Source organism: Schistocerca piceifrons, chromosome 6, assembly GCF_021461385.2.
Source record: "Schistocerca piceifrons isolate TAMUIC-IGC-003096 chromosome 6, iqSchPice1.1, whole genome shotgun sequence".
Lineage (NCBI taxonomy): Eukaryota > Metazoa > Arthropoda > Insecta > Orthoptera > Acrididae > Schistocerca > Schistocerca piceifrons.
The window spans coordinates 47,687,057-47,759,145 of NC_060143.1; positions in this window are offsets into that span (position 1 = coordinate 47,687,057).

Genomic DNA, 72,089 nt, shown 5'->3' on the forward strand with positions numbered 1-72,089 from the left:
TTATTTTCATTAAAATGAGTTCGGAACCACCGGTGCGTATTTATTTTTACACATTTGTATTACGTTCGGCATTTATGTCTGCAGAGTTGAGTAATTTGAATTTGACGCTGAGATAATTGTTAAGATGGTCGTAGACAATTGATAGAGACTTTTTATTATCAGAGCAAATAAGTAAGTATCTGAAACGCTTATTAAACTCTATAAACTCTACTTTCGTATTGTGCACTATTTAGACATCATCAAGCAAACATTAGATTTGTTCCTAAGGAAAACATAGACAAAAACGCGATACAGATCGCTATCATCAATGGCTGCGCTCTTTGCAGCGGAAAGAAATAATTAACACAGATAATGCTTACTGAGAGAGGAATTAAAGCTACAAATAATTATTGACTAACATTTATAATAATAATGAACTCTATTCTCAAGTAATAATTAACAAATAATTACAATTTCTTAACAGACCTCTGTTTGATATGCGTCCGCAACCTACAAAAGCCAAACAACAAAAGGTAAAAACAAAGGGAGACAAACGCAGATCATAAAAGGAATTTACAGTTATTGTCTTTGTATGATACACATCGATATGTCCAATTACATCATAGAATATTATATAAATAATTAATATTTATCATCGTTTTCACCATTTTTTCATATGTCGAATAGATAATGTTTACAACTGTTAGAGGCATAATTTCCTCTCGTCGCACTGTAGCCTAAAATTTATCTCGTGGATGTTACACAGGACACCTCGCTACATCTTGAAAATCTTCCCGACATCATTCCGGAAATGGCTGCCACGCTATTATTTCTTCGTCCAATCAAAGAGGAAGAAGACATTGGATGCAATGTCAGGAGAGTGCAGGGGTGAGGCACTAAGGAACGGTATGCGTGAGCTAGTTCTTTGCAGAATTAGCTGGGTTGCTATCGTAGAGCAGAAACACTCCACCGGACAACTTCCCGCGACGCTTCGTCTTGACAGACACGTTGAACCTTGTCAGGAGATTTTGGTAGAATGCTCCCATGACTATTTGCGCATTACGAGTATAAAATGTCAGCAGTACACCATGGCAGTCACAAAAACTAACATCATTGTGCACGATGGGGGTTAGAATTTGCCCCTTTTGGCTTTGGTCCTTTGTCTCTTGCTCACAGTGATCCACTCAGCACTTCTCCATGGGATTGAGCGATTAAAGAAATCATTTCGACTAGCCTGACCCAGATGCAACACATCCAATGCTGCCTCACTCCTGTGGACTTTTTAAATAAGTGCAGACAATAGTAGAACACATGACCTGCAAGCTTTAGTCAAGTTCTAAACGTCGTGCAAGATACTGAGATCATACCCTGTAGCATCGATTGTTTTAGGTAGATTTGGAATACTTGCGCTTCCAATTCTCTGGTAATGACCCATCATTCACATACATGTAGCCTACTTCGTTCTTCGTCGTTTAGAACTCTTTGATGGCACTGGAAGCCATCTAGTCACTATATAACACGGTGATGCATTGTTGCTGTACGGTTCCATAAAGTCAGCAGGGATTGTGGCAGCTGTATCCGTCTTAAAACATACAAAACGAATTAATACAATCCACTTTACCAAACGGTTTCACCATTTTGTTTTGGCTTCTCTAACGGTGAGCTAGATTATTAAGATGAGGGATTTTCAGCGTTTGCCAGATCTGTAGACATGTAGCTGCAAACAAGAAATTCTTAAATGAATTTATATCGGACTCATGTCTGTTCTGTTGTAAAGAAGTGGCTGGTGCACATATTTATATGACACAGAGGATGGGCTGATAAAGGGAAAGGACTGATGGCATATTGTAACTTCCAGTCGCGCAGCATATTTGTGGTATGCAACGGCAAGAGTTGAAAATTTTTGCTGGACTTGCAATCGATCTCAGATGTTCCGCTTCTCTATAACTGCCACCTCGACCGTTCCATCACGTTACCCACCTAAAATGCTCAACATATGCTGCGATACAGCGTCTCTCATCCCTTCACCCGCTACTCCCAAATTATTGTTTCCTACAGGAGTCTCGATGTTATGTGTGCATTCACAGTGAAGAAAGAAAACCTCATGGAGCCATTGCGCTCTTACAGAGATGTATTACGCAGTCAGGCAGCAATTTATAGTTTTCGCCATTGCATTACCACAAATACCTGTGTGGCAGGAAGCCACAATTTCCCACCCAACCTTTTCTTTTGTCTCTATATATTTGTGGTGGACAGGAAGTGTGTCCGGATGGCTGAGAGAGCAGCTTGGCTTTGGCGGAACAGTGGTGTATACGTGCTGTTTCTGTCCTCACCAAAGAATAAGCGTTCGTATTCTTTACTAGTACCTGTCTGTTTTAGGCGTGTAGATCAGCATAGCGAACCAATACAGAAAATCGACAGTCAATTTTACTTTCCAAAACAGATTTGCACGACCAAAAGCACTCGAAGTCGAACGATTTTGATAAGAATAGTTCAAAATCCCTGCTGCCGACATTATCGGCATACATTTATTCAGTGCGAGCAGTCTAACCTAGATAAGGATCTTCAACAATGCAACATGTCAACGGAACCTTTGGGAGATGAAACACGGCCTCCGATTCTGATGGCAACATGGATCCTGTGCACGCCTGTTATGCTCGTTTGGGTCTCTGCAAAATCAGGATATTGTAACCTCCATTTGAACCCTCAGAAGAAGATGTGGAGTCGGCTCTATGGCACAGTAAATACTACTGTCGCCGAAAGACATACGCAATTCCGTACATATTCCGTCCTGAGAAGAGTTCGACGGTCCAAAGAGAAAAGACAGGTGCCTTTATATCTCTATATCGACGGCTGTCGTGCCATTGTCATTTACGACTGACAACCAAAACCTGTTCTGGATGTGGGAAGGGAGGCACTTCCGATTCGAATGCATCCAACTCCAGATTACGCAAGTACCGCCGGTAGGGATGTCACCACCGGTGGATATACGGCCACAATCGCAGCCGACGCTGCTTCCGGTGACATGTTGCCACTCTCATTACTGCTGCCCCTTCATCAAGTCATTCGACACAGCCTGATGACCCAATGTAACACACTCCGACGCGGCGGAAAGATGAAACGCCCATTCTCCGTATTATAGACTACACTCCGACAGCGCTGCCTCTGTCGACACGTGATAAGACTCATCACGAAAGAATAACGATAGACTCGCTGGTCCTGTCAGTTGAAACCTTGGGGCCAGAGAATCGTGTAACACGAAAGAACACGTTCGAATGCAACTACGTCCAAACGGCCATAAGCCCAGGTGCAGCCCAATTTCGGAACAGGTTGAGGACCAGCCACTGGAGGGCAAGGACTCCACCTGCCAAGACAATGCTCCCATAGTGGCAACCACCGCCGGATGCAGCTAGGGAAAGCATAAGGGGCCTGAGGAAATTTCGAATATACTCGCGGCTGAGCCATTAGACATCAATAGAAGATTCAGATGCTGCACATCCTTCCCTCCTCCAACCCTCAGGTCAGAGTGCAGGCACCGATAGGGCCTGTGCTGGTGGCGTCAGCACTTTTGGAATGGTTCCAGCCAATGTCTTGGGGCTGACTGGAGGCGATGATGCAACTTTGCACTGAATAGACATTTCTGACTTAATAACTTCGCAACCCCGAGGTAGACGAAACTCTTATCGTATTATCACAATTAACCCCAGTAAGATTGCAGCAATGGAGAAGATCCATCTCCTACAAGAGGTGCTTTGTGCATCACGTACTGACTTTGCTTTATTGCATGAAGCGTGCTCAGCATCACTCATTCTTTCGCTATGGGTTATATATGATACTGGATGATCACTCCAGCAGAATTATGGTGATACTAGTTCATGAAGGTATTGAAATAAAGATGTGACTTACCAGTCCTCAGCCAGGGGACTAGTGATCACGGCGCTGCGGACACACATAATTAACTTCAACACTCCATCTGGAACCAGAAAACGCCGCGAGAGACCACAGTTAGACTTAGAGTATATTACCTCCTCTTTCTTGATGGCGACGATCAACAAACCTTCGGTGGCGACTTTGACTGCATGCTACACCCCAAAGGATGTAGATGCGACACCTCATCGACATTGGAGAGAAAGTGCAAGGTGACCGCCTCAACCACACACATATTATACCAGTCACTCGCTAGTCATCCTGGTCACATCTACATCTTATAAAATGTTGCGAACTAAGTGTTGTACACTGAGCGATGGCTGCTTATCTTCTCAGACCAGTGGCCTACAGTGGGTGTGTACAATATGTGTTTATGTTGTGTTGTGTTTGGTGAAGGGGAGGGGGGATGGGCACTACGACCTACTTGAGGTAACTTTGCCCTCAATGTGCATGAAGCTTGTGTTCCTGTGCGACAGCAAAATGGCAGATGTACGAAAATAAATCAGAAAGGAATACTATGAGCACCTTATGGTCTCAATGGTCGCTGATCACACCATGCTAGGGGTGCGCCCTTGGAGGAACTTTTCTCTTATCTACCCTGTGAAAAAAAGCACTGTATTTCTTTTTTCAAGGTTATCAACACAAATTAGTACATGAAACCTTTTCCCTATTACTTCCAATCCACTTACATATCTTTTGTTGTGAATTTCCAACATGTTAGAAACGTGGTTCTGGCTCAGTGGGTCAACCAGAAAGTCCGATCTCGGTGGCACCTAGGTTTTGACATCAATCCATGGAACTTCTTGCGCACCTCCACTGATTGCAAGATGGGTGCCAGTTTCTTAATACCGACATACGTGGCTCTGTCGGAGCCTGTGGAAGATACCCACATCATACGTCCCTCTCGGCTGAGGCACACGCATACTGCCAAAACAATATGTCACCTCATTGACTGCACAGTCTGCGTTTTGGGGGTCACACGAGCTGCGAAAGCAGTTATTCGCCTCATGAATTACACGGTCTGCGTCTTACAATCTATTACAATTCAAAAACGAAGGAGGAAGTCGTTCGCTGAAACGACAATAAATCCCGTTTGTTTTTTCACACCACTTCCATATCAAATACATACAATTTGCCTTCAGTCCGAAAATTTATGAAACAATTCGCTTTACGCACAATCAATATGAAATCCACTTCAGATTATAAAGGAAAAGGACACATGGAAGGTCGGACCTACGAAAAACTCATCATTTTTCCTTTGACGCTCCTCATTTATCTACAGAACACACTACACTAATACATGGAATACTCTATTAACCACGTCAAAAATGAGCAACAGGACTATTATTTCCATCCCCCTCTTTTTTACAAATAATTGGTTAAGCCACTGAGTAAAGGATCGAGGCCACAAGCGAGAAATCAGTAATAAATGGCAAAACAGTAAGGCTAGACATTTTTTGATTACAATAATTCGGCCTGGGAATAATTGAAAGAATTATTCTGCCAAAACCTTATGGTCTTTAAAAAGGTTTAAAAAATGAAATTTAGATTAATTTCATTGTTAATCAGACCAGTCTTTGAATGGAACATCTGCAGGTGCTCCAAACATTCAACCTTCAGAACAAACCAGCCATGATAGTTAAGCGTCAACAGTTATGATCCAGCAAGATTTTCTTTTACATGCATGGAATGAATATAATATGAAAGTGATGGAAAATCATTACAAAAACATTTGAAACATTAATCAGTAGAGAAAATAAGTTCAAAGTTTCCAAATATTAGCATAGTAAGTACAGGGTGAAGTAATCTGCTATAGAAAATCTGAAGGTAAATCATACATCGGATAATGTTACCCATTTCATTAGAGACGTAAAATATTTGGCGGCAGATATTAACAGAAGAGCTTTTACACTCATGCTCAGAAATAATAGATAATGCTGATAGGTGGTGAAACGACACTCTGGTGGGCGGTCTGCGGGTTTAAATCACCTCCGGGTATGACCATGTGGTGCATCTGACCTGCGGTCGTCGCACGGTGGCGCTGGCAGCAGTCCACATACGAAGAAGTGTGTTGTGCGTGTCAGAGTACGGTACAGCGAGTAAGTGTGCGGTCATTTTCAGACGTGCTAATGGTGGCTGTGTGCTGAAAATGACTTAAAGAACACATATTGATGACGTTATGAGGGATAGAATGCTAGGGCGACTGGAGGCTCGTCAAACACAGCAGGTGGTAGCACGGGCCCTCCGTGTGCCACAAAGTGTGATCTCAAGATTATGGTAACGATTGCAGATGACAGGAAAGGTGTCCAGGCGTTACAGTACGGAACGTCCTCAGTGGACAACACCACAAGAAGACCGATATCTCACCATCAGTACCCATAGACGGCCACGGAGCACTGCAGGTAGCTTTGCTAGGGACTTTACCACAGCCACTGGAACAGTTGTCTCCAGACACACAGTCTACGGACGACTGAACAGAATTGGTTTATTCGACCGGACACCTGCAAGGTGCAATCCACTGACCCCTGGTCACAGGAGAGCCCGTAAAGCCTGGTGTCAAGAACACAGTACATGGTCATTGGAACAGTGGTCTCAGGTTATGTTCACGGACGAGTCCATGTATAGTCTGAACAGTTATTCTCGCCGGGTTTTCATCTGGCGTGAAACAGGAACCAGATACCAACCCCTTAATGACCTTGAAAGGGACCTATATTGAGGTCGTGGTTTGTTAGAGTGGAGTAGGATTATGACTGGCGCACGTACACCCCTGCAGGTCCTTGACAGAGGAACTCTAACAAGTCAGGTGTATCGGGATGTCATTTTGCACCAGTATGTCCACCTGTTCAGGAGTGCAGTGGGTTCCACCTTCCTCCTGATGGATGGTAACACAAGGCCGCGCCGAGCTGCCATCGTGGAGGAGTACCTTAAAACAGAAGATATCAGGCGAATGGAGTGGCGTGCCTGTTCTCCAGACCTAACCCCATCGAGCACATCGGGATGCTCTCGGTCGACGTATCGCTGCACGTCTTCAAACCCCTGGGACACTTCAGGAGCTCCGACAGGCACTGGTGCAAGAATGGGACGTGACGCTCCAGCAGCTGCTCGACCTCCTGATCCAGAGCATGCCAAACCGTTTTCCGGCCTGTGTAAGTGTGCATGGTGATCATATCCCATATGTCGGGGTACATGCGCAGGAAACAGTGGCGTTTTGTAGCACATGTGTTTCGGGACTGTTTTCTCAACTTATCACCAATACTGTGGACTTACAGATCTGTGTCGTGTGTGTTCCCTATGTGACTATGCCTTTAGCACCAGTTTTGTGTAGTGCCACGCTGTGTGGCACCTCATTCTGCAATTATCCTTAATTTATGAGCATGAGTGTAGATAAGGGCGTAGGCTAAACGAACTTAAGGAAATACGTGGGTAGCACGAACAGCTCCACCGAGGTAATGCTGGGCGCCACAAATACTCCCAAAACACATGATGCCGATTCGTAACACCAACAGGCCTCAGCAACTCAACGCTGCCCCAAACAGTGGACGAGCAACTCATAAAACTTAGAGCTGTTAAGAAACGCCATTCATGTGAATCTTGAACTAAATGATACAAGTTAATAAACTGTAATTTGCCAACATCTTAACAACTTAATGCCATAAAACCTTTAAATCTAACATAATAGCAAGCCGGTGTGGCCGAGCGGTTCTAGGCGCTTCAGTTTGGACCGCGCGACGGCTACGGTTGGAGGTTCGGATCCTGCCTCGGGCATGGATGTGTGTGATGTCCTTAGCTTGGTTAGGTTTAAGTTGTTCTGAGTTCTAGGGGACTGATGACCTCAGATGTTAAGACCCATAGTGCTCAGAGCCATTTGAACCATATTTTGGAACATTATAATCAAATAGTAATGTTGCTCAAAATTGCGCAAAGAAAACACCGCTTAATGGCACAAAACGGTTAAATGATGACGTAATAAACGTCTCCACCAAAACAACCTAACTGAATAGTTTGAGATCATTAATCTCAGAAAGTTACTTGAAATAGGAAAACACTCCATAGGTCAACTAGGCTACTCAGCCAGAGTCTTGTCTGCGCCAAACTGAAATTTCTGTGAGAAACCCGAGTTTGCCTCTAGAAGGTGGTACTTAACTGCTAGCATTTACAAGTAAGGCTCTCTTCACGGCACCTAGACTTCAGGACTATCCAAAACACAATCTGAAGAGCATATATTAATTCAATAAATTTCCTTAAAATACTTAAAAGCTTCCATAATATATACCAAGAAAATATCTCAAGGCATCAAAATCAACCACTTAGTAAACCAGATTCACCACGAAATTATGAATAACTTAACAGCTCTAAATAACCACTTTCAGTAAACACCATGGTAACGACAATTGCCCTGCCGACTCACAGGAAAATAGCACTGATTTGAAAACCACTAGATTTAAGGAACTGGGCAACTTGTGGCGTAACCAAGTAACAGTAAGGCAAAACTTAAAGTAGCACTTGTAACAGCAAGCAGCCATCATTACACGTGCGGAACAGTCACTAACCATTAAATGGATCAAACACGAAAGAACACCAGTTGTGGTTGGAAATAATTACAAAGATATTTAGTTTTTTTATACCCATAAAGAGAGAGTCACAGAGGAGGGCGTATCACAGCGCCAGCGATAACAATCATTGCTAAACTAAGCAATCGTTATTCCATAATTGCAGCTCACTGCAAAACGCCAGCATCTAAAAAGCGCATAGCATGGACATGAGAGATGAAAATTCAGCAGAACACACTGAAGAGCATGGTGAAAATTTGCATGGTGAAAATTTCGATGCAGCCACTAAGGGTGTATTTGGAACAAAGCCAAGAGCTCACACACTCGATGGATCGACCACTGTCCGTGTTGGACTCCGCCACACGAGCAGACACTTCGCTCTCGACACGCTCCAGCGTGTTTTCATTACTCCGCTGCAGCGATGGCTTAATTGCACGGTTATCATTACGAGACACTAGTAATATAGTAAGCTCCTGTATCTACTAACATTTTGACAGTCATACCTCTGAGGTTGCCTTCTAAAACCACATTTTCCAACTCATCAACTACCCTTTCCCTCACAGGCTGCGTTGCTCTTGCAGGAGTCGAGGATGGGTGGCAACGCTTGAGCGACGGCTTTTCCCTACTGTTTTCACTTTGCCTGTTATCCTGTGGAGCGTTGTGCCGTGTACACCTCGACTCTGATTATGCGGGAAACCATCGTTTGTATGTCGTGTTGTACGACGCTTAATACCCCACAGCACTCAGGTGTATGGTTCAGCTTTCCACACCGTTGCCTGTCTGAGCCATTTACAAAAACACGGCACTGCTCATTGTTTCACACAGGGCTTGTAACAAATCGATCTGCTTCTTCGCGCAACACAGCCGATCTCACAGCTTCACGTAATGAGGTGGATGAAGCCATTATGAATTCATTACCAATCTGTATGTCTACTCCACTAACGAACACATGAATAGCTCTTGACTCAATATCTACGGTTAGTACCTAATTGTACGTTACATCTTTCCCCAATGCATACATACGACAACGGTTCACGACCGATCTGCAAGAGCTTCAAAATCTTCGCCATTTTCCTCGCACAAAGTGAACTAACGATCGCTGCAATAACCAAAAATACTCAAAAGTGGTGAATTCCTAAGGGACCAAACTGCTGAGTTCACCGTTCCCTAGACATATACACACTAATTAAAGTACCTTATGTCAAGAACAACACACACACCCAAGCCCCAGGGAGAACTTGAACCTCAGGCGGGAGGGGCCGCGCAGTCCGTGACATGGCGCCTTTAACCGCACGTCCACTCCGCGCGACTCTGTAATAACTAAATTTGTAACAGCTTCTGCTAGAGTAACGCTCTGCTAACCCCTTCACCGGGGCAATAAAAGCATCACGTGACATATCTCTTGATTTTACATAGGTGAGCAAATCACCAGCAGTTTCAGTTTCATTTTTATACACTCCTGGAAATGGAAAAAAGAACACATTGACACCGGTGTGTCAGACCCACCATACTTGCTCCGGACACTGCGAGAGGGCTGTACAAGCCACGATCACACGCACGGCACAGCGGACACACCAGGAACCGCGGTGTTGGCCGTCGAATGGCGCTAGCTGCGCAGCATTTGTGCACCGCCGCCGTCAGTGTCAGCCAGTTTGCCGTGGCATACGGAGCTCCATCGCAGTCTTTAACACTGGTAGCATGCCGCGACAGCGTGGACGCGAACCGTATGTGCAGTTGACGGACTTTGAGCGAGGGCGTATAGTGGGCATGCGGGAGGCCGGGTGGACGTACCGCCGAATTGCTCAACACGTGGGGCGTGAGGTCTCCACAGTACATCGATGTTGTCGCCAGTGGTCGGCGGAAGGTGCACGTGTCCGTCGACCTGGGACCGGACCGCAACGACGCACGGATGCACGCCAAGACCGTAGGATCCTACGCAGTGCCGTAGGGGACCGCACCGCCACTTCCCAGCAAATTAGGGACACTGTTGCTCCTGGGGTATCGGCGAGGACCATTTGCAACCGTCTCCATGAAGCTGGGCTACGGTCCCGCACACCGTTAGGCCGTCTTCCGCTCACGCCCCAACATCGTGCAGCCCGCCTCCAGTGGTGTCGCGACAGGCGTGAATGGAGGGACGAATGGAGACGTGTCGTCTTCAGCGATGAGAGTCGCTTCTGCCTTGGTGCCAATGATGGTCGTATGCGTGTTTGGCGCCGTGCAGGTGAGCGCCACAATCAGGACTGCATACGACCGAGGCACACAGGGCCAACACCCGGCATCATGGTGTGGGGAGCGATCTCCTACACTGGCCGTACACCACCGGTGATCGTCGAGGGGACACTGAATAGTGCACGGTACATCCAAACCGTCATCGAACCCATCGTTCTACCATTCCTAGACCGGAAAGGGAACTTTCTGTTCCAACAGGACAATGCACGTCCGCATGTATCCCGTGCCACCCAACGTGCTCTAGAAGGTGTAAGTCAACTACCCTGGCCAGCAAGATCTCCGGATCTGTCCCCCACTGAGCATGTTTGGGATTGGATGAAGCGTCGTCTCACGCGGTCTGCACGTCCAGCACGTTCGTTGGTCCAACTGAGGCGCCAGGTGGAAATGGCATGGCAAGCCGTTCCACAGGACTACATCCAGCACCTCTACGATCGTCTCCATGGGAGAATAGCAGCCTGCATTGCTGCGAAAGGTGGATATACACTGTACTATTGCCGACATTGTGCATGCTCTGTTGCCTGTGTCTATGTGCCTGTGGTTCTGTCAGTGTGATCATGTGATGTATCTGACCCCAGGAATGTGTCAATAAAGTTTACCCTTCCTGGGACAATGAATTCACGGTGTTCTTATTTCAATTTCCAGGAGTGTATTTAAGACTGGCGGGAGCCAGTGTATCCAATGTCTCGGACTTCTGCAAGAACGCGCTGACATTTTCGAAAGTTTTGCCCGAGAAGGTGGGAGCAAAAGGGAGTGAAGGAAGGCTGCTAGCTACATTTGATACGTGAGTTACTATTTCCACAGCACAGGCCCTCGAGATGCTTGCAGAAATTTGGTTTCACTCCCACTCAGTCTCGCCTTCGCATTAATGCAATAGATCAGCTACTTGTTCCCATAACTGTACTCTTCGCAGTTAACCTACTCTTGATGTGAAGCAGCATTATCTACCTCCGCAATTCCTGCCTTTCTGATAACCGACAAGATCACCAGATATAGGGACTGCAAGACTTTAACATAAGTGTTTGGAATATTGCTACAATGATACCTTCAATTTTGTCGACGGCCATATTTTTAACGTGTTTGTTTTGTTGTGTATGAAGGTAGGGGAGTTGTATTTGAAGGAGGGGTTATTAATGACCTTGTTTTATCGCATATAACTTGAGATTTTCGTATTCTCTGACTTATAATTTTATTTTGATGACTAGAAATAGGCATTTGTCCGTTGTTGGCAGCGCTCACGACTGCCTCCGATACTGACTCCTTGACGTTTGGGCGGTTTGTTTTGTATGTGTACACTATGCACTCTAAAATTTAGCTATGTATTAACGTTTTAATATCATGGTTTGATCTATTTATTCTGTTTTCTATGGGTACCTTAATGTACTTTTGGTTTCGTGTGGCTGCAGTGGTTTGCTTATATGTATCTTAATTTATTAGTTTTGCGTTGTATCCGTATTTCGTCGTTATTCGCTAAACCAGCTTATTTATCGTAAACAGTAACGGCCCTAAAGCACACCTTTAAATACTTCCGAAATGGCTTTTACACTTGTACATTTTGTCCCGTTATGAAGTATGTTGATTACGGTTCTTTAGATGTCTCATGTGAAATGGACGTATATCATCGACTACCATCAACTTCTCTTACTTCATATGGAGAGAACAAACTCCGCGACTTACCGACTTCGCCGCGGTTCGGCGATCATCCTAGAATAAAGCAGAAAGCGAAACTACGCATTCTGGCTCAGATGGACAAATCAGGATTGACCATCCACCACGTCATTCTCTAGCAGTGGCGTCATTTCGATGTGATAATGGAGAGAATACCGTTCTCCCTACAGTTGTTGGCTTTTCTGACATTGGTATTATTACTTCTCAGTGTCCTCAGTTGGTATCACGAGCCTTAGTGCACCCCGTTCTAATCACGCCACGAAGGAAAAATTACTGGCAGTACCGGGAATCGAACTCCACAAAGCAGACAGACATGCTGAACAGTGAGCTGCAGATAATCCAAGGGTAACTGCTATGAAAATACGTATTAAAATCAGTAGAAAGGATATATCGCCTTTTTTTCTGTTAGCAGACCACAAAGTAGTAGTGATGAGGATAAGGCTGTAATTTAAGACATTAGTCAGAAGAATCAATACGCAAAGAAGTGGGATACGTAAGTACTAAGGAATCACGAGGTATGCTTGAAGTTCTCTAAGTCTATAGCTACAGCAATAAGGAATAGCCCAGTAGGCAATACAGTTGAAGAGAAACCATGGATAACCGAAGATGTACTTCAGTTGATTGATGAAAGGAGAAGGTACACCTTCCAATGAGCTTTAATGTCTCTGATTGCCTTTTTTTTTGCGAGACACATATGGGAGGAAGTCATAGGTCTCTCGTCTCTTCTCAGGAACACAGAAATACAGGTCGCTGAGGTATGAAATAAATAGGAAGTGTAAGGAAGCTAAGACGATATGGCTGCATGAAAAATGCGAAGAAATAAAAAAAGTAATGTTAGCCGAGAAGACAGACTCAGTATAGAGGGAAGTAAAAACAACATTCGGTGACATTCAAAGCAAAGGTAGTAACATTACGAGCGCAACGGGAATTCCACTGATAAATGCAGAGGAGAGGGCATAGAGGAGGAAAAAGTACAGTGTAAGAAGATTTGTCTGATGTGATAGAAGAAGATATAGGAGTCGATTTAGAAGAGATAGGGGATCCAGTATTAGAATTTTAAAGAGCTTAAGAGATTAAATAAGACAGATGGGATTGACATCATTCCATCAGAATTTCTAAAATCGTTGGGGGAAGTGGCAACAAAACGACTATTCACTTTGGTGTATAGGATGTAGAGTCTCGCAACGTACCATCTAACTTTCCGGAAAATATCATCTACACGATTCCAAAGACTGCAAGTGTTGACAGGTGAGAGAATTAGCGCACAATCAGCTTAACAGCACAAGCATCGAAGTTCCAAACAAGAATAATATACAAAAGAATGGAAAAGATATTTCATTATGTGTTAGATGACGATCATTTGGTTTTAGGAAAGATAAAGGCACCAGAGAGGCAATTCTGACGTTGCGGTTGATAGTGGAAGCAAGACAATACAAAAGTCAACACACGTTCATATGATTTGTCGCCTTGCAAAAGAGTTAAACAATGTAAAATGGGGCAAGATGTTCGAAATTCTGAGAAAAATAGGGATAAGCTATAGGGAGAGACGGGTAACATACAATATGTACAAGAGCCAAGAGGGAATAACAAGAGTGGACGACCAAGGAAGAAGTGATCGGATTTAAAAAGGTGGAAGACAGGGAAGTCTTTCGCCCTCACTATTCAATTTGTATAACGAAGAATCATTGATTGGAAGAAAAGAACGTTTCACGAGTGGAATTAAAATGCGAGGTGAAACGGTATCAATGATACGATTCGCTGATGGCATTGCTGTCCTGAGTGACAGTGAAGAAGAATTACGTAGTCTTCTGAATGGAATAAACAATCTAATGAGTACAGATTATGGATTGAGATTACAACGAAAGAAGACGAAATTAATGAGAGGTAGCAGACATGAGAACAGCGAGAAACTTAACGTCAGGATTGATGCTCACGAAGTAGATGACGTTAAGGAATTCCATTACCAAGGTAGCAAAATACCAAGTGGTGGGCGAAGCAAGGAGGACATCAGAAAGACACTAGTACTGGCAAAAAGAGCATTCCTATCCAATAGAAGTCTACTAGATCCAACACAAACCTTAATTTCAGGAAGAAATTTCTGAGAATATACGTTTGGAGCACAACATTGTACGGTAGTGAAACATGGACTATGGGAAAACTGAAGAAGATAATCGAAGCACTTGAGACGTGGTGTTGCAGACGAATCTTGAAAATGAAAGGAATTCGGAGGTTCTGCGCAGAATTGGAGAGGAAAGGAATATGTGAAATACACTGACCAGCAGAAGGGACATCTGTTAAGACGCCAGGGAATGGCTTCCATGGTTCTAGTGGGAGTTGCAGAAGGCAGAAACTGTAGAGGAGGAGAGAGATTAGAGTATACCCGTACATCCGGCAAATAACTGAGGAAGTAGGTCGCAATTGCTTCTCGGAGATTGAGGGGTTGGCACAGAAAAGGAATTTTTGGCGGGCCACATCAAACCAGTCTGAAGAGAGATGAGAGAAAAAGAAATACCAGTTTCGGCCCTTTCCTCAGACAATCTTCAGTCTTATCACTGTCATTATGGCTGCTGGTTGTGGATCTCGCTATGTCTGCCGCCTCCAGCAACCATAATGACGGTGATCAGACTGAAGATGGTCTGAGGAAGGTCTGAAACCGGCTGCTAACAAATAAAAAAGTCTGGAAAGTCCTTAGAGACAGTTTTTATTGATTTTTTGGCAGTTGCCTATCGCTGTGCTCCATACTAGAATGCTTTCGAAAATACTTATTTCGTCTCTATGTTTCTCTTTACAAAAAATCGATATCAAGGGTCATGACATAATACCTGTTTAGCATCATGTACAATAGGACACCCAAAAATAAGTAAACTTAATTAATAAATAAAAGGATCAATTTTCTTGATCTTGGGTTCTGATTGCAGTTCATGATCAGTTGCCAGCTCTTCCCACCATGCTACTGTATGCTTTGTACACATCCAAATTAAGCAACTTTCCCAGGGTGTTTCCTCCTACAAGGATACAGAAGGTACTTTTCACTTCAATTTTCCCTATATTTCATAAGCTCTCTTTGATATAATGACCCTTTATGGGGCAATTAGAAATGGAATCATAAATGCTAGAGATTAAAATTAAGTGGTGTGGATAACGGTGGTTGTATAAAAAACAGCTGAAAAATGCGTAAGCACTCTCACGGGATTGGATACGTGTATTTATTTATTTACACGTCAAGTTGCGTTGGACCATATTGAAGAGCAAATCTACAAAACCATGGAACGTGTCAGTACATGAAACTACAACATGAAAGTAATAACGGAAAAATATAATATATTTGTGAACCTGAAAAAAGTCAAGCCGTAAGATTAAGTAAACGCAATCAATAATACAACAAGAATCAGCTTGATTTTTCAGGGAACTTCTCTACAGAATAGATCAAAAGTTTAGAAGCAACATCAAAAATGAAGAGGAAGTATACTCTAAGACATAAAAAAGACGCACCACGAAAGAATTATCGGAATAAACGGCAATCGGCTGACGTGACGGACATGTACAAACCACTAAATCATTAGAATTTCAGACAAAAGGATTATTTCTGCAAGAGAGTGACCTTCACAAACTGAGCAGACCAGTAGCGCTAGGCCTGCCTCTGGCCCTTATGCAAGCAATTTTTCGGCTTTTCACTGATGGACAGAGTTGTTGGATGACCTCCTGAGTGATATAGAGCTAAATTCTGTCCAATTGGCGTGTTAGACCGTCAGATTACAGAGGTGGTTGAAAGGCCTTTCCCTTAATTCTTCAAATGATCTGAATTGGGCAGACATCCGGCGAGCTTGCTGGCCAACGCAGCGTTTGTTAGACGAAGAAAAGCTATAGAAACTCTTGCCCTATGCGAGCGGATATTATCTAGCTGAAATGTAAGCCTTGGATGGCCTGCTATTAAGGGTGTGGTATCACGAATCGATATCAGCCCACAGGCTGGTAACAGAGCTGAAAGCTTCCGTTAGACGCTTATAGTGACTGCTCCGGATCTAACAAACCCAATGGAGCTACCCCGGGTAGCTGTGGGGTACGTGCCTCACTGTCGCCAGTCTTATGGCCTGACATTCAGGAATTGTCGTCTGGGGTGCCATTTCATTTCAAAGCAGGACTTCTTTGGTTGTCACCTGCGTCACACCTACAGCATAGTTGTTTGTCGTCGATATTCAATCCCCGTTTTGTTCCTCCTCATGCCAGTCCATCTTGGGCTTATATTTCAGCAAGATAATGCCCTTCTTGTCTTCGAGCTCAGGAGGTCTCCGCATGAAGCGTTCGACGAATACGAGAATAAAATTCTTCATAGTGTGAACGATTTTAAGAAGTTTCGGCGTTACGTTAAATGAGTTTAGGATCGCAGCAATCTGAACAGACACTCTGTGACATTAACGGTATTGAAACAGAGAATAACACTGAAAAAGCCGAAATACTAACCGTCTTTTCCCAGAACTGGTTCACAGAGGAAGATCACACTTCTTCGCACGAACGACAAAATAATAGATATCGAAACGAGTGACCAAGGGATATAAAAACAGCTTAAACCACTCAGCAGAGGAAAGACCACTGAACCTGACGGGATACCAGTTAGGTTGCAGATAGAGAATGCAAAAGAAAATGCCCCTCATCTAGTAGAAGCATACCGTCGGTTTCTTGAGAAGCTAAGCGTTCCTCATGATTGCAGAAAAGTACAGGTCATTCAAGTTTTCAAGAAGGTTCGTCGAACAGACGTAAACATTATGTTTGTGTCTCTGATGTCAGTCGGTTGTAGAGCTTGGGAACATGTTTCACGATAGCGTCTTACGATACTTCTGGAGACTGACAGTCTCCTGTGTAAGAACCAACCGGGGTTCCAAAAATGACGATCGTGTGGAACCCAACTCGTCCACGAGACACAGAAAGCAGTAGATACAGGCACGCAGGTATATACCGTGTTCCATGATTTTCAAAACCCGTTCCACAGAGTTTTGCTCTGACACCTAATCAACAAAACATGAATGTATGGAATATCAGATCAATTATGTGTTGAGACCGTAGCGTTGCTTGCAAACAGAACACAGCAGTCTTTGAACAAAAAAGCAACTTCAGGCGTGTCCCAGGGGAGTGTTACAGGATGATTGCTTTTCACAGTATATTTAAAAGACCTTGTAAATATTGAATTTCCATGAGGCTTTTCGGTAGAAAACTATAGCGAAATACAAGAAAATCTGCAGAGGAGCAACGCTTCGTACAGAGAATGTCTCTTGACCCCAACATAAACAAATGTATCGTTTTGCAATTACACAGAAATAACCCTTAATGTATGATTATAGTATTGCAGAACGATCACTGCAAGGAATTACTTCCATAAAATATATAGGAGTATGCATACGGAGCTATTTGAAGCGCAAGGACCACAAAAAACTAATCGCGAGGAAGGCACATGCCAGTCTGCGATTCACTGGCAGAATCCTTAGGAAATTTTCGCCAACAAAGGAAATAGCTTACAAAACACTCGTTCATCCAGTATTTGAATGTTGCTGGTCAGTATGGGATCCCCACCAGATTTGACAGAAAGTGGAAATAGAGGTTATGCAAAGAGGATTAGTATGCGGTGCTACCGGGATTTTAGGGAAATGACTGAACGAGTGGCTTACAAACCTTCATTCACCTTTTTATTACAGCGTTTTATTGACCATTAAATTTAACAATTTTCTCAGTGATTAAATAGCATCGGTAAAATGCTCACCAAAAAATTTAACAATATAATATGAGCAGTGATTTTGCGTGGCGTAAGTTAAGGAACAATCAGTTAACTTGGAAGCCACTTAAATCCCAATTAAAACAAACAATTAGTTAACTATGATAACCTGCAACAGAATTTTATCATAAAAACAGGCCTGCAGGCTTCAATCCCATTACAGAACAAAGCAAGATCTGAACTTATGATAGCGTAAACAGCAAGGTGGAACAATTTCTGGTGTATAAAGGTTCAGCAGTACGTGAATATTACATTACCATCAATGAAGAGGATAATACGATCGCCAATAAAAAATGGTTCAAATGGCTCTGAGCACTATGGGACTCAACTGCTGAGGTCATTAGTCCCCTAGAACTTAGAACTACTTAAACCTAACTAACCTAAGGACATCACAAACATCCATGCCCGAGGCAGGATTCGAACCTGCGACCGGAGCGGCCTTGCGGTTCCAGACTGCAGCGCCTTTAACCGCACGGCCACTTCGGCCGGCCGATCGCCAATAGGAAGGGAATTTTAACATACAGGAAGAACAGTAGTGGCCCCAATAAAGGTACGCAAACTGATGGCCTAGTTATTGAGCTCTTCATACATTAGGCCTAGCGGACTCTTGAACTACTTGGACTCTAGTGGATGATAAAATATCTGAAAAAGACCCGGTAAGTAATTTAACATCCATCCCGAAACTACTGGGCGACATGGCGAAGCTCTGCCCCGGCTCCGCGACTGAACCCACTACCACGGGAATTCTAGCGCGTCCACAATTCGTCCGCGTCGTAGTCAAATTCTGTTCGCCCGGGCACGAAAGACGGAACTGGGAAGGAAATGCATAGACAGAGTTGGTCACACGATGCACAACCACCAGTCCCGGCTAGGACTAATGTAGTCCTGAGGCGGTTAACTGACGCACAAACAATAGATCTGTACACTGAAATAACAACGTTAGAGACAGAGTACAAAGGTCGGATTTAACAAAGAAGAACGCACTAGACATTCCATCATGGGATACAGGACTTTCGGCCACCCTGACTTAGAACCGGTAACAAATTCTATTCGAAACCCGAGAAGCGATATGTGATGACACATGAACACACATGAACCATATTAAATTCATAAGAAGCCCTACTTCCGCGCTAAGGGGAACGGAGCGAAACATTAAATATAATGCCACGTACAACTACTTGACCTATTACAGTACAAATTAGCAGTCATTTAAAAACACAAATATAAATTTAAAACTAAAATTTGGAAACACTTAAATGACCGGATTTAATTATTATACTGACTTACTGCAGAGTCACACGAATGCCGAGATTAATTAACTTGGAGTAGTTCAATGCATACTGCACTTACTCTTATATTAAATGCTACACAAGATAATCGCCCACAACGGGAGAGACCATCGTCAAATATTTGAAGCTACTGAGCGAGAGAAACAGTTTAACAAATACACAGTACATCAGCTGCTTCCCGGTACAAAATAGCCTGCAAATTACTAAATCAAGACTTTAGAAAAAAAAGCTATTTCACTAACAAAATAATAAAATGTAACATGTAAGTGACAGCATATGACAAGCAGAAATTTAATAGCGTGACAAAACAATTGACGTCATTTCTCGGAAAAAGGCTAACGGATCAACCATTTCCTTCACGTGTCGCAACATACAACTAACCGTCTGAAACTTCCTGGCAGATTAAAACTGTGTGCTCGACCGAGACTCGAACTCGGGATCTTTGCCTTTCGCGGGCAAGTGCTCTACCAACTGAGCTACCGAAGCACGACTCACGGCCCGTACTCACAGCTTTACTTCTGCCAGTATCTCGTCTCCTACCTTCCAAACTTTACAGAAGCTCTCCTGCGAACCTTGCAGAACTAGCACTCCTGAAAGAAAGGACACTGCGGAGACATGGCTTAGCCACAGCCCTCGGTAGCTCACTTGGTAGAGCACTTGCCCGCGAAAGGCAAAGGTCCCGAGTTCGAGTCTCGGTCGGGCACACAGTTTTAATCTGCCAGGAAGTTTCACATCAGCGCACACTCCGCTGCAGAGTGAAAATCTCACTCTGGGAACTAACCGTCTATTCCAAATGTTGCTATTAATTCAGAGACAAAGCCACTGTAAGTACGGAGGAGATAATATATGTTACTAGAAACAGGAGCAATAGCCGTCACCTTATTGTGTGAGTTCGGCTCCATATGCGGCAATCTTACTCATATTAACAGCAGTCCTTCAGTGACGTAAGGTGCGAAACCTCAGAACCCTGTCTCATGGTAAATAAGCACCTCCACTTTCTCTCTCTCCTTCCTCAAACACGGAGCGATCCGCTTCCGCACGCGCTGATTTACAGCTCTGTGCTTCATTGTGACAGTCTGAAATTTAGCTTCCCATCAAACGCCGCCAGAGAGCGCCAACACCCGTCTGTCTCGCCCTCGTCTGCAAACCTTACTGAAATAGTCTTCCATTGGTGGCGACAGGAATTCATTTAAAGGTCGAGCTCCAGGTTCAACATCACTTGGGGTTGACAACGTCTACATTTATATTGTGAATACATTTAAAATCTTAATTGACAATGGAATGAAGCAAAACAACCAATGGTCACAGAGCACCAGAAGGGTTTAAAAATTTTCTTTGAAATGTATCCCCTTCAAAAAAAATTGCAACAAGATCAACATCAACAGTCACAGAGCGGCAGAAGGCTTAACATTTTCTTCAAATTCTCCCTTAAAAAACTGAAAACAAGATCAAAATCAATAACCACTAAGCGCCAGAGCGCTTAGAAATTGCATTTAAATTTTTAAGTGTTACAAAAACGTCAAGATCAATACAGAACCCAAGAAGGCTTAGAAACAGACGTATTTTAAAAAAATTAAAAAACACCCTTTAACAGAAATACATCGAGTTATTTTATAGTTCTTATAAAATAATTCAAGAGAGGAAATGTCCCTCTTCAAATCAACTAGGCCACGGTGGTGGGTATCAGGAATATAACAATTGTAAAAACAGTGATAGCAGCCAGGCCTTAGGGGCTTAAACGTTTGGTAAATTGGAAAAAAAATCCATATATACATAGAGTGTGTGTATGTTTGTGTGTGTGTGTGTTTGCAATAGAGTTTAAATTGGTGGACTATAGTAACTCTGATGGCTTGAAATCATCCTATTTGCACAATTTTGAGGCTTGATTCCGGGAGATGAACACAGGTAAGGACAAATTTAACGAGTAACGGAAAATTAAGAAAATCCTCGGGACAGAGTACCGTAATAAGAGTAAGAACTGAAGTGACTGACGAGTTGCAACCGCAACTCGGCACGGAATTGCGACCCCAATGAGGTCCCAGTACCGGTCTCCGTCCAGAGCCGCGCCCACTTCCGCTTTCGGCGTCAAGGCGGCCGGCTGGTGAGGCACACCGAAACAATTTGTTGGCTGTTAGGACATCCAGGAGCTGGGTCAGTAAACAATGTGGCTAATTAGCCCAGCCTGCAAAACTGACAATCCGAAAATAGTGTTTGATCAGCCTACACAGTAACCACGTAAAACGACAATAATACACCAGTTGAACCTTCTACAAATCTGTTTTTTAAAAGAAATGACAGACATCTAACACCTGTTACATTCCATCCTGGATATACCATTGTTTGACAGACACTTAAATAGATTGTCACGTAGAGGAAGGTGTAAGTTGATGAATGACGAACACTAACTTCACTTAACGAAGGTTTATTCAAAACTTGCACATACAAGAGATCGGAGCGAACTGCCTCCGGCCAGAACACATACCGTATATATACAGCTACTGAACATTCCAGTAAAATGACTCTTGCTATTCGTGGATACTTCTAAAATGTACTCCAACCGAATATAGAAATTCAAATGTTTCAGTTTAGGTGAGTTTTGAACTCAACGACCATAACCACTGTACTACGGCGACTACACTACTCGGCTTCTTCTGCGATATACAGGGTGTTACAAAAAGGTACGGCCAAACTTTCAGGAAACATTCCTCACACACAAATAAAGAATAGATGTTATGTGGACATGTGTCCGGAAACGCTTAATTTCCATGTTAGAGCTCATTTTACTTTGTTGGGGTGGTGGTGGTTAGTGTTTAACGTCCCGTCGACAACGAGGTCATTACAGACGGAGCGCAAGCTCGGGTTAGGGAAGGATCGGGAAGGAAATCGGCCGTGCCCTTTCAAAGGAACCATCTCGGCATTCGCCTGAAACGATTTAGGGAAATCACGGAAAACCTAAATCAGGATGGCCGGAGACGGGATTGAACCGTCGTCCTCCCGAATGAGAGTCCAGTGTGCTAACCACTGCGCCACCTCGCTCGGTTATTTTAGTTTGTTCTTCCACCTACGCTCAATGGAGCACGTTATCATGATTTCATACGGGATACTCTTCCTGTGCTGCTAGTACATGTGGCTTTACAAGTACGACACAACATTTGGTTCGTGCACGATGGAGCTCCTGCACATTTCAGTCGAAGTGTTCGTACGCTTCTCAACAACAGATTCGGTGACCGATGGATTGGTGGAGGCGGGCCAATTCCATGGCCTCCACGCTCTCCTGACCTCAACCCTCTTGACTTTCATTTACGGGGGCATTTGAAAGTTCTTGTCTATGCAACCCCGGTACCAAATGTAAAGACTCTTCGTGCTCGTATTGTGGACTGCTGTGATACAATACGCCATTCTCCCGGGCTGCATCAGCGCATCAGGGATTCTATGCGACGGAGGGTGGATGCATGTATCCTCGCTAACGGAGGACATTTTGAACATATCATGTAACAAAGTGTTTGAAGCCACGCTGGTACGTTCTGTTGCTGTGTGTTTCCATTTCATGAATAATGTGATTTGAGGAGAAGTAATAAAATGAGCTCTAACATGGAAAGTAAGCGTTTCCGGACACACGTCCACATAACATATTTTCTTTCTTTGTGTGTGAGGAATGTTACCTGAAAGTTTGGCCGTACTGTTTTGTAACACCCTGTATACTGACAAGCAATTAAACAAGAGGGCAATAATGAAACACACAAAATTAATCTAAATTAATCACAGCAAGTTGCCCCCACAAATCCAGTACTCGGATACCGTGAAGGCACACCACTTATTCAAAATTTTCAAAAATTGTTGAAATGGCTCTGAACACTATGGGACTTAACTTCTGTGGTCATCAGTACCCTAGGACTTAGAACTACTTAAACCTAACTAGTCTAAGGACATCACACTCATCCATGCCCGAAGCAGGATTCGAACCAGCGACCGTAGCAGTCGCGCGGTTCCGGACTGAGCGCCTTAACCGCGAGACCACCGCGGCCGGCTCACCACACTATCAAAAGTAAACAAACTCAGATTACAGGCTATCCTGTCCGCCAAATCATTTAGATGTATAGAGAACAACAGCGGTCCATTACACTTACGGCTCAAAATTTTCACTAGATACAAATACTACACCTTACCAATATAGGGCATTCATCAACAGTCCACAGTGTCTGCCATCTCGCTGTGCGGCTGCACGTAACGGACACCTTATTGGATATCCAGTGTAATTCTAAGGCACAATTTTAAAAAAAAGTGTTTAACAACACGTCCATTCCAGTAGGACTCCTATTAGTTGGACTACTTCATAGGTGTACCAAAACTAATACCACAACCAACTCAAATACACTCCTGGAAATTGAAATAACAACTCCGTGAATTCATTGTCCCAGGAAGGGGAAACTTTATTGACACATTCCTGGGGTCAGATACATCACATGATCACACTAAAAGAACCACAGGCACATAGACACAGGCAACAGAGCATGCACAATGTCGGCAGTAGTACAGTGTATATCCACCTTTCGCAGCAATGCAGGCTGCTATTCTCCCATGGAGACGATCGTAGAGATGCTGGATGTAGTCCTGTGGAACGGCTTGCCATGCCATTTCCACCTGGCGCCTCAGTTGGACCAGCGTTCGTGCTGGACGTGCAGACCGCGTGAGACGACGCTTCATCCAGTCCCAAACATGCTCAATGGGGGACAGATCCGGAGATCTTGCTGGCCAGGGTAGTTGACTTACACCTTCTAGAGCACGTTGGGTGGCACGGGATACATGCGGACGTGCATTGTCCTGTTGGAACAGCAAGTTCCCTTGCCGGTCTAGGAATGGTAGAACGATGGGTTCGATGACGGTTTGGATGTACCGTGCACTATTCAGTGTTCCCTCGACGATCACCAGTGGTGTACGGCCAGTGTAGGAGATCGCTCCCCACACCATGATGCCGGGTGTTGGCCCTGTGTGCCTCGGTCGTATGCAGTCCTGATTGTGGCGCTCACCTGCACGGCGCCAAACACGCATACGACCATCATTGGCACCAAGGCAGAAGCGACTCTCATCGCTGAAGACGACACGTCTCCATTCGTTCCTCCATTCACGCCTGTCGCGACACCACTGGAGGCGGGCTGCACGATGTTGGGGCGTGAGCGGAAGACGGCCTAACGGTGTGCGGGACCGTAGCCCAGCTTCATGGAGACGGTTGCGAATGGTCCTCGCCGATACCCCAGGAGCAACAGTGTCCCTAATTTGCTGGGAAGTGGCGGTGCGGTCCCCTACGGCACTGCGTAGGATCCTACGGTCTTGGCGTGCATCCGTGCGTCGCTGCGGTCCGGTCCCAGGTCGACGGGCACGAGCACCTTCCGCCGACCACTGGCGACAACATCGATGTACTGTGGAGATCTCACGCCCCACGTGTTCAGCAATTCGGCGGTACGTCCACCCGGCCTCCCGCATGCCCACTATACGCCCTCGCTCAAAGTCCGTCAACTGCACATACGGTTCACGTCCACGCTGTCGCGGCATGCTACCAGTGTTAAAGACTGCGATGGAGCTCCGTATGCCACGGCAAACTGGCTGACACTGACGGCGGCGGTGCACAAATGCTGCGCAGCTAGCGCCATTCGACGGCCAACACCGCGGTTCCTGGTGTGTCCGCTGTGCCGTGCGTGTGATCATTGCTTGTACAGCCCTCTCGCAGCAAGTATGGTGGGTCTGACACACCGGTGTCAATGTGTTCTTTTTTCCATTTCCAGGAGTGTAATACTAAAACCAATGACTGTGGAGCAACAGGGAAGAATTGCAAGTAATCAGGCGCGCACAGAAGCCAGAAGCGGCCAAAAGACCCATTACACGCCGTCCGCTGAGACGACCGATTGACCAATCAACGTACGTTCCTGACGAAATGGCCGAAAATGATAACGGTTGCAAGTGAATCGCCAGCTGACAGTTTGTTACCAAGAGGTGGCTTCCACGGACGGCAGGACAATGGGCGGCAGCAGCAACACGCTGTCGATGGAAAACCAGTAGCCTCCAGCTTCTCGCAGGACGGAGCCTCTGGTGACTTTCCGCACAATCGGCCAACCGGCGTCCCAACCACTTCAGCTCGGAGCCCTAACCTCCTGCCAGCACTGTCCGAACGAGAATCGCATGTCACGAAAATCTGGCCCACCGGCCGCGGCGCGGCGACAGCGTCACCGGACGACCGCAGAGGGTGTCGCGCGAAGAGAAATCGATACGAGCCGACGCGGTTCACATGCATTTAGGTGAAGAATCGATATACCAGACAGCCGCGTTGGCTCAAGCAGCACGTTTCGCTACAGGTTCGTGTAGTAAAGGCAAAAGCGTCGAGGAAACGCTTAGCCGACTCCAGCGGCAGGCGCAGCATTACAGGCGTTCTACATCGCGTTATCGTCGACTGATAAATTTCCAAGGACGTACATTCCTAGAAGGGTCAGCCAGTACAGTTCTCCCTTCTACATATACAGCGCAGAAAGGCCATGAAGATAAAATCAGAGAGATTCAAGCCTTTACGGAAGCTTATCAATCGTTCTTCCTACGAATCACACGCGAGTGGAACAGGAAAGGGCGGTAGCGACACTGGTACACAAAGCACCCTCCGACACAAACCGTCAGGTGGCTTGGATCGAGATGTAGATGATCATCTTAACCCTTTCGTGAGCCGTGGGAAACATGCTTCCCATTACAATGAACTCGCTCCTAGTCCCGTGAGATTCACAGTTCCAACCTCTGTACGGTGCTACCACCTAATGAACAATATAGGATACTACTTGCAATCTGGCCGTGCGGTTCTAAGCGCTTCAGTTTGGAACCGCGTGACCGCTACGGTCGCAGGTTCGAATTCTGTCTCGGGCATGGATGTGTGTGATGTCCTTACGTTAGTTAGGTTTAAGTAGTTTTAAGTTCTACGGGACTGATGACCTCAGAAGTTAAGTCCCATAGTTCTCAGAGGCATATGAACCATTTGAACTACTTGCAATCGGAAGTTCCCGCCGTTTTTGCTGTACCTTTGAAACGTCCCCTTAGAACAATTATACAAGAGTGTGCTTTAACTGACACACAATATTTTGTTAGCGCAACGCAATCTGACTTTCAATAATCCCTGCAAAAGAATGGCCCTGACTAACATTGAACTATACCTTTCACAAATCACTTACCTCACAAAAATCTTCACTACTCAAGCTACTGCAATACAGCGAGCGCCACTACTGGCAGCTAAATAAAAGATTCAAACTACTGAAGGCACTAACTACTGATAGGGATAGTTAGCAAATGAAATATATTAATAGAGAACAAACAATGTATTTACCTTAATGTCATCAATAGTCATAATATATATAGCAGTTCATGACAAATTACAAAACTCCGCCATCTCTCTCCCCACATCCACCACTGCTGGCGGCTCAAACAATTTGTAAATTTTTTTGTGGGGAGCATGAGGGCTATGTAAGTAGGCTGTTTATGTTTTGTTATTGGCAACGTTACGTAGCGCTCTGTATGAAAATCACTGGCTGTGCTGTGTGCAGTCTGTGGCTAGTTTGCATTGTTGTCTGCCATTGTAGTGTTGGGCAGCTGGATGTGAACAGCGCATAGCGTTGGGCAGTTGGAGGTGAGTCGCCAGCAGTGGTGGATGTGGGGAGAGAGATGGCGGAGTTTTATAATTTGTCATGAACTGCTATATATATTATGACTATTGATGATATTAAGGTAAATACATTGTTTGTTCTCTATTAATGTCTTTCATTTGCTAACAATGCCTATTAGTAGTTAGTGCCTTCAGTAGTTTGAATCTTTTATTTAGCTCGCAGTAGTGGCGCTCGCTGTATTGCAGTAGCTTGAGTAGCGAAGATTTTTGTGACGTAAGTGATTTGTGAAAGGTATAGTTCAATGTTAGTCAGGGCCATTCTTTTGTAGGGATTATTGAAAGTCAGATTGCGTTGCGCTAACAAAATATTGTGTGTCAGTTAAAGCACAGTCTTGTATAATTGTTCTAAGGGGACGTTTCACCTTCACGCAGAGGCATTGTATAGCCGAGTGTTTCTCTGTAGAGGAGCCTTTCAGTGCTGTTTGCGTGGCATGTTGTGATTTTTTCCACAAAGCTATAGTATAAGGTAAATACTTTTGATTTACCCAAATTTATGAAGAAAAACGTGAAATTGGAACGAGGAGAATTCCAGTTTGAAACAAAAGGAGACATTTCTGCAGTAAAATGGATGGATAACCGTCCAGTCACTTTCCTGTCCTCAATTCATGACCCATAAGAAACAGCCACAGTGAAAAGGAAAAACATGGATGGTACTAGTACAGAGATTTCTTGTCCTGAAGTTGTGGCAGAATACAACAAAATAATGGGTGGTGTCGATAAGTTTGGTCAATTACGAGAATGGCAGACGTTCTGTAAAATGGTGGCGCAGAATATTCTATTTCCTGGTGGACATTGCTGCAGCGAACAGTTTTATCCTGTGGAAAATAAGTAAAAGAGAAAGTGGACAGCATGATCAGCTCACATACGGGATCCATCTAGCCAGACAATTCTCATCCCAAAAAAAGCGTGGACAAAAACCTGTCCTTCTGGAAAAAAGGGGTGAAGTACCTGAAGATTTTCGTCATGTGGCTGTAGGGGAGCATCAACCCATTTTAGGATAAACCTACTGGACGTGCCGTCATTGTAGTACCAAAGCTGCGGAAAAGAGCACTCGCTGTGTTTGTACATATTGTCAAATACCACTTTGCATACACCCATGTTTCAGAAAATTTCATGGCAGGTAATTGTGAACAATCATTGTAACAAGAGAAGTAAATTTATCAAATAAATATGACATATATTTAAAAAATTGTTTTCGTCATTCAACTCCAAGGAAGGGCAGTGGGAAGAATACTTCCCACCTTGTTGCGTGACCTCACTTCACAGTTGGAGCAAATATGATATTCTGTATGATAAATATACCTACCTGTTAACTACTATCTGCTCTCCATTCATTAAAAAAAACTGCTCAAAAATGTTGCCCACGAAAGGGTTAAAACAATCGTTGCCAGTGTTAGACCGAACGCTGCAACGATACCCAAAGACCTTAAGTTTGTATGTAGTTAGGGGATTTGTCTCCATATTTGAAGTGTGGTGTCGTCTAGGAAAGGATACTTTCAATGGCGTCACAGTTTAATACAAGTTCACTGTTTTGTAAACGTTCAATCATACGGAAAGAAAACTTCAAAAAGCTTTTAGAACCTCACATACGGGAGCCCAACACGGCAGCAATTCTGCTTGGCATGCATTCGACAAGTGCTTGGTGTATTTCCGGAGGTATGTGGCACCAGGTAAGGCGAACGGAGTTAAACATTAAAAATAATGCCAGGTACGACTACTTGACCTATTACAGTACAAATTAACAGTCATTTAAAAACACAAATATAAATTTAAAAGTAAAATTTGGAAACACTTAAATGACCAGATTTGATTATTATGCTGACTTACTTCAGAGTAACTGGTAAAGTATTTCCGTTAAATTACGGCCCGGTGGTTCGTGGGCGCAAAGATGGGTACCAACTGCGTTCAAAAATATTTCATAGCGCTCAAATTGTCATAATTTTGTGGCAAATAAATCAAAGTCTTCTTCTTCTTCTTGCGTTACGGCCTCTGTAGGACCACAGATAGCCCTTTCGTGGACTGCATTTTCCTCTTCTTCTCCCAAAACCTCTTCTTCTTTCTCTTCTTCTCTCCCACTCTTCTTCCGAGATCTTCGGTGTCCTTTACTCCTGTCGGTTCTACTGGTGACACTCTAATCTTTTCCTGTATTGTTTTCTGTCGTTGATCTCCGGCATATTGGTCGGTGTATGTTTGTTCCTCCAATTTTCCTTTCCTTCGACCTTGATCCCCATTTCCAACCAGTCCTTCCGAAATTCAACAATCCACTTGATTCCTGTCTTTCCCCATGTCCTCCCTGTTGTTTCCCAAACTCTCTTCGAAATTCGGTCAATACTTATCCTAAATACATGCCCAGCAAACCTTGCCCTTTTGAGTCCGATTTCCTCAGATATTGTTGTCATGTTTTGGTACAACTCTTCCCTAGGTCTTAGCACCCACCTCTCTCGGGACCTAGTATTTTCCTCAGTGTTTTTCTCTCTTCCTTCTCTAGTTGTTCTGCCCCATTTGTTCCTAGTGTCATCGTCTCAGCAGTATATAATACTGCATTCCTCACTGTTGCCTTGTAGTGGCTTATCTTTGTCTCTGTGGATATATTCTTTTTACTGTATATCTCTCTCGTCATACAGAAGGTTGACCTCATCTTCTTTATCCTGTTACTCCCTCCCCTCCTATTCCTTTCTGTTATAAATTCTCCTAGGTATTTACATTTATCCACCATTTGCACAGTGCCTTTCGGTGTTTCCCAGTCTGCAGTCGTATTTAATGTCTTTGTCTTGTAATAGGCGATCCTCAGTCCCACCTTTCTGGCTACTTTACTTAAGTTGTCGAGTTGTGTCTTTTCGTCTTCTTCCGTGTCACTTATTATTGCAATGTCGTGTGCATAGACTAGGCAGTCCACTTAAGCCTTGTTGTCTTTTTGTCCCCTACATGGTTCTTTGCTATTCCCATCTCCTCGCTTATTGCTCTCCACTGCCTGATCACTTCGTCCAGGGCTATATTGAACAACAATGGTGGCTATCCATCTCCCTGTTTAACACTAGTCTTGATCTCAAACTCTTCTGACAGTGCTCCTCAGAATCTCACCCTTGCTTTTGTGACTGTCAGAATTTCTTTTATGATTTCTTGTGCAGTTCCATCAAGACCTCTGTTCTTCAGGATCCTAACAAGAGCCTGTCTGTCGATGAAGTCATATGGCTTTGTGAAGCCCACGAAGGTTGTTATTGTCTTTTTGTTTTTTAAGGCCCTATGTTCTATCAGTTGCTTCTGGATAAATATCTGCTCTAAACGACCTCTTCCCTTGTGAATCCCGCTTGGTAGTCGCCAACTGTACTTTCTACCTGTTATTCTACTCTCTAGAGCAATAGTTTTGACAGCACCTTGTATCCGACCTCTAGTAGCGTTATTCCTTTGTAGTTGTTTGCATCTTCCACGAGTAATGAGTGTGTTTGGGTAGGACACTACGAATGTAGTGTGAGGACATACAATGTGAGAATGTGCGTCTCACGGGAGGCGTGCGCGAGATAGTCTCTGCCGTCGCACCGTCCTCTGTGCCCTCGGTGGATTTGATGGATAGAGTGTCTGCCATGTAAGCAGAAGATCCTGGGTATGAGTGCCGGTAGAGGCACACATTTTCACCTGTCCCCGTTGATATATATCAACGCCCGTCAGCATCTGAAGGCATTAATATAATTTTAAGTTATATTTCTCCAAATTTAAAACTAACTGTTATTCATTACACCAACTAGAAATTTTATCTAAGTCATCTTGTATCCTGCTACAGTCACTCAACTTCGACACCTTACCTTACACTACAACATCATCAGCAAACAACCTCACACTGCAGCCAACGTTTCCGCCAAATTATTTACGTATATAGAGAAAAAAAAAGTGAAATTAGCTTGTGGCATTGTTGGGCGGGAGGCCCCATCCGGGAAGTTTGGCAGCCGAGTGTAAGTCTTATTTCAGTCGATACCACAATAGGCGACTTGCATGCCGGTGATAGGGATGAAATGATGATGAGGACAACACAACACCCAGTCCACGAGCGGAGAAAGTCTCAAACCCGCCCGGGAATCGAACCTGGGCTCACCGCATGTTCGGCAAACACGTTCCATCTCAGCTTAGCAGACAGACATATAGCGAAAAACAGCGGTCCTATATCACTCCCCTGGAGAACTACTGAACATACCCTTTTTACAATGATTACTCAATAGCGGACGGTTTTTACGTCCCTTGTATCAGACCTGATAATAACACCCAACACAAGCAAAATTGATGCAGTCTGGCGAGCGTTATGCCTGTCGCAGAGAATTGTAACTGTAGTGATTTACACACACACTGATGTTGTGTGCATGTACAAAGTTACGTTGGCGTCCCACCATGTCCTCTCTCTGCCACGTTGTTTTTGTTCGGCACTGCAGTTATTACTCTAAACTGTGTCCACTTGTTACCACGATACGCGTGCCGAATGTCGCTGGTCCGGGACAAACAGCACGCACGGCACGTAACCCCTTGCACACACAGTGTGTGGGAGGAAGTGTCGGAGCAAGTAAGGGCCCCCAGCGCGTCGCGCTACGCCGTGCTGCCGCGGTGCCGTCTGGCCGGCTTTTTCGCTGCCAGCCGCCGGCGGCGAGTGCCTATCGACCCCAGCCGTCACTGCAGCTGCAGCAGCTGCGGTCCGTTGTTTTGCGCCCCCGCCTCATGCTAATGTCAACAACGGGAGCTCGTTTCCCGGATACCGCCTGCCGGCTGCAGCCGAATTCCGCAGCGCTCAATTTAGAGGCCAGCGGACATCTCTCCCACACCGCTGCTGGCGGTATGACGGCGTTGTACGCGTCTGCCTTTTTTTCCCCTCTCAGTGTACATATCGTCGGCGATTGTGCTTTCGTGTTATAGCTCTTCTGTGAACACATAAAAATTTGCGCAAAATCTCCGTGAAATTTCTCTCTCCTCCTTTCTCTTCCTCAGTACATGCACCTGTGCACATGACATGAGACACATTGAGGGGCTACGAAGAAAAAATATGTGTGTGTGTGTGTGTGTGTGTGTGTGTGTGTGTTTCTGTCTGTGTGTGCTGTGCGATAACTCTGCCATTGAAGCTGTATATATATGCTGTGCGACAACTCTGCCATTGAACCTCACTTCCAGTTGTTTGTTTCCGCGGTATCATAGATTGATTCGTCATGTCCGTTGTTCTTGATATCGTATGGTGGACATACTCGATCTGTTACGGTGTGTTTGAAAAGAAAGTGGTGTCTCATATCCCTACAAAAAGTAGTATTAGTCAAAATTATAATTATACATGTGTTATACAACCAAACAAGCGGTATATATGGTGGTCTAAAATTGTGTGAAATGCTTGTAGGGATGTTACAGGGCAGGTTGTACTGAGACATAAATGTTAAGAAAGAAATTCGACACGTTGCTCCGTTTCCGAGTTATTTAGCAGAGAATTTAGCCAATCGGGGCGTCGCGCGCTCTCATGCAAGCGGCCTGCCAGGGGCGGTGTTGACCAACGAGTGCTTTGTCTCGTTAGCTGAAACTTGAATTTACGCGCGCGACGCCCCGATTGGCTAACTTCAATGCTAAATAACTCGGAAACGGAGCAACGTATCGAATTTCCTTCTTAACATTTATGTCTCAGTACAACCTGCCCTGTAACATCCCCACAAGCATTACACACATTTTCTAATCACCCTATATATATATATGTTAAGAAATATATATATATATATATATATATATATATATATATATATATATATATATATATATATATACTCCTGGAAATGGAAAAAAGAACACATTGACACCGGTGTGTCAGACCCACCATACTTGCTCCGGACACTGCGAGAGGGCTGTACAAGCAATGATCACACGCACGGCACAGCGGACACACCAGGAACCGCGGTGTTGGCCGTCGAATGGCGCTAGCTGCGCAGCATTTGTGCACCGCCGCCGTCAGTGTCAGCCAGTTTGCCATGGCATACGGAGCTCCATCGCAGTCTTTAACGCTGGTAGCATGCCGCAACAGCGTGGACGTGAACCGTATGTGCAGTTGACGGACTTCGAGCGAGGGCGTATAGTGGGCATGCGGGAGGCCGGGTGGACGTACCGCCGAATTGCTCAACACGTGGGGCGTGAGGTCTCCTCAGTACATCGATGTTGTCGCCAGTGGTCGGCGGAAGGTGCACGTGCCCGTCGACCTGGGACCGGACCGCAGCGACGCACGGATGCACGCCAAGACCGTAGGATCCTACGCAGTGCCGTAGGGGACCGCACCGCCACTTCCCAGCAAATTAGGGACACTGTTGCTCCTGGGGTATCGGCGAGGACCATTCGCAACCGTCTCCATGAAGCTGGGCTACGGTCCCGCACACCGTTAGGCCGTCTTCCGCTCACGCCCCAACATCGTGCAGCCCGCCTCCAGTGGTGTCGCGACAGGCGTGAATGGAGGGACGAATGGAGACGTGTCGTCTTCAGCGATGAGAGTCGCTTCTGCCTTGGTGCCAATGATGGTCGTATGCGTGTTTGGCGCCGTGCAGGTGAGCGCCACAATCAGGACTGCATACGACCGAGGCACACAGGGCCAACACCCGGCATCATGGTGTGGGGAGCGATCTCCTACACTGGCCGTACACCACTGGTGATCGTCGAGGGGACACTGAATAGTGCACGGTACATCCAAACCGTCATCGAACCCATCGTTCTACCATTCCTAGACCGGCAAGGGAACTTGCTGTTCCAACAGGACAATGCACGTCCGCATGTATCCCGTGCCACCCAACGTGCTCTAGAAGGTGTAAGTCAACTACCCTGGCCAGCAAGATCTCCGGATCTGTCCCCCATTGAGCATGTTTGGGACTGGATGAAGCGTCGTCTCACGCGGTCTGCACGTCCAGCACGAACGCTGGTCCAACTGAGGCGCCAGGTGGAAATGGCATGGCAAGCCGTTCCACAGGACTACATCCAGCATCTCTACGATCGTCTCCATGGGAGAATAGCAGCCTGCATTGCTGCGAAAGGTGGATATACATTGTACTAGTGCCGACATTGTGCATGCTCTGTTGCCTGTGTCTATGTGCCTGTGGTTCTGTCAGTGTGATCATGTGATGTATCTGACCCCAGGAATGTGTCAATAAAGTTTCCCCTTCCTGGGACAATGAATTCACAGTGTTCTTATTTCAATTTCCAGGCGTGTATATATATATATATATGTGTGTGTGTGTGTGTGTGTGTGTGTGTGTGTGTGTGTGTGTGTGTGTGCGTGTTTGTGTACAGCTAAAAATGAGACTATAACTCTCAAACAATGATGAAATAACAACGAATGTCATGATGCTAAAGTAGTTACCAATCGTAAGTAATAGTAGACTCGCATCACACAGAGGAAAATTTGATGCAGCGTTAAAAAGACGTAGACAGATCTAGCAGAGAGTTTGAAACATACGTTATGAGAAGTTATGTAAAAACAACGATATATACTGGACTAAATTTAGAGATGTCATCAGTATTTTAAAAATTAGAGGCTGTACCGATTACTAAATTTCAGAAATGTTTTTATGTAAAAGTAGTTACAGGTTCGATGAAAACGCAGAAGAATGCAAGTTAGGAGAAGAATGAACCGAAAGATGCGGAGTCAGATTTGCTGTGCGATAACTCTGCCATTGAAGCTGACTTCTAGTTGTTTGATTGTTTCAGCGGTATCATAAATTTATTCCTCATGTCCGTTGTTCTTGATATCGCATGGTGTACATACTCGATCAGTTACGGCGTGTCTGGAAAGGAAGTGTCTCATATCCTTGGTCAAAATTATAATTATACAGGGTTTAGACAATTAAACAAGCGGTACACCTTTTATGATTGGGAGAATAAGATATGTCTCAGATCTGATTTAACTATAGTTTTGGTGAGCTCCCACCACGAAGGAGCAGGGAGAAAAATCTCACAAGTATTGGGTGAATATGGTAGTCCGGAACTGGAGAGAAGTCGATTTGACTTCAGCAACTCAGAGGACAGTCGAAGATTTCTGGAGAGCAGATGAGCTGCTCCCTGCCAGTGTCCAGCTGTCTATTACATCGCTGCACCTCGTCTCACAAAACTGATGTAGGTTTCGCAGCGAAAGGGTGTTCGAAAATTGTACACAATAGTATATTCATTGTTTAATATTAATTGATGAGTCACTTTTAAGGTGACTCCTCGGCCGTGACTTTACTCTTTGGGATTCTCATTCTTCAACTCATTAACTTACCATTGCAATCACGACCATCAATAATTTTATAATTAATATTCAATTAGCATAGGTTGTCACGTTTCTTATTGATTCGGTTTTTTATTCCTGTTAAATTCCCCGTCCCTTTCATCCTTCTCATCTGTAATTATCAAGCACTGCAATTTATACACGCATTCATTCTCTTGTAATGAGCTATTTGACCCAGTGTTTGTTCTGAACAGTATTATTCGAAATTGTAGTCAATAAACGTATGTGATTTGTGACCCTTGTTTCAGTACATCAGCTACAGTCCGCGTGTTAGCGCCACTTCCTTCCGGTTCCTTCTATACAGTTCATTAACATGCATATGGACCATGGTAGGGGATATGGACCTTAGGCGGGTTACTCAGTGCAAATGCCAGGACCTCTCAGGAACATCGATCCCAGTCGCAACATGCGAACTGTTCCATTCTGACGCAGATATACTTTCAGCAGTGGACAATACACGAAACCGTTTTTTGAGACGTAAGGGGACATCTTCCGCTCGAAGATTCGTGGTCCTGCCACTGTTAGCTATTTACTGTCAATTAAACGTCGTCCGGCGTGCAAGAGCTAATCAGAAGGCGCTGCGACTCCAGGGATCCGAGGCGACTCTACAGGCTCCAGGAATGCTACGATGCCACTACCCTTGGTAGCAACCCGAAGCATACTGACCGCGGCCTACACGGCTTCTAGCTGTTTGCAGAGGGTGGCCAATTTCCCCTGCTTCTGTACATAACAAGCACAGCCCCTACTCATCTTTAACCAACTTTTGTCTATACCACGAGGAATATAACTAACAGAAGAACACATACTGCTGCTACATTACTTGTGGTGTTTTCTGTTCCTCAAAGTCAGCTCCCACGAGGCAAATACACCTAAATTTACTCCAAAATTAGAAAAACTTAATTTGTGCGCCAGCCGGAGCGACCGAGCAGTTTTAGGCGCTACAGTCTGGAACCGCTCGACCGCTGCTGTCGCCGGCTCAAATCCTACCTCGGACATGGATATGTGTAATGTTCTTAGTTTAGTTAGGTTTAAGTAGCTCTAAGTTCTTGGGGACTGATGACCTCAGAAGTTAAGTCCGACAGTGCTCAGAACCATTGGAACCATTTTTTTAATTTGCGCTAATCAACGAACAGAATTCGCAAATAAAATTCACATATTCGTGAAAGCACGTGACGACACAAAATAAACTTGATGTGACCAGTGTATAAACAGAAACGACTGATACTCCACGTGCGTCTCCTCGACTCTACAACATTATACCACTTGAATTTGCTACAGGGTTCTGTGCGTGTTGAGGGAGGTTGGACGTCAAACGTGCCGAGTTGAAGCAGGAGAGGTACCACAGGACATTATAATTTGCACTGCCTATACTTTTACAAATAAATTTATAAAACTTTGTCAGCATGACCAGGAAGGATTCAGTATTCACACGCATAGCAATGGAAATTCAAAACCATGAAAAACTAATTTTTTTTACATTTGAAATGCCATCATTTTTTTCACTTACTATTGGCTGCATTTGTTGTCATAGTTACACCTTTCTTCATAAGTAAGAGAAATTCTTCGATGAATTTTGCACAGCACACAAACCATACTTCCAGATGTATGACATTCTAGAATTTTCCAAATCTATTAAAAACTGTGGAAAAAATTGAGAAAATTATCTATAAAATTGTTTGTTCTAAATATGAAGTTTAAAATGTAACAGCTCATTCGTGAGAAAACTATAAAATTTCACATCTAAAAAAAACTATTTTCTTACGTTTTTGAACTTTCACTGCTATGAATGTCAATCCTGAACAATTCCTGTTCATACTGACAAAGTTTTATGAATTTATTTGTAAAAGTATAGACAGTGGAAATTAAAACGTCCTGTGACGCCTCTCCTGCTCTAAGTCGGCCCGTTTGACGACCTGCCCTCCCTTCACGAAATGGATATTTTGGTTTATTTATCGTTGTGATGATGGGAGGATTCATACTAGGTTCATCGATGAGAGACGCACACTGTAATATGCTGCTTTTCCTCAAGATTCTAATCCGATAAAATTTCACCCACTCCAGCCTTTGTATATTGCCTCGGTGGTGTTAACATCATCCAGCTTCTTTTTGTTATATAATCCGCTTATGTTTGAAACAGCAAATAATCCATCCTCCCTGTACCGTCTGGTTAATAATAGTACCATCCAGCTCCTCTTTAATGTGACTCTCTCTTGCTTTCTAAACCAGAAGGTAACACACCTCGTCGCTTTGTCTCACCGGGAAACATTAATACGTGATTGGCACTTACGTGATAGGTAACGTAACCTTCCGTCACTACGGTATCTCGAACAACAGATAAAAACATATCTTTTCTTTTGCCTAATCGATTGCCTTTTAGTGACTTCGACGTCTCAGCGAAGGCGCCGCAATTTGACGTGGAGCCTTCGCAAGTTTCGAGTCATCCTGGATAAGGTCCATTGCTCAGCATTCACCTCGAGTATTCAGGCGTAACAACATAATGTCTGTCCCGTTGTGGGAATGCCAATATTTTAAGTAAGTTATTCCTTTCCACGAAACTTTTCTAATTTATAACTGTGCTTCGATTCAGTTCAGGAATTGCTACGATAAATTGCAGTATACCCAGTCTTCTAGACTTAACATCGCAGCTAAACAAAACTGCTACCATTAGACAGTCTAACAAGACTAAATAATATCAATCCATATTTTAAGAATAATACGTCCAGTATCTGATATCAGCTGGCTATTTTTCGTTACTCATTCACTCTTTCACAGGTGAATACAAATTTATCTTACAGTAGTTACCGAAAATAACATAGTCTTCAAGACTACACACAACTGACAGCTTCGTAATTAAAAGCCTTTAACTGTGAATCCTACGTCCAAAACTTACGCTGAATGTAAATGAAAGCAGTTACAACTATTGTGTCATACTGTCAGCGTAACATAGGGCAGCAATTACGTGATATCCCTGCAGTTGTCTTGCTTATATGGTTGTTTTTAAATTCGTAGGCATTTGGAAACGTGCCATTTAAATCGAGAGTGGTTTTGTGGAGAATGTGCACTGTTAAATACAAATACTTTGTGGCAGAAGACGTACCGAATCAAGATCATTCAAAAGCACATCTCGAGCAATAGACTTTTTCTGGTCGGAAACCAGTACATTGACGCAGAAAGTAACCGATCTTCAAACCCGTAAGTAGTTGTAGATGAGTTACTGTATGCAAACTTATCGTTAAAGAGACAATATGATTTATAAGTCGCCAAAGTTGACTGGGGCGTGGTATTGGTGGTGAAGTTAGAGAAATGTCGACAAGCACTTCCTGCATGGAAGTGGCTTCGAATCTTATACGAACATTGAGAAAGGTGCGTTGATACTAGTAATGACAGTATTTGAGTTCACGAGAAGTGGGACAAAGACTGAAACAATTATTATAATTTTCCTTCTGGTGTCATAGACCATCATCTTTACTTCAGTACTGTGGACACGAGTAAATTAGTATTGCCATCATGTTTTAACGGATAGCGTCACCGTACAATATATTTCAAACCGAAAAGCTGAAGAGTACAGAACTATGGGTCTTAGAATTGACGACTTTTCGAATGTGAACATGCGATTTAATACAAGTTACATTAAACCACAATCTGTGTGTTGTAGCGGCACGTGGGCTTCAATAAAACGGAATGATTGCTATATTCTGTAAGTCTTCGAAGACTGCTTCACAAGTGTGAAATAGGTAACATGTCTGTTGTAATTAGATTCATATACATGTCTCCCTGTTTGTGGATGTCTAATGATCAGTTTCTCTTATAGGATGTAACACTGTTGGGCCAAAACATTATGAAGGCCTTTCTAATGGCGTGTTGGCCCAACCGGTACGCGGTACAACAGATATTACACGTGTCATGAGCCTGAAATGTCCTTCTCAAACTTCTGGAAGTATGAGGCACCAGATGTCTAGACACATGTCACCACGTTTCCGTAAATTACGGGGTGGATGGAAGTGGGGGGGGCTGGGGTCCTGAGGTCCGACTACTTCCAAAATTTGTTCCATCGGGTTCAGATAAGTAAATTTATGGGAAAAGACGCCAATACGGATTCACTGTCATTCTCCTCAATGTAGACGATTCTGGCTTTGTGACACTGGCTGTTATCCTAATTGAAGATGCCATCACTGTAGTGGAAGATAAGAGATAGAGATAGTAGCCCACAAAGTGTCCATAGTCCACAGCTGTGATGGTATCTTCGATTACTACCACAAGTCCCATGGAAGGCCTGTTGGATGCTCCCATTGCGTAAAATTACAGCAGTTTCCATAGATGGTGGCATATCTGGATACGCCCTTCGATATGGGGTAACAAGAAACGTGATTCATCCGAGTAGGTGACTCGATTTCGTTGGCATAAGCTACGCAATCCATCACCCCGAGGTCACTACACACTCGCAATGAACGATGTCATTGGGTGAACACAGGAACATACAGGGGTAGTCCGCTGCGGAGCGTCTTCTGTGGAGCCCAGTGTTCAACAGAATGGTGTGTCCCGAAACACTTGTGCCTGTAAATCAGACTAAGAGCAGCCGACCAGTTGCAAAGGATAAAGTGATCTTTACCTAGGTTTCAATAGATATAAATCTATCTTCTTCAGAAGACGGCAATATTATAACATGAAGTGATATGTCCTTATCGTTTAGGCAAACATCTGCATAGTTACATTAATCATATAAAATATAGCCCTGAAAACAGGGTTTGTCGAACAAATAAAATAGGTACATGGAAGTTGCAGAGCGCCTAAGCTTAGGCGCTCTGCAACTTCCATGTACCTATTTTATTTGTTCGACAAACCCTGTTTTCAGGGCTATATTTTATATGATTAATGTAACTATGCAGATGTTTGCCTAAACGATAAGGACATATCACTTCATGTTATAATATTGCCGTCTTCTGAAGAAGATAGATTTATATCTATTGAAACCTAGGTAAAGATCACTTTATCCTTTGCAACTGGTCGGCTGCTCTTAGTCTGATTTACGTGGAACCGTTGCTGTAGCGCAGCTATGTTTAAAAGTACTTGTGCCTGTACCAGAATTGTACGCTGCCATCAGACCTGCGGCAGATGACCGCCTTCCTGCTTTCCAGAGCTGGTAAGCCTCCAACCTCTCGGTCCTGTGATGAGGCATGAATGTCAAGCACTTTGTCACCTAGTACACGCATAAAAAAAGTTTTGCATCACCTCGTTTCCGAGATTTGCGGAACCTGTACAGATAATTAGAATACAGATCAACATAGACATCATTTCTACTCTTTTTATTGCTCATGAAAAACACACATTGCATGTTGTACCACCATACAGACCTTCAGAGACCTTCAGAGGTGGTGGTCAAGATTGCTATATACACCGGAACTTCTGATACCCCGTAGTACGTCCTCTTTCATTGATGCATGCCTGTATTCGTCGTGGCATACTGTCCACAAGTTCATCAAGGCACTGTTGGTCCAAATTGACCCAGTCCTCAAGGGCGATTCGGCGTAGATCACTCAGAGTGGTTGGTGGGTCACACCGTCCAGAAATAGCCCTTTTGAATCCATCCCAGGCATGTTCGATAGGGTTCATGTATGGAGAACATGCTGGCCACTTGTCGAGCGGTGTCGTTATCCTCAAGGAAATAATTCGCAAGATGTGCACCATAGGGGCACGAAATGTCGTCTATAAAGACGAATGCCTCGTCAGTGTGCCGACTATATGGTAGCACCACTGGACGGAGGATGGCATTCACGTCTCGTACAGCCGTTACGGTGCCTTCCATGACCACCAGTGGCGTACGTCGGCCCCACATAATGCCACCCCCAAAACAGCAGTGAACCTCCCCCTTGCTACACTCACTGGAAAGTGTTTCTAAGGCGTTCAGCCTGGCCGGGTTCCCTGCAAACACGTCGCCGACGATTGTCTGGTTAAAGGCATATGCGACACTCGTTTGTGAAGGGAACGTGATGTCAATCTTGAGCGATCCATTCGGCATGTTGTTGGACCCATCTGTACCGCGCTGCATAGTGTCGCAAAGGATGGGGCCTCTCCACGCCCACACCAACGTGGTGACCAAACCAAAAGTTCTACTGTCACCTCCGTAAACATGTTAGTTTTTGAATCAGGCGTCACAGGATGCGGGCTGTGATGTTGTCCATGCGTCTGGGTAAGATTACTCATTAACATGGTCCATCAGGAGTTAGAAGTGGTCGAAAACGATTGAAGGGTAGCGGTTGTAAGGGCAGGGGACAAAAAGTGCCAAGGCAAGAGCCAAGGGAAAAAAACCTCTGCGACAGTAGGACGGGTAGTAAGGGCAGTAGCGGCTTGCTATCTGCGACAGTGCATGCAAGGTGTGATTGTGTTAGTTCGAGGTATCGTGCATCGTTACCTTTGTCGTTGTTGGAGCTTGTTGCGGCGCTTGCTGCAGTTGCTGCGTCCCTGCAACAGTTCAAGGTCGTTGTAGATTAGTGGGCGATCGGTCAAAGATCGGCTCACAGACGGTGTAGGGGTTGTGTGTGGCTGGTTTGCGTGCTGTGTACATTACGGTTTCCCTGCGGTTGCCTGTTTTTCGGCTAGTCGCACATCTGGGTTTCCAATAATAACTGTGTTGCAGGGGCTCTCCAGTACTGTCGTGTTAGCGTTCTATGGACCATAGATGTTTAGTTCCATCCAGTAATGTCTTTGGTATTTTATGCTTCCATCTATGGTTGTGGTCGTAGTTACCCAGAGAAAGGATAAACGGGTTGCGCGAGTGTCTCGTGTTGTTGTACAGTTGTATGGAGAGTTTTTGGTATACCTGCAAGATAGTATCTAGCCGGTATTACCGGTGAAGGTCCGCGATGCGTGTGTAGCTCGGAGCGTTGCTTGTGATTTTGAGTACTTTGTTCTGTATGAGCTGCAGACGGCGCAGGCGAGTTGGCGCAGCGTATGCCCAGACAGGGGCTGCGTATGTCATCAGGGGTCTAATAAGTGTCATGTACATGGACCTAGACACCCTCCTGTTCAGTGTGCTACGCCTGTTAAGCATAGGGTAGAGTTGTTTGAGCCTCGCGTTAGCTTTGTTGGTCACGTGTTGAATGTGGTCCCCCCAGAGTATTTCCTGTCCAGCCAGACACCGAGTTATTTGACCTTCTCGCGGAAACGTATTGGGCGTGTGTGTAGTGTTATTGGGTTGCAGTGCTGATGTTTGCGCAGTTGCTTCGGTCTTCTAGTGAACAGAACGGCCTCTCACTTGTCGACGTTTACTCTAACACGCCATTTCACCAGCCAAGGCTCCGCCGTTCTGAGTGCAGTCTGTAGTCGTGAGTTAATGTTAGACGGCTTCCAATCTTGCGCATGGATGGCAGTGTCATCCTCGTAGATTGCTACCGTCCTGTTATGTGTAGCTGGGAGGTCGTTAATGTAGAGGTTAAACAGTAAAGGCCCTAGGATACTTCCTTGGGGTACTCCTGCCTGTATACCATGTCGTGTCGATTGTTTGCCCTGCACGTCAGTGTTGAAACTCCTGTCTGTGAGATATGAGTGTATGAGACGTACGAGCCCGTCGGGAAACCCTGCGTCGCTAAGTTTGCGTATTAGGCCGTTGTGCCATAGACGATCGAAAGCCTTTTCGATGTCCAGGAACACCGCCCCGGTTGCCTTGTTTGTGTTGTATCCGTGTGTTATGTATTCAACGACGCGGAGGAGTTGTTGTGTTGTTGAGTGGTGATTCCTGAAACCGAATTGCTCCGGTCTCAGGGTGTCGTTTGAGATGCAGTGCCTGGTGAGTCGTTTTAATATTACCTTCTCAACGATCTTGCTGAGTGCGCTCAGCAGACTGATGGGTCGGTAATTTTGTGGGAGGGAGTGGTCTCTCCCTGGCTTCCTGAACATCAGGACCTTGGCCGTCTTCCAAAAGGCGGGGAAGTGTTGGTGCTTGAGTATGGCATTCGTGATGTGTGTTAGGTAGTCTACAGCTTTGTCCGTGAACTCCTGGAGAACACGGTTTTGAATGCCATCGTGACCAGGGGCCTTCCTAGCGGTGGTATGCATGATGGCCGATTTGACTTCTGCTGTACTAGCTTGTCGGATGTTGTTGCGCGCTGGTTGGGCCATGATGCGTGTGACCTCCTGGTCCGTAGCAAGTGTGAACGCTGGGTCTGAGGGATCCAGGTTCGGTGTGAATGACGCTGCGAGTGTGAGGGCCATCAGTTCCGCTTTTTCTTCCGCAGAATATGCTGGTCCGTCGGGCCCTTGTAACGTGGGGGTGTGCAGTTTCTCCCTGGTGAAGTGTCGGGCTAGCTGCCACACGCCAAGTCGCGTGGGTCCAGCCCTTCGAGTTTCTGGTCCCACTGTGGTGTCTTGAATGTTTCTATTTTTTCCCGGATTATACCCTGGAGCCTGTTAATGTGCCGTTTGAATTGCTGGCGCCTGGTACGCTGGCAATGTGTCCTGAGGCGGTTCCTCACTGAGATTAGGCCCAGGATTTCCTGGGACAGGGCAGCACTGTGTTGTTGTGGCGTGCGGATTGGTATGGTGTCGGCTATTGCGTCCTGGACGGCGACGGTGAGGGTTTCGACTGCTTCGTCAATTTGGGCTGTCTCGTTAATCGCGTGGGTGGGTGGGGATGCGACTGTCAAGCGTTTCCTTGAACTGGGTCCAATTCGCGCGCCTGTAGTCTAACATCCTGCGTTGTTCCATGTGCTGCAGTGTTTCTTCAACGTACAGTATAACGGGTTGGTGATTTGAGGGCATATTTTCAACGGCAACGTTGAGTGTCGGTGTTATGCCCTTGATGAGGGCCATGTCTAACACGTCTGGCCTGTGTCCGCTCCGGTAGGGAATGTGCGTCGGTTCGGTCGGCCCTAGTGTGATGTAGTTCCGTCCTAGTTCGTGTTCGTATAGTTTCTTGCCGTTGGAGTTTCGTATTCGTGAGTTCCATTCCAACTGTTTTGCGTTAAGGTCTCCAGCGGCTATTACGCGCGGTGATATGTTGAGTATTGTGCTGATGTCGCCTGTTTTAATGTTTTTAGGGCTGTTGTATACTGACACCAGTGTAGTGTAGGCTCGGTTGAACATGACCCTGACGGCGGTTGCCTCTAGTTTTTCGAGTTCAGGGAGCACTATGTTTGTGTGTTCTATGTCTTTGTGTATGATGATGGCTGTTCCGCCGTGACCGGAGCCGTCCGGTCGGTCGGTACGATAGACGCAGTAGCCGGTGAAGTTTAGTTGGTTGGGTTGTTTGGGTTTAGTTTCGCTCAGTAGTGCGATAAGGATACCCTTACGCTCCATGAGCGCGGCAAATTCCATCATTTTGTTGTTGATCCCGTCTGCATTCCAGAACAGGATCTGTGTCAGTGTCTGGTTGTTTGCGATGGGGGCGGGGTGTGGCGTGTTATCCATGTATGGGTGTAATCAGTGTGGTGAGCGCTGTTTGTATGGCAGCCAAGTGCTGCCCGGGTTGAGCTGTCATGAGCTGTGTGCAGAGTGTGGCGACGACCGCCAAGATCTTGCTAAAGATCTGAGCGGTCGTGTGACGGGGGAATATTGTTTCCAATAAACCCTAAAGTGTTGTGTTGGTGTTGTGTGTGTCGGCCTGTGGCTCGGTTGTGATGTTGGCGGCCGCTGGTGCGGGTTTTGGCGTTATGTGTGGGCTGGCGCTTGTGATGTTGTTACACGGTTTTTCAAAAATGACCGGTATATTTGAAACGGCAATAAAAACTAAACGAGCAGCGATAGAAATACACCGTTTGTTGCAATATGCTTGGGACAACAGTACATTTTCAGGCGGACAAACTTTCGAAATTACAGTAGTTACAATTTTCAACAACAGATGGCGCTGCAAGTGATGTGAAAGATATAGAAGACAACGCAGTCTGTGGGTGCGCCATTCTGTACGTCGTCTTTCTGCTGTAAGCGTGTGCCGTTCACAACGCGCAAGTGTGCTGTAGACAACATGGTTTATTCCTTAGAACAGAGGATTTTTCTGGTGTTGGAATTTCACCGCCAAGAACACAGTGTTGTTGCAACAAGACGAAGTTTTCAACGGAGGTTTAATGTAACCAAAGGACCGAAAAGCGATACAATAAAGGATCTGTTTGAAAAATTTCAACGGACTGGGAACGTGACGGATGAACGTGCTGGAAAGGTAGGGCGCCCGCATACGGCAACCACAGAGGGCAACGCGCAGCTAGTGCAGCAGGTGATCCAACAGCAGCCTCGGGTTTCCGTTCGCCGTGTTGCAGCTGCGGTCCAAATGACGCCAACGTCCACGTATCGTCTCATGCGTCAGAGTTTACACCTCTATCCATACAAAATTCAAACGCGGCAACCCCTCAGCGCCGCTACCATTGCTGCACGAGAGACATTCGCTAACGATATAGTGCACAGGATTGATGACAGCGATATGCATGTGGGCAGCATTTGGTTTACTGACGAAGCTTATTTTTACCTGGACGGCTTTGTCAATAAACAGAACTGGCGCATATGGGGAACCGAAAAGCCCCATGTTGCAGTCCCATCGTCCCTGCATCCTCAAAAAGTACTGGTCTGGGCCGCCATTTCTTCCAAAGGAATCATTGGCCCATTTTTCAGATCCGAAACGATTACTGCATCACGCTATCTGGACATTCTTCGTGAATTTGTGGCGGTACAAACTGCATTAGACGACACTGCGAACACCTCGTGGTTTATGCAAGATGGTGCCCGGCCACATCGCACGGCCGACGTCTTTAATTTCCTGAATGAATATTTCGATGATCGTGTGATTGCTTTGGGCTATCCGAAACATACAGGAGGCGGCGTGGATTGGCCTCCCTATTCGCCAGACATGAACCCCTGTGACTTCTTTCTGTGGGGACACTTGAAAGACCAGGTGTACCGCCAGAATCCAGAAACAATTGAACAGCTGAAGCAGTACATCTCATCTGCATGTGAAGCCATTCCGCCAGACATGTTGTCAAAGGTTTCGGGTAATTTCATTCAGAGATTACGCCATATTATTGCTACGCATGGCGGATATGTGGAAAATATCGTACTATAGAGTTTCCCAGACCGCAGCGCCATCTGTTGTTGACAATTGTAACTACTGTAATTTCGAAAGTTTTTCTGCCTGAAAATGTACTGTTGTCCCAAGCATATTGCAACAAACGGTGTATTTCTATCGCTGCTCGTTTAGTTTTTATTGCCGTTTCAAATATACCGGTCATTTTTGAAACACACTGTATGTGGAACATTTTGAGGTGCCTGTGTGTCAGACGTAGTGGGGGATGGAGTAGTGTGTGTGCTGGTGTCGCTGGCTTGCTGACTGTGTGTCTGTGTGTCAGTGTTTTGCTGTCGCTGGGTACCTTGTTGTGGTGCACGTTTGTTCCCGCTCCTGTTTCCGCGAGTTCGCCTACGCCTTCTCTGGGTTTTTGGTTCGGGGGTTCCTTGTGTGAGTATGTTTTCCTGTGTGTCGTGTGTAGGTTCGCAGGCAGTGGCTTCAGGGAGCGGGGTCGTGTTGTTTATGGGGGCTGGTGTTGGTGCCGGTGTGGTTGCAGTGTCGAGTGTTGGCTGGGGCGATTGTGTTTTTGTCGCAGCGGTTGTGTTAGGTGTGTGTGCTGGGCGAAGACGTTGCGCGGCCTGCTCCGCTCCTCCAGGGCGTGTAGCCATGGCGAACGACACTCCGTTCCTGACAGGGTTCGGTGCGGGCCTTGGACGTGTTGTGACGTTGGGTGGCTTCGACTGTTGATTTTTGCGCCTATGCGCCTCTCTGTATACGTTGCAGCCCCTGTAGTTGGCCGCATGGCCTTGGCCACAGTTGGCGCAACGGCGTATGTTTTCGTGTATTAGTGTACATGGGTTGGATGCGTGTTTGCCAGCGCATCCGCGGCAACGGGGTGCCAGGCCGCAGCGGAGGGCCGAATGACCGAACCGCTGGCAGTTGTTTCATTGTTGTGGGACCTGTGGCGATTCGTATATTTCTACCCTTACGTCCATCCGCAGAAGGCTTTTTATCTGCAGAAGGCCGCGGGAGGCGGCCGTGTCGGCCATCTCGACCAGGTAGTGTGGTAGACGGTGGTGGGAGCGGAAGCCTGTCATCCTGGAAGCACTTTTGCAGTCCAGTCCAAGGAAGTTGAGCGCCGCTTGTACTGTGCTGTTTGGGATACTGGGGTACACTCCCTTTACCACGTACTGCTGTCACCGTTCTTCGGCGGTCCTGTACGTATAATGTTCGATCCCCTTTTCTTTGAGGAAGATAAGGAGATCTTTATATTCATTGTTAGTTGATACGTACAGTGAGGCCCTATCCCCAGAGTACTTCGTGTGTAGCGTGCAAAGTGAGTGCCTTTCCGCGAATGTTGTGTTGAGGACGTTGAGGTCCCCGTAGTTCTGTATTACGACTGGGGAAAAACCAGTCTTCTGTTGTGCGGGCGTAGCTGCGGTTGGTATTTGTGTGGTGTAGCTGACCGCAGGTCGGGTCGTGTTTGTTGTTGTTTTGGTGTTCCTAACCGGAAGTGCGGGTTTTGGTGTAGGTAGCAGCGCCTTTCGGCTGCCTTGCGAGTGTGGTTGCTCGCTTGTTTGCGTGGCGTTTCTCTGTTTGCGTCGTGGGCCCTCCACCTGCCAGGGCCCAGTGTAGTGTTGTTCTGTGTCCGCATCTGCAGCTGCTGGTGCCGCCGTTGGAGTCAGCTGCCGCAGTGGGACAGTGGTCCATGAGTCACCAGTTGCAGGTGAATGTAGTGTTATGTGGAGTGTGCTTGTCCGCGTGGGGGACTCACTTGGGCCGCAGAGGTCGGTTATCAATCGACGCTGGCTCAGCAGTTCCTGCGCTTGCGCAGCGATCTGCCGGCCCTTGTCAGCCAACACCGCCTCAACGGCGGCAAGCGGGACGCTGACGTCGACGGGAACAGCCGACTCTCGCGCCTCTTTAGCTGCAGCCTTGCTGCGGGTTATGGCGGGGGAAACACCGGCGGAATCTGCCATCTCAGTGTTTACAGGAGCTTTATTTGAGGTGGGTGGGCACGACAATTATGCATTTTCTGAAAAGAAATGGCTAACAAGTAGGTCCTACAGAAGAGGGGGAATGCCCTACGGCCTAGCGTGCGCCGTTGGTGCAGTGGCGAGGCACCTAAAGGAGGTGCGGAGGAAGAGAAGTGGCCTACAGTACGCGGGGTGGTCCGACGTCAACGGGCCCCTGGCACTGGTCAACCCTAACACAGAACGAGATAGTCTCGCTAAGTTTGTAACCGAAGTTACGGGTTACTGTGAGTCAGTGACTCTTACGACAATTGAGCTTCTCCGCGATCTACGCGGCTTTTCGACGAAAGGGAGCAAGCTCCACCTTCCGCCGTTCCACATAGTGTCGTGGTTACAAAGATGGACCACGCCATGGACGTCGGGAGTGAAGATACACATCATGTAGCCTATTGTGCATAGTTCGAGTCGTAACACAACGTCCTGTGACTGCACGAGAATCATTATTCAACATGGTGGCGTTGCTGTCAGGGTTCCTCCAAGCCATAGTCCTTAGGTAGCTTTCATCCACTGCAGTAGTAACCCTGAGCGAAGCATGTCATCGACAGTTCCTGTCTCTCCTCCATGTCCTAACAACATCGCTTTGGTTCACTCCGCGACGCCTGGACACTTCCCTTGCTGAGAGCCCTTCCTGGCACAAAGTAACAATGCGGACGCGATCGAACCGCGGTGTTGATCGTCTAGGCATGGTTGAAGCACAGACACATCGAGCCGTGTACCTCCTTCCTGGTGGAATGACTGTAAATGCTTGGCAGTCGGACCCCCTCCGTCTAATAGTCCCTGTTCAAGGATAGTTGTTTACATCGTTGGGCGAGTTTAGTGACATCTCTGAACAGTCAAAGGGACTGTGTCTGTGATATAATATCCACACTCAACATCAATCTCCAGGAATTCAGGGAACCGAGGTGATGCAAAACTGTTTTTGATGTGTAGTTGTTTCACTGCCCTTTAACCACGAAAGTTGCATGCGAATAGCAGACCACGTTCGCCGTTACGCATATGCCAGTTGCAATAATGACTGTGTGGACTATGCGGCCTATTCTGCACCTTATTTTAGATCTATATGACGATGTTGTGCTGATTACATTTACATTATTGCCTTATCACTTTAGGACATGGTGTAAACAAAATCTGAGGATGGTCATTACGGACTGAAACCGGTCATCGTCTAAAGAATTCATATTTTGATCAAAGACTGAAATAAAAGACGTTTAAAATTAGATTAATATTTTAGTAGACAACAATGCCAATGCGCCACGTTTATCGCAAAAATTACGTAAAGAGCATAACCTGTAGTACTTAAAACCACTTTACAGAGGGCTCAGAAGTATCTCCTGCATTTTTCCTGTTCCAGTAAGTCTTGTCTTGCCGACATCCAGTCAGCATACACAAAAGATGATCTGATTTACAGTTTAAAGGTCACTTGACGATGAGTTTAACAACGTTATCCCCACATCTAGAACCCACTGTAAAACAGATTTGCAACCAGTCAAACACTGTTGTGGCACCATAAGCTAGAGTATTATAATTGACGTTGCTGTACAAAACGTTAGTCATCGTCGGTAGTCCCACACTGGAAATTAAAAGCCGATGGAAAGTAGTAAAACACGTTTGTATAGGCAAGAAGTGAGGGTTCGTATTCTTTCAAAGTTAGACAAACAGTTTAGTGATACCATTCTAGACAATATCTTTATCTTTCAGCACAAAACATTTACCACCTTCTGCTTACAATGCCAAAAATTACAGTTCACTAGTAATATTCTTTCGCGTAGGTAAGAAACGAGGTTTATAACATCCGTCAAATTTCTTGCCCAAAACGTAACTGTCGAACTTCAAGTGCCACATACGGTTTCCATGTCTAAATTATTTAAATTATTTTCAAACAACAGCACAAAACATATGTATTTGCTAAGAATACAGTTATGATCTATCTAAGCCCAAATGAGAGTACGTTGCTGTTACTAGAAAAACAGTGTACTGTTTATTAAAACATAGCGTACAGACAAAATGGTTATGTTAATGTGATTACCGTGCTAAACTTTTCCATAAAACTCAAGCTTAGCTAAAACAACCAAGAAACTACTGTAAATGTACAATTAATGTATGCCGCCGGAAAATTAGGCTGTAAGTTCTCTAAGTAAATGACACAATGACATTTCGATGTCTAATTTGTCGGCAGTTATGTTTGAGGAATCAATTATGGATAATGTGCCACTTCTACTTTTCGACCTGCACAAGAGTATATTATTACTGTAGTGCAGTGGGTGGCATTATCATCTGGTGTTGAAAGTGAAAGCTAAAACCAAGCACGGAGACGCTATGTATGTTTTGCTGACTTTGACAGAATAGTAATACTTGTTTCATACGTATACGAATGTATAGTACTCCTGTTCAGTACGTCATTTCCTACAATCAAAGAATACACCGTGTGGCTAAGGGAGATGAATAACGTTTTATCTGCAAGATAAAGTTAATACCCTGACGTGGATGTAACTACAAAGTTTGGCTGACTTTCACATCGGTTTTAGACTCGGATTTATATGTAGGAATCGTAAGTTAGATCAGATTTACTGCCCAAGTGTGTTTTGCAATGTGAAATGCATCTCGCAGTTTGGATGACAGTAACGCAAAACGTGTAGTAGGAAGCAAAATCCGTATTCAGTGAGTTCAGTCTTGATGTTCTCTGTCTGCCTTGTGACACTTGACAATTCTCATAGAAAAATCTTCACAGAATAATCCTCATAGAGCAATCTTCGTAAGCTGACATTTCACATTTACAATTGCTCCCATCAGACAACGCGCCAAGCGTCAACTTAGTTTGCACATGTAATGCTTTCCACCAAACAAAATCTTTCCAACTTAGCGTCAAATAACATCCGCTACCTGTGCAATATTTACTGTGAAACAATTTCAGGAGCAGATACAAGATATTTTATGCTATTCGTTGGCTAGGAATCTTTTTAGAATAATCAGTTAAATTCTAAAATATATTCCTATGAAAATGATCGCTGGATTGCAAATAAGATCGATCTTCTCGAAATTAATATTATACCATTACAAATTCCCTTTAAAGATCGAAAAGTTATTTGACACGTGTGTTCCTCTTTTCTAATACCTCAGTTTATACGGGAAACAATTATTATTGGTAATACGTTTTCCAGGTTAGTATTCAGCATGACTGACACTAAACTAATATAGAGTGCTGGAATGTCTGGAGTTCACTCTTAAAAAGAAAAATAATTTGTACAGAAATTCTATGAAATAAAATACAATTTATGTCGCAACAACAACAAAAGTCTTGAACTGAAATTTTTTGAAATTTTAATGAAGCTGTCGCGATGCAGTAATGAAGGAAAAACTGTTGTTTCTTGCTTAATATCTACTTTTAACCATTTGTAAAGAACGACCAGAGTTGTTGGTTTATCCAAGTGGAGAATGGATCATTGATCTACAGTAACAAAAAGCAATTATCTTCAGATTCCGTGCTGCTTGGACCCTCGCATCATATTTCCAGTCCATTTACGCTACCACTATAATTATTCAAGGAAACGAGATATACATTTTTGTTTGTGAATCTAAATCCGAATATCAGTTTCTGCCCCATATCCGCCACTGTGAAGTCGGTAAAAACAGTTCTGTGAAAAGTTGAGCATTTCCGAAAGCAACTGAGGCTCTGACAAATATTTTGCTGTATCACAAACCATGATGATGGGCTATCACTCGTTGATGAGTATGACTGTCTTCATCGTAACTCAGTTCCTATCGAATGCTAAGTTGTAGAGACCAATCCTGTAGTTGCAGACTTTCCCACACTCTTGACACACATTTGTTCTGATGGGGAGTGGCTACGTATCGTTGCTTCTTAGTTGTTTCTTAGCATTGCGCTTTTCAGTTTCTGTTTCCCGCCTCAGTTGCTCGAAGCACTGAATACCTCACCCAAACATTGCGACGCCATACTGGACTGTTATGTATGTCACCAGTCAGAATGACACCTTTTCCTGTCGTCCTTCAGTGAATATTTGTATCTTTTCTCATATCTACCTAGTTTTCTTTCACCGTCTTTAGCTGGGAATACAAAATTCGTTTTGGTAGACGGAATTCAGGCATGAACAACGTGGCCCGTCAAACAGAGTTGATGGCTTCAATGCTCGTAAAGTTTGCTTTCCGAACACTGACGTTAGTACACCGTCTTTGATATTTCACCCTTACGATCTTCCTTACGCAGCGCTGGTGGTACTTTTCAAGACACCGTATATGCCTTCTGTGAGCAGTACATGCTTCGCGCCCATATGTGAGGGATGGTGTAACAATAGCCTGGAATACACAGAGCTTGCTGTTAGTGTTGATGTTATGTTTAGTAAAGACGTTTTCCCGAAGACGACCAAAAACCGTATTGTCAAATTTGAGATGATATTGTGTTTCAGCATCAATATTTGAATTTGCTGTAAGATGGCTGCCATGATAAGAGAAGTGTTCCACGTCCTGCAGTACTCTGCCCTGGACTATGATTTATGGCGATGGAGAAGGGTGCCGGATGTGCAGGATCCGCGTCTTCTTGATGTTAAGACTCGTGTATGCTTCATAAAATGCATTTAGGATTGCGTGTACGTCTTCTGAGTTGGAAAGAAAGACATTATCATCTGCATATTGAAGTTAAGTGATGGCTATTATGAATACTTTAGTCTAGGCCCGTAGTCTACTGAGATTGAACAGACCACCATCTGTCCTTTATTTTATTTCTATGCTCTTTGGCAGCCTCCCGTTGACAAATTGAGGTATAGTTCCAACAAATATTGAAAACAAAGTGGGAGCTACCACACAAACTTGCTTCACACACACACATTGTGATTTCAAAATGCCATTCATGTTATCGTGCAGCAAAGAATGTCCATGCACCTCAAACGGCAACCTATTATAGCTAGTATATTTCACAAGGCATCTATCTTGACTGAGTAAAATGCCATGTACAGAGGATGTTGTTGTTTACATTTCTCCTGCAATTGTCTGGTACAGAAAGCCATTCCTGCTGAACTGCGACTAGGTCGAGATCCACATTGTATTTCAGGAAAACCAGCTTCAACGGGAGGGATCAGGCAGTTGGAAAGAATTCGAGCAAGTATTTTTCCACCAGTAGATAGAAGAGATATTCCACAGTCAATTCTGTCGTCTGTGTATCTCTGAACCCAGGTGGAATGGTTTCATATTTTGACAATGAGAGTTAGTATATGTTCAACGAGGATACGTCCATCTTTCTTGAAAATTTCAGCGGGGATTCCATCTGATACGGCGGCTTTATTGTTTTTGAGTTGCTTATAAGCTTTGTCTACTTCTTGTAGAGAAGGGACCTCGTCAAGATGAGGCTTTAGTACTTGTTGCGGAATTGTGCGAAGTATTGTCTCATTGATCTTCGTGTCTTGATTTAAGAGTTATTGGATATGCTATCTTCATCATGTATTAATGGAGTTCCTGTCTTTCAGTGGGGTAGAGACATCCCTAGAATTAAGTGGGTTTCGAACTTCACTTGTTGGGCCACATATAGTTCCTCATGCTGAAGAAAGCTTGAGTGTTGTTAGTTTCTGCTAGATGTTGCATTTCTTGAGGTATCATCGTCCACCATTAATTTTTCAGAGCACAAGTGTTCCTCCGCACTTCCACCTTCGCTTCTTGATATTCTCCTTTCTTTGTTATTGACTTAGGAATGCTCTGGCAAGCCTGATGTACCTTTCTCTTTTTTGTTTAGCAGTACCTGAATTTCTTGGTCATTTTCGACCAACCGGTCTTGGTGTTTGGTCTTGCACTACCCAACTGATTCTGCAGCAGCCGGACATTATTGCAGCCTTTAGTGTCGCCCAGTGTTCTTCAGTACTTTCAGGATGTTCATCCGATAGCATTTCAGCAAAGAGTTTAAGGAATTTGTCTTTATTCCTACTATCATTAGTACGGTCTGTGTTCATTGTAGATCCTTCAAGTACCCGGTTTCCAACGTTTTAAAAGAATGTCAAGGGTTATCGTAGACCCTATCAGTCGGTGGTCCCTCCAGCAGTTACAAGCGTTTGTCAATGCTTTCGTGAAAATGACATCGCGCTGGCCTCAGCCGTGCACAATTATCAATAGGAGCTATACACAACTTATACCAATAACCGGCGTCGTGCGTAGTATTTAATGAAATAAAATTTCCAATTAATGTTGAGGAAAATACTTTTATCTTAGTCTCCGGCTTTGTTTATGAAAGTGCAGAAATATGTGGTATAACTGAAAAAAACCGTAAACAAAACTGAAAAAGGGGACAGTGACAGGACTGCAGACTGTACTTCTTTTCGCGGATGTCCTTTATACCTTTGCCCATGACAGCCGGGTCTAATTAGTTTCCGTGTTTCATTACAGCAACTCGAAATAAGGCTCTTTGTGGGAGCGAAGCAGAGTATACAGTCACACACTCTACTTGTACTGTTTTAACACGTAATCCCATTGTTTCAACATTTTCTTATGCATACGTAACTAATACTATGTAACTCACAATTGGTGTTGTGTCAAAATATTCTAGCAAAAACTTAATAATTTCACGTTCCTTCTTTCAAATAACAATACGTTCCCGAGAGGCCGTACTCTGTACAATACACATTTCCTCCTGTGGAAGTTAATTGACAGAATCTGTAACATTTATTTCCAGATGGTCAATTATTAAATTCCTGTAGAAACTCTAAAACAGTTGTCTTTAAAAATATTTACGTATATTTAATTTATGTCATTATATAAGTAATTGGAACGTTAACATAAAGGAAAGCTATTAAATCTGCATTCTCTGCCCCACAATATTCTAGTTTGGTCAAATGTTTAAGCAAGTGAGAAGTGGGAAAAAGGGGTTTTGGAATTAACCAGCGTATTGTCTACTTCCGTAAAGAATATACAAGGTAATATCGAAAAACTTAGTTGGTGATTTGAGGGGAAATTTTTGTCTAAATTTTCGCAGGCAAAAGAGAGAGCAATAGGAAATACAGTATGAAATTTTCTATCGTTCACTAATAGTAGCCTGTTTAACTAGTAATGAAGGCGTCCTTCGTACCGAGATCGATTCCCATTCCCCTACCCTCCCCCCCCCCCCCCCCCCCCGCGCACTGCTTAAATTTGAATAAGATTCATTGGCAATGGTGGCCGAAAACTTCCGGCATAAGATGTGTTCCTCATTCTGCCAGCGGCTTTGTCAAAAAGGTAGGAGATTCAGGGCACTCTCTTGCCAATCGGGTAGAAAACTGTCTCTAAAAGGCTGAACAGACAGAACTGATAACAGGAATGAGCATTCAGAAGGTTATGGAAAACACTTCTTCTTCTTCTTCTTCTTCTTGCGCTACGGCCTCTGTAGGACCACGGGTAGCCCCTTCATGGACTGCATTTTCCTCTTCTTCTCCCAGAACCTCTTCATTCTTTCTCTTCTCCTCTCCCGCTCTTCCTCCGAGATCTTCAGTTTCCGTTTTCCTGCTGGCTCCACTGGTGACATTCTAATCTTTTCCTTTATTCTTCTCTGTCATTGATCTCCGGTATATTTTTGGGTGTACATTTGTTCCTCCAATTTTCCTTTCCTTCGACCTTGATCCCCAATTCCAACCAGTCCTTCCGAAGTTCAACAATCCACTTGGTTCCCGTCTCTTTCCCCTTGTCCTCCCTGTTGTTTCCCACACTCTCCTCATCATTCTGTCCATACTCATCCTAACTACATGCCCAGCAAACCTTGCCCTTTTGAGTCTGATTTCCCCGGATATTGTTCTCATGTTCCAGTATAATTCTTCCCTAGGTCTTCACATCCACCTCTTTTCGGACCTAGTATTTTTCTCAGTATTTTCCTCTCTTCTTTCTCTACTTGCTGTGCCCATTTCTTCCTAGTGTCATCGTCTCAGCAGCATTTAATACTTCATTCCTCACTGCATTTCACTCCTGGAAAACACTATATTAAAGGCACATGATGTGTATGAGTGAGACATGTGGCCCATAATTAATAAAATGTCGTGACAATCTCTACTGGCAAAGGATTACAGATTAGTCCCCCATCCGAATCTCTGTGATGGGACTGTCAAGAGTGAGGTGGTGCCGCATATTCCGCTGCTGAGATACTCAGCACCAGACCCGTGTTGCGCAAAACGTGTGGTTGAGCTCCCCACGACGAACCTGTTAGTTTCCGCAGTATGTTGTTCCTGGCACAGACCTTTTTTTTAGTGTTGTGACAGTGCTGCTTAAAAGTAAGTGCTCTGTCCAATGTTACTCCCAGGTATTTTGGGCTGTTTGTATGTTTCAGCTCTTCCCCTTGCCACATGATTCGCAGTTTCCGTTTGGCTTGTTTGTTCCTAAGATGCAAGGCGGATACTTGAGATTGACTAGTGTTTGGTTTGAGATTATTGCCGTCGTAATAGGTAGCAAGTTCTGTTAAGGCTCCTGTGAGATTCTCCTCCACTTGTTCAAAGGTTTTATCCTGTGTGGCCACTGTTGCATCATCAGCATATATGAAAATTCGTGTCTGGTGGCTGATGGGAAGATCGTTGGTATAGATGTTAAATAATAATGGACCCAAGACACTACCCTGTGCAAGTCCATTTTTCTGTGTCCTCCATCGGCTGTTTTTAGATTGTAAGGTTACATAGTAGCGTCTGTTCTGTAGCATGCATTGCACGAATATAGAAAGGGTGTAGTCCTTAGTGACATTATACACTTTCTGGGTAAGCAGCTTACGGTTAACTGTGTCATATGCAGCACTGAGACCCAGGAGTGCGACCCCAGTTACTACTCCTCTCCGATAGCCGTCTTCGGTGTACTGTGTGAGATTAAGGATTTGGCCACAGCATGATTTTCCTGGTCGAAATCCAGCTTGTTCGTTAATGAGGGCTTTGTCCACATAATCAGCTATGCGTTTGAGGATCATTCGCTGCAGCACTTTAAATAAATGACAAAGCAGTGAGACAGGCCGGAAATTTTTAGCTTCAGCTGGGTCTTTCCCTGGTTTTAGTAACGCAATAACCCGAGCTTTCCTCCACAGTTTAGGAATTAGCATTGTTGTAATACAGTTATTCATTAGCTCTAGGATCCATGCTTGCACTCCCGGTCCAAAATGTTTAATTTGCTCAGATATCAGATCGTCGAGGCCAGTGGCCTTATTGTTTTTCAAATCGTTGATGGCATCTTGTAGCTCCTGAATGAAGAACGGGCGAGCTAGGAAGCTAATCTCCTCGTACAATTTTCTTTTAATTTTGCCATTCCTGATCTTCCTTTTAGTTCTTCCGTTCATGAGTGGTTGGTGAGCTATCGGATCAGGTGTAACTTCACTGTAATTTGGTTGTGGTTCTGTTGGGTCGTTTTTGAGACTTTTGACCAGTTTCCATGCCTTCCTACTGCTGTGCTTCATGTCCGTCTCTTGCAGGAGGTTACACCACTTTTCCTTTCTCGCTTCGGAGATACCAGACATTAGTACCTCACCTGCCTGGATCGTTTCTTCTGAGAAGGGGTCCTTATTGTACAGTTCTTCATACTTTTTCAGAGCTTCCTTGCTGCTACCATTGAGTCCAGCGATATACTGGATGCGGCACCCTCTGGGTATGCGCCGTCGAGAGATTTCCTTGACAAAGTCTATAAAAGTTTCATATGATTGTATCTCTGGTTTAATTTCCAAGATCTCCTTATCAAGGTCCTCTGAGAAAAGTTCCCAATGAGCTTTTTTGAAATTGAAGCGTCTCTTGAAGGGCATTACATCTGATTTGATTACTGCAGTAATGCAGCAGGTTATTGGTCTGTGTTGCGATCTTGGAACTGGGTCCTCGATTTGCTTTACAGTTTGCAGGGATACCTTTTCGGAGACAAAGATGTTATCTGGATTATATCCTCGTTTCCATCATCCGCTGTTAAATGATGCAGGCAACTTTGGGTCATGTATCAGTTTCAGTTTTGCCTGGTCTGCCCAGATCTCCAGCATTTCGCCATCGTCATTTGTCTCTTTATAACCCCATGCCAGACCGTGACAGTTAAAATCTCCTAGTACAACTTTAATGTTTTTTGAATGGACATTTGCAGGCTCCGTAAATTTGAACCTCGCACTGGGTGGTTTGTACACGGATGTTACAGTACATGAATGTAGCTCAATAGTTAAAATTTCTATATTCTCTTCGCATGTCAGAGCACAGGAGCATACGTCTAAGTTCAGTTTCACAAATATGGCACTTCCGTACCTTTCGTGTGGTCTCTCAAGAACTAATTTCATGTCCTGTATTTTTGGTCTATGGCTCGTTGGTGCTCTGTGTGTCTCTTGTATCACTAAAACATCACAGTTGTTTCGTTTGCACATGTCAGATAATAAAATTTCTTTATTTACATATAAGCCTTCAATATTGCAGGAAGTTGTCACTAGTGATGGTCTTGATAAAGGCCTTTTTTGAGTCTCTTCGGAGAATTGTTTTGTCATCTTTGGTTTTGGTGCTCCGGTGTTTGCAGGATTGGCCGACTAAGTCGTTTCCAGGGGACGCCCGATTGCTTGTTGTTCGAGTGGTGAACGCAATCTTCGTGGAGGCTCCTGCAGTGTCACATTAAATCCGGCAGTTGATCGATGAAAGAAGGAAGTAGAAAATGTTCAGGGAATTTCTGGAATAAAGAAATAGAGAATATACTAACTTAGGAAGGAAATGAATAGGAATTGCAGGGAAGCTAAGGCGAAATGGCTGCATTAAAAACATGAAGAAATCGAAAAAGAAATTTTTGTTGGAAGGACTGACTCAGATAACAGAAAAGTAAAAATAACTTCCATGAAATTTAAATCAAGGGTAAAAATATTAAAAGTGAAATGATAATTCATCTGTTAAATGCAGAGAAGAGAGTGGATAGGTGGAAAGAATACACGAAAGGACTCTGTGAGTGGGAGGACATGCCTGATGTCGTGGTAGATGGAACAGGAGTAATGGAGAAGAGATAGGGGTTCCAGTATAAGTATCAGAATTCCAAAGAGCTTTTGAAGAAATATAATCGTATAAAGCTGAAAGGATAGATAACATTTCATCGCAATTTCTACTATCATTGCGGGAAGAGGCAACAAAACAATTACCCACGCTGGTGTACAGAATTTATAAGATTGGCGATATACCGTCAGATTTTCGGAAATACATCTTCCACGGTATTCCGATGATAGCAAGACCAAACAAGTGTGAGAGTTTTCGTACAATTAGCTTAACAGCTCATGCACCGATGTTGCTGACAAGTATAATACACAAATAATGGAAAAAAACATCTAGGGTCCGTTGCATGACGGTGGGTTTAGCTTTAGGAGATATAAAGATACCAGAAAGGCAGTTATCACGTAGCGGTTGACAATCGAAGCAAGACTGAACGAGAAGTGCCTAACTGGAAAAAGCGTTCGACAATTTTAAATACATCAAGGTGCTGAAAATCATTAGAAAAATATGGTTGAAGTACAGTGAGACATGGGTAACATGCAATATGTACAAGAACCAAGAGGGACCAATAAGAGTGGAAGACCAAGAAGGAAGTGCTCGACATGAAAGAAAGTGAAAGAAAATAATGTAGCCTTTCTCTCCTTCTGTTCATTCTATACATCAAAGAAGCAATGTTAGAAATAAAAAAAAAAAAAAAAGATTCAGGAGTGGGACGAAAATTCGGGGAGAAAGGACATCAATGATAAGACTCACTGATGACATTGCTATCCTGAGTGAAAGGTCAGAAGAATTACAGGGTCTGTTGAATGAAGTGCACAGGATAATGAGCACAGGATATAGATTGAGAGTAATATGAAGAAAGGCGGAACTAAAGAGAAGTAGCAGAAATGAGAACACCGAGAAACTTAACATCAAAATTTGTTTACAAAGTAGATGAACTTAAGGAAGTCTGCTACCTAGGCAGAAAAACGCCCCATGATGAATGGAGCATGAGAGCCACAAAAAGGAGACCCTCTCTGCAGTAAAGGGCATTCCTGGCAAAGAGAAGTGTATTTGTATCAAAGATGGCCTTGATTTGAGGAATAAATTTCTGCGTATGTACGTTTCAGTCACAGCATAGTATGGTAATGGGTAGCGAGGAAACCAGAACAGAAGAAAATCGAAAATTTTGAGATGTGATGCTATGGGAGAATTTTGAGAACTTGCATGATTGATAAGGTAACGAATGAGGAGAATTTCGACAGAATTGGCGAGGAGATGGATCTAGGATAACACTGACAAGAAGAAGGACAAGATGAGAGGACATCTCTTAAGACATCACGAAATAACTTCCAATGGTACCAGAGGAAGCCATAGAGGATCAAAACTGAAAAGGAAGACACAGACTTGAATACATCCAGTAAATAATTGAAGGCTTGGGTTGCAGGTGGTATTCAGAGAGGAAAACGTTGGCACAGTAGTGGAATTCGTGGTGGGTAGCAGCAAACCAGTCAGAAGACTGATGTGACCTAGTTTTGCAAAAACAATATTTACTTTCTAGAAAGTAATCAGTCTAATTAAGGGAAATTACTAATTAACGTAAAGGAAATTAACACGGATCGCGATATTCGGATTTCCATAGACAAACAGTGGGAAATGGGCACGTGGGGTTTCCAGCACGGGGTCTAATTATGCAAACAATGTGTAATTGGTTGAAAATAATCTGGTTAGTTAATAAAAACTGTGATCTGAGGTAAAATTTTTGTCCGAATTTCCACAGTCAACGAGGGGAGAGAAATGAATACATAAAACTGACTACCTTGATACTTAGATTCGCTAAGTAATCGGAATTGTTAAGAAAAATTAACCAGCAATTTGTCTGGAAACTGAAATATTTCGCGAATATGTGCTGTTAGTATGTAATTGAGCATCGAAAAGTTCATATCTTCAGGGCTCGTTGTTTTCTGCATAAAAGTTTGTATTGGTGTACAACTTGCGGGATTATATCTTTCATCTTAGAAAAACCAAATTAATGACGGATTAGAACCTGATATTTCTCTGATTTCTGTTGACCTGCATACTCTTTGTCGTGGTAGAATACCGATGAATATTTAAAATACTATATTTCATGCTCTCCGACCAAAACTTTAAAATTAAAAAAAGATTAAAATAAACTTTAAAAAGTTTTGTTTAAAGTTATTTGTTTAAAAGCAATAGATGCAATAGATTTGAGAAACATTTGATACATCTGACCGGCTGCACATGATTTGGAGGTTAATATAAAGACAAACCAAATTTTTGTCTAATTTGCTTTATTCGTTAGTTTATGACAAAATTTGACGAACCTTTTCAAATTTTTTATTAGATTTTCCTCGAATAATGGGTCATTGTGTGACTCGGTAGCTTCCTGCGGAAGAGTCGTTAGTTTCTCGAAGAGGCAACTCTCTGTGTTTGAAGGAATAATTACTGTTTTTTGAAAAACAATGTAAATTTGGAACTCAAGAAGCTTTATCCTGCCTGTTTCATGGAAAAATCTATTTTTGAAGAAAGAAATTAGAAAATGTAGCTCTTTGGGTAGGAATCACACTACATACCCTAAACTCTTAGTTACAATCCCCTGTGGTTACTCTGATTTTTTGTGGGTCCCTTATTTTCTTCTTTCCGTCTGTCGATGATACGTTTGTCTGGAAAATGCAGAGTCCGTGTTGAGCTATAAGTTCCTCCATAATCAGCTGGAAAAGTCAGTTCCAAGGACAAAAGAAAGCACTGTGGTGTTCGAACCAACCTTCGGTTTGGTTACATCTTTACCATTTTCACCATCCAGAGTACGTGTTGTCGAACAGGCATAGCCGACGAAATTTTTATAACGCTGTCATAATCAATGAACTGAAGGTAACTGTATACCTAGAAATACCTAGTTATTCCTTAAAACGGTGGGTTTTACGAACTGCTTAGTGCAATACAGTACCAATCTACCGAGTAACAAAAGGAGAAAAAATATATTTTATTGCAGTTACAATTTTAGTGCTCAATTTCTAATCCCTATGACAGCTCAGAAATACAAATAGTTTATAATACTATGTACAACGAATTCAATGGACATGTGAATGTAAGGCGAATCAAAATATTGATTAGCAGTAACAATTTCGGAGATTGTATGGAATCTGTTATTAACTCTAATAATTTCTAATAGAGAACCGCTCCATTACTTTTATCTTTATGAAATCGCTCAGACATTAGAAGACGTAGGAATTCAAAGACGCTGTGCTAAGATAGTAAGAGATGGCTGTATTTTTTATATAACAGCTGTGAGTGAATAATATCAAACGTGCTAATCCAGAAAGTCTCTGAAACTAACATTATAGTAGAGGTTATTTAATCGTGTCCAAATTGTTAGAGAACAGGCATTCGGTGTATAGTACACAGCTATCCTACTGCTGCCACGTGCCACACAGGGATCATGACGGAAGGTAAGGGAGCTCAGTGGCCTTTTAGTGTTCCTTTTCTACATTCTACGTGAGAATAAAGTAGAATAAACTATAATCACTATTATTACAGGTATCTTCCACCTTGTACTATAAGGTGCCTACAAAGAAAGGAAGCATTTTAGGGGAGAAACTTCGCCTGTGGTATCAGAAACTAAGGGTCATAAATCATAAGAGATTACCAAGAAGAAGACCATACTTTTCTTATATTCGATCCTAAAAATGGAAATAAATGGCAAAATGATTTGTCGAGGCCGAACGTAATTCAAAATAGATAATTAACAAATAAAGAAATATTATCATATGTGTTGCCCACAAGCACTTTCCATTCATAAGTGGCTAAGGACTGAGTAAAATTAGTTTAGTAAAAAAGACAGGAAACAATGGAGAACTGAAAAGAAGTGCATTTGAACCAGGCACCTGCCAATGGAAGAATAACGACAATTTCTTCGAGGTTGTGACAAAGAATCACTGATAAGTTAAAACTTCAAAATAACTGAAAACTGAGCGGAGGTTTCAGCTCAATAGACGTATTATCACACTAAAAAAATGGTTATGTCTCAATTTTGTCAAAAAATTCTTCATTTAGTCAATAAATAGTTTCAAATCACTATATAGTCCTTGATAGAGCTACATCTGTTTCTCTAGAGGTGCATAGTATCAGGCTACAAATATCTGTGGCTTTGCGCTCTGGAATTGTGATTTGTTTCTAGGTTTCACTTTGGGCGATGTGATTTCTATGGAATAAGTACCATTTCTCCTGGTTTCATAGTCACGAAAGAGGCTTTATAACAGGTTAATCGAACCGATTTTCACTACACAAGATACGACACACGCACCCCAGCAAGCCTGCGTGGTAAAGCAGTTGCACGTTCAAACCACGATGATTGTTGAGACGTTCTTTAAGTAATTCTTGATTTTTAACATTTATCTGATGCTGCTCTGATCTATGATGAATACATTCGTGACTAGGGCTCGTTATAAATACTTAAAATCATTCAAATGTGAAATTGTGAGTTGAGTTTAAGAGGTTCGTTACTGGAATACGTCAAGACCAAGTAGAATGCATACGTGGTCTCTTGCTCGAAGCGCTATTTTTCTTTTGATTTCGCGAAATTTTCAGAAATTGACGCTCTGAAAGCTGTGTGCAGTTGCTTATGAATACCTTTCCTTTTTTGGTTATCGGTCATAAGAACCTCGAAACCTCCTTCGGTTTCACACAATAAAATTTATGCAAAATAAATGCTAAATACATTTCGCAGCGAAATAACTCTTGTCATGCAAAATTACTTAAGTTCTTAGTATTGTGTGTAGTGATGGAAGAGAGTCCAAAGAAGACGAACATAACTGCCTGATTTTAGGTATAGAATGACGTTTTACGCAGTAGTGAGTCCGCGTTTTGTTTTAGTATTATAAAAGATTAATAACAACGAGGTTGAGCAGGAGAAATATGATCATTCTGAAGGACGCCGGTAGCATTGGACAAGAATGTAGTTTTGGATCTGATTTGACATCGTGATAACTTGAAATAAAAGTTCAACGAATCGGGTGGCCTCGTACATGTTATCATCGTACAGTAAGTGTACAAAAAAAAAAAAAAAAAGAAAGAAAAGAAAGAGAGAGAGAGAGAATATTTACCGTTGAGCACCTGTGGTGCGTGCGATGTCCGTGAAATGGAGAATTAGTGCACTCATTCACAGTTACATCCTTAACCTGCCACACTCTGAGTAATGAACCTCTCTCGGAAATTCCTGAGAACCCGACTTCTCCATCTTTTTACCCCAGAGTGGTCTCCACAAGAAATACCTTAATTACATAATTGAAATGGCTTTCGTAATTTATTACTCCTTCAGCAAAATCGTGTGGCAGAGTTACAAGCGCTGTAGTTTTACTGTCCGTGCAAAAAAGGAAAAGAAAGCAAAAGAAGATGGAGACGCTTAAGAAAGAAATGAGCAGATAACACCGTCCCTTACGAACTAGTGACTCCCGTTTCCACCCTCTTCATTACCAGAAAGCCATTAATCTAAAGCAACCTACCCGTGACGTTCTGAGGGAAAGGGAGGAGACGGGTGGATGGACGGCAGAGAAAATGTCGCACGACACTTGTCCTCCGAAATTTCAACCGTAAGAGAGCTTCAACATGAAGCTGTTTTCCACCACACAGCATGCAACATTCACTGACTAATATCGTCACAAGCGAGTAAGGAGTGATGCAACGTCCTATCTAAAAGATGTTTTTACTTCACGCATGAAGAAAGTGTATGGGGACGCCGTAATGCACAGCAACAATGCGCGGCGTTCTCCGAAGTAGTTCAGTAATGGGTAAGTGGATATTACCGATAAACCGCACAGTAATCGGCCGACAACATGTGTCACAGATGCTAATTAAGGCCTTGTAAGGAAGCGATTGGAGGAGAATTACGCGTTGGAGTTCACCTTCAACAGCAAAATCTGGTTTTTTAAAATCTTGGCAGAAGACGCAAAACCCAGAATATTTCCAAATTGATTTTGATTCATGGGTTCAACGACGGCGCAAATGTATACACATGCATGGGCATTCCTGGTAGATGTGAACATTTTTTGAAGTTTTCCCTTACCAGCAACAGTCCCAGTGCTGTAGCCAAGGCAAGCTAATATGCAATATCTAGACTGGTAAGCTAAAACGGAAGAACAACCGATACTGCATATTGCCTGCCACAATTCTGAGATGACTGCTACACACCAGCCGAGTTCGATGAACAAGTGGCAATGCAGCAGAATGATCTCAGGGCAAGGGAGCATGATATCATACTGTTGACCACATCCAGTGAAGTAACAATGCGTAAGTAGTATTTAATAGTGGTTCTAGAGCGCACAGACGCTGTAACAACACCTAAACTGAAAGCTCGAAGAGAAAAGCCATGGCTCCACAAAACTGGGACGCAAACGATCATTCTTGCCACACAATAAAACCTTTGGCTCAGTATGGCTGGCACAAACACTCTTACTTCCAAAGCCAAGTTTTGAGTTTGCAGCTAGCCACTTTCAAGGTCTCACCTGTGACACATCATCCACAGTCTGCCTAAATAATGTCAGACCATGACACAACAACCAAGCTGGTCTGAGGGACTTGACAGCTGAGGACAGCTGCCGCTATCACCTCCGCTGATGAGAAGACCTGTTATTCTCCTACCATCAGACTCCAGGAAGTCTAGGTGATGGTCCCCAGTAAGCTGCTAAACTACGATCATCCTGGGGGAGAGCAGCTGCTACTGCCCTATGACCTGTAAGTACAAGCAGATACCGCAGTTGCTGATCAATGTGTCACTGAAAGGCTGTGGCGTATCTCTTCAAGATTATGGCTACCCTGTGCTGTGCTGTTGTGTACCTTACTAGGGCGCCATCTATGCGGACGACGAGGCCGCCCTAGTAAAGAGGCAGCTGTGCTGCTGGCCATTGAGACACGCGGGAAACATCCGTACCGAGTACAATTGGCAAATTCATGTGACATTTCTGTTTTCCGTGCGGGCAGGCCAGTCACTGCAACCATGAAGGCATACTGGCGCCATCACAAACTGGAGTGGCTAGCGTCCTTATGGTCTCTTGGCTTCCGCAGTCGTCAAACAAGACAACTGGGTAGCACGGATGACACATGTGTATTCTGGAGAATGCCCGAATGCCCTACTAAACATTCGGGCATTCTCCACCAGCCTCCACTTCACACCATACTGGACGTCATACGGGGCACAGCTCCAGGCCTCCACGCTACAATCTGTACTAATTTCACTGTTATATGTTCATTAAAATATTTTTATGACCCAGGAGCCATAACTGTTTCATCCAATCTCAGCATTATTCACTACCAGAGCCACCCACATTACCTTTGTTTTTCAGATTTAAAGTGGTAGTATGGCCGTTTGTCTGCTGTTTCATATATTTTCTTTTAGTAAATGAGAGGTATTTAGCGATATATTTCACTGATGAGATGTTTGATGTATGCACAGTGCAAGTTAGGTACCGCAATATCTTTGCACCTCCACAGTTGAGAGGTTTGCATAAATGGCTGCAATGGTGAGGACCAATGTTCCCTTTCCGGTACTGCCAAGGGCTTTTTCCTCTGGGGGTAAAACTGTACGGGTGGAGTCAGCCTTGTGACGACAGTTGAGGTGCTACACCGGGAGAGCGGCGTGCTGACGATATGCTCGTCACTGCATCCACTTGACGCCAAAGACAAAGGATGGCACGGCGGCCGATCGACATGTTGGACCTTCAAAGCCAGCGAGGAGCTCGTTTGCTTTATATTATGATAACTCGTTATACAGCGACAAGACCTAAATGGCTAATTCTCTGACAATAATAAAAACTTTCATGTTTCTAAATTACCCTCGTGCTCAGTGATACAACATTACGAGACTAACAGTACTTTTCAACCTGTATTTTCTTAGTGCAACCCAGTTTTAGGCATGCTGAACAATTTCCACGTAAAAATTGCATCTAATTGACAAAGAGGATTTATTGTGTATACAGTATAAGACAAAAGACGACACACCAGCATTGAATAATCCGATGTGGACGGAACTCTTTAAATGTGACGTTCATGTACAGACTAACAAATGATTAAAAGTCCTGAAAGATTAGATGGTTTATCCAAAAGAAACTGTTTCACAAATTCAGCTATTCAGTAGCGCATTGGTCCGCATCTGGCTATCAAGCAAGTAGTTTCTCGGCTTGGCATTTATTGATACAGTTGTTGGATATCCTCCTGAGCGATATCGTGCCTTATTCTGGCTAATTAGCACATTAGATCCTCAAGACCTCGATATGGTTGATGAGCCCTACCCATAATTCTAAAAAAGTTCTCAACTGGAGAGAGACCTGGCGACCTTCCTGTCCGAAGTAGGATCTGGCAAGCACGAAAACGAAGGTAGGAATTCTCGTCCTGTGCGGGTTGGCATTATCTTGTTGAAATGTAATCCCAGGATGGTTTTCCATGGAGAACAACCAAAAGGGCAAAGAATATCGTCGTCGTAACTCTGTGCTGTAAGGTTGCTGCAGATGACAACCAAAGGGTTCCCGCTGTGAAAAGGAATGGTACCCCAGCTCCTCACACCTGGTTGTCACGCTGTATGACGGGCGACACTCAGGCTGGTACCCCATTGCAGTCTACGGCATCCCCTTGTTACAGTGAAATAACAGATGTAACCAAGGGTTGCTGCCTTCAATCCTGCTATAATTCGGCAATGCACCTCCAAAACGTCACAGAAGTAATATAATACAGAAGCCCTCCATACCCTATCCATACAGGAAGTATCGATTTGGAACTGTAATAATTGGATTAGAAGACGGCATCGCACCAAAGAACAGCAAGAGTTGTTGAAGTGACTGGGAATCGAATGGCGGAGAGGCGTTGACTGGCCAGAATGTTGCTGAACATTTTAGAACGTTATAGAATATTCTAGGACATTCGAGAATATTTTAAAGTGTTCCATAATGTTACAGTATCTTACAGAAGGTTCAAGAATACTCTAGAACGCTCCGGGATGTTAGAGTCTTTTGCAAAAGTTTGAGTTGCGCCATCGGGTGGTGGGTTTTCGGGTTCCGCTTAATAGGTCAGGAGTTCACTACACACAGGAGGTGACTACACGGGTTGCGGGAGTTATGTGTAAGGGACTGGGCGATTTTTTAGGTTATAGGGTCTCAGGGGGCCACAGAAAGGACATCCATCTAAAAGTGGGCAGGTAAAACACAATAAGGTAGTTGTAGAAACGATTGGTATTGTAGTAGTAAATTATCGTAGCTGTGTTTGGAAAGAAACAGAGCTCCCACCCCTAATAGAAAGTACTGAAGCTCAAATAGTTGTAGGTAAAGAGAGCTGGCTAAAGCCGGAAACAAGTTCCGTCGAAATTTTTTCAAGCGATCTAACACTGTTCAGAAAGGATAGATTAAATACATTTGGTAATGGATTATTTCTTGCTGTCTGAAGTAGTTTGCCTTGCAGCGAAAGTGAAGTAGATAGATCGTATGAAATTGTATGGGTAGAGGTTACACCCGACAATCGGACTAAGCTATTAATTGGATCGTTTTACCGATCCCCCTGAACCAGAAGATATAGTTGCTCAACAGTTCCAAGAAAACTTGAGTCTCATTTCAACTTGTCGCGCTCATACAATTATAGTCGGTGGTGTATCCCGCTCATACAATTATAATCGGTGGTGTATCCCGCTCATACAATTATAGTCGGTGGTGACTTTAATCTACCCTCGATATGCTGGAAAAATTATACGTTTAAAGTCAGCGGCAGGCATAACTCATCATCCAAAATTGTACTGAATTCTTTCTCAGAAAATTGTTTTGAACAATTAGTTCATGAGCCCACTCGAAGCGCAAGTGGTTGCGAACGCATGCGTGCCCTCTTAGCAACAAATAATCCTAGACAAACTGTGAGTATCGTGACGAATACAGGGATTAGCGACCACAAGGCAGTAGTTTCTAGGCTGAATACCGTAACATCTACAGCCATCAAAAAGAAACGCAAAGTATATCTTTCTAAAAAAGGTGACAATAATGCTCTTAACGCCTTTTTAACAGACAGTCTTCACTCCTTCCGATCTGATCATGTAAGTGTAGAAAAGTTATGGAATGTTTTCAAAGAGATAGTATCGACAGCAATTGAGAGATATATACCACATAAATTAATAAGTGAAGGTACTGATCCCCCATGCTACACAAAACGGGTCAGATCGCTGTTGCAGAAGCAGCGAAAAATGCATGCCAAATTTAAAAGAACACAGAATCCCCAAGATTGCTTAAATTTTACAGAAGTTCGAAATATGGCGCATACTTCAATGCGAGATGCTTTTAATAATTTCCACAACGAAATTCTCTCTCGAAATCTGTCAGAAAACCCAAGGAGATTCTGGTCATACATAAAGCACGCCAGTGGCAAGACGCTATCAAAACCTTCACTGCGCGATAACAACGGTGAAGTCACTGACGACAGTGCCACTGAAGCAGAGTTATTAAACGCTGTTATCAGAAACTCCTTCACCAAAGTAGACGAAGTAACACAGAATCCCCAAGATTGCTTAAATTTTACATAAGTTCGAAATATGGCGCGTACTTCAATGCGAGATGCTTTGAATAATTTCCACAACGAAATTCTCTCTAGAAATCTGGCAGAAAACCCAAAGAGATTCTTGTCATACATAAAGCACGCCAGTGGCAAGACGCAATCAATACCTTCACTGCGCGATTACAACGGTGAAGTCACTGACGACATTGCCACTGAAGCAGAGTTATTAAACACTGTTATCAGAAACTCCTTCACCAAAGTAGACGAAGTAAATATTCCTGAATTCAAATAAACAACAACTGCCAAGGTGATAAACATAGAAGTAAATATTAACGAAGCAGCTTAAATCACTTAATAAATGCAAGGCCGCCGGTCCCGATTGTATTACTAGTCAGGTTCCTCTCATAGTTTGCTGATAAAATAGCTCCATATTTAGCAATTATATACAACCACTCGCTCACAGAAATATCCGTACCTAAAGACTGTAAAATTGCTCAAGTCACATCAATACCCAAGAAGGGAAGTAGGAGTACTGTCCTGAATTGCAGGTCTATATCACTAACGTCGGTTAGCAGTAGGGTTTTGGAACATATACTACATTCGAACATTATGAAGTACCTCGAAGAAAACGAATTATTGTGACATAGTCAGCACGGTTTCCGAAAATATCGTTCTTGTGAAACACAACTAGCTCTTTATACTCATGAAGTAATAAGTACTTTCGACAGGGGATGTCAAATTGGTTCCATTTTTTAGATTTCCAGAAGGCTTTCGACACCGTTTCTCACAAGCGCCTTCTAACCAAACTGCGTGCCTAAGGAGTATCGCCTCAGTTGTGCGACTGGATTCTCGATTTCCTGGCAGAAACGTCACAGTTCGGAATAATAGACGGAAAGTCACCGAGTAAAACAGAACTAATATCCGGCGTTCCCCAAGGAAGTGTTATAGGCCCTCTATTGTTCCTGATCTATATTAACGACATAGGAGACAATCTGAGTAGCCGTCTTAGATTGTCTGCAGATGATTCTGTCATTTACCGTCTTGTAAAGTCATGATCAAAACGACTTGCAAAATTATTTAGATAAGATATCTGTATGGTGCAAAAAGTGGGAATTCACCCTGAATAAGGAAAATTGTGAAGTTATTTACATGAGTACTAAAAGAAATTAGCTAAATTTCGATTACGCGATAAGTCACACAAATCTGTAGGCTGTAAATTCAACTAAATACATAGGGATTACGATTACAACTAACCTAAATTTGAACGATCACATAGAAAATATTGTGGGTAGAGCAAACCAAAGACTGCGATTCATTGGCAGAACACTTAGAAGGAACAACAGTATTGCTGTGCGGTGTGGGATCCGCATCAGGTGAGACTGACGGATGACATCAAAAAAGTACAAAGAAGGGCAGCTCGTTTTGTACTATGGCGAAATAGGGCAAATAGTGCCACAGACATGATACGTGAATTGGAGTAGCAATCATTAAAACAAAGGCGTTTTTCTTTGCGACGGGATCTTCTTATGAAATTTCAATCACCAGTTTCCTCCTCCGATTGCGAAAACATCCTGTTGGCACCCACCTACATAGGGACAAAATAAGAGAAATCAGGGCTCGCACAGAAAAATTTAAGTGCTCGTTTCTCCCGCGTGCCGTTCAAGAGTGGAATGGTAGAGAGCCACCTTGAAGGTGGTTCATTGAACCCACTGCCAGGCACTTAATTCTGAATAGCAGAGTAATGATACAGATGTATATGTTTCAAAGCGTTCTACAATGTTCCAGAATATTCCAAAATGTTCTAGAAAGTTATAAAATGTTCCCTTATCCTATCGTGGTGCGAAAAAATTTCGGCTCAGTAGGCGACGTCGAGACACATGTTTGAGTACAGTTATTGAAATCAACAATAATGGATTAAGAAAAAATTTAATTCATAAAATTTTTCCAGTAGTTCTGAATGTTTTGGAAGGATCTCAAATGTTTGGGAATGCCTTCAGTGTGGTATAATGAAAAGAAGTGAGTGACAGGGTACTTTTGTTCCCATTATGTTATCGTTGAAGACTGAATTCCATTATAGAGTACCTAACAGTATATTTGAGCATTCTAGAGGATTTTTGAAAGTGAAATACTAAATTTTTTACAAATATTTGATTGTATTTTAGCGATGTTCGTGAACGTTCTCCTGTGATCTGGATTGTTCTCAGGAAATAAATATCTAACGAAGCAAATATTTTTCAGCTAACGCCACAAACGTGTTGTAAGAAGGCTCTACAACGGAAATGGCATGTAGTTTAATG